Genomic DNA, 72,089 nt, shown 5'->3' with positions numbered 1-72,089 from the left:
AATGTCAACATGACCATCTGCACAGAAAATAAGGAAGGAGTGTGAGCTTTGAATCTAGTGATAAATACAACCATCCTAATCTGATAAGCAGACTTCAACTACCAGTAAATTTGAAGGGCCATGGAAATACTTAGGCTTATTCTATTCATTACATTCAAAAAGGAAAACAGAGAGATCCTCTGAGGATTCGAACATATGATATGTCCTTCATTTCTCTGTTGAATCTATATGGCTGCTAAGAGATATTAGGCATGAATTAATTAATTAATTTAGAAACTCAAAGATAGGAAAATGCCCATAATAGGGCTGAAATAAATATAATTTCCCATCCAAAGTGGGGAATTCCCAATTTGAGCTGAATTAATATAATAGGAAACTCCTGTCATAGTTTTCAGTGGTATTTGATTACCACTATGTTTGATCAACACAAGAACTTTTCTAAAAACACTCCTATTGGAGAAGAAAAATATCAAATTATTCCCAGTGCCAATGATCATAAAAATGAATTTAAATTAAGCTAAAAATTGGAGACAATTTTATTATTTAGAAAAAAAAATACTGCACAATACCAGATGAGGTGTTGCAATCACTTTGTATTATTTTCAGGGCTTTATGGGAAATCTATGTTTTCCATCTTTCAGTTTCCTGCGTCTGCTTTTCAAACAAATATTGCACACCAAATTAATGAGGAAAATATAAGCTAGCTGCAATAAACAGTGCTGGGTGTTATTAGTCTAGAGAAATCTTGTACGAAACACTGAAATGAATTCTGCATCACAATGGAAGTTTTTCCTAGTTTAAACATATTTATTTCTCTGCAAGGAAACAAAGACTTTTATTCTAATTTATTACTGAATTAAGTTTTATAATATTCAAACTTTGATCAATGCAAATAACGATGTCAATTTCAGTTTTTTTCTGAGTCTATAAGAAGTAGATAAAATCAGTGTCCCTTCTATTTTGAATTTATTCTTTTATAAGTCATTATAAATCATTCACAGTCCAGTGTTCAGTAGTGGTCCTTTTTTAACCTTTAGCTCTGAAAAAATACCATATTTAAATTCAATAAAGACCTTGTCTCCTATTAATGTTAGTATGAAAAAGCTTCAAAGAGCCCACTGAAAAACTATATTAATATTTTAGTGAAAGAAACACATTTAAAAGATCTAATTATCTACATTTTTGCTGCTATTTCTTACCTGTCATCCGTAAACACTGAATCCACTTATTTCTTAGCAAAACTAATTCAATGCACAAGTGTAACATTTGGTAGTTATTGTTGCTGCCTATCCTTCTGTAGGATGCCTTTATGACATCATTCCCTTACCAACAGTGTATGGGACAGTTTGCCTTATGGTAAAAAAAAAAATGGGGGGAGGGGATATTGTCTAGTGCCATCTCTTAGTTTTTGGCATTTTAAAGCATGTTACTAGGGAAAACATAATCCCTTTTGGAAATTAGACTAAAATCCTAAGATGCGATTTTTTAAAAGTCACTATATAAAAATGGGTAAATATAACATGAAAAACCTACTTTATAACATAAGTAGTTGCATGAAAAATAATAAATGATGGGTAAGATTTTAATACAGTGCTGTCAGGAGTGAAAGCCAGAGTCACATGTTAAGTTCCAGTTAAACTGATTTCTTTTTCAGCACAGGAATCTAGTCAACTAACAGCACTATTTTGGTGCTAGATAAAGGTTAACAGAGTTCAAGAAAGGTTGGATTTAGTCCACTTCTGGAAATGTAGGCTAATTCCTCTTTGACTCCGCCCCCAAACTATTCCACTTGTTCTCCTACAGTGCTGCTAAAATCACAAAGAGTCCTTCTTAGGAATCTCCCATTTAAAAAAAATACAGTAAAAGTTAATTAAAGTTAATAAGATTCTGAGCACAACATATAATGTATGGATTAACTAATATTATAAAAACAAATGATCCCAATTTGATTTGAAAATACAAGGTCTGCTCTGTATAGAAACAATACATAAATACCAGCCACTATTTCCTATTACATATATTGTTTTCCTTTTTATCTGTAAGTTTTTGAAGTTTTCAAGGAGTTGGGTGGCCCAGATATTGGATAAATAAATAAATATCAGAGACAAAATAAACTAAATCTTTCACACAGAGAGACCAAAATTAATTAAAACATAGTGCAGGTGTTATCTAATTTTTCCCTATATTTTAGAGAACAAACAAGATTTAGAACATCACTATTTCCTCAGCAACAATTCTCACTGGACTCTGATTCCAATCTGTTAATGCTAGAATTCTTTTTGCCACTCATTCCAGCTTATTCTCTCCTTTCCCCATGCACCTATATGTACTTTTCCATAGTCAAAAGTAGAAAAGGAGGCCTGGGAAGAACCTGATTTTGAACCTGATCCATATCATGCAACTGTCCTCCTTGAAGAAGTATATTTCAAGTCTGAAATGACTGAATGTAGATTGTTTTCAGGTATGGAGGAAATAAACTGCCTGTTCATTATACCTATCAAATTCAATAGAAATTACCCCAAGTAGCACGTATAAGGCTACTATGAAAAAAGTCTTAAAAGTTACTGTTGAATTATTCTATCATTTTGGCAAACACCTTGATCTACTGAATCTGTATTGAATAGGGACTCCGTAGCACAATTATACCATTTATAAACAAACGAATTGCCAATAGTTTATTTTTGTCAATAGGCTCAGGATAATGTTTAATGAAGATAAGATTATATTAGCAACTATAAGAGATATTAAATGGATGTAGCAATTACTTTCTTACACTGACGAGTATCTAGCTTTGAAGTGCATAAACTTTATTTATTCATTCATTCATTTTTATTTGCCATCCATCTCACTATCGAGTAATTCTGTCTTGAAGTTATCCTAATTATCCCTTCCTGGATCTTGGGGTGAGTATTATTTTATTTTCTCCATTTGAATATAAGAATTATGTGTACAAGCTGCTATGATTATTTGCAGTGAATTTTGCCTCTGATTTTACTCTTTAAACTAAATTATCACAAATGATCTTTGTCCCAGCACATGTAAAGGACACAAATAAGCTGTTTACCTCTTTAAAAAAAATGGATGAACGAAACAATAGCATTGTTTCTATTACAAAAATGGTTCATGTTCACCAAGCAATTATCAGTGACTAGAAGGACAGATACAGAATGCCAGGGCTCTGCTAGGAATGGAAAACAGAGAACCATGGAAATAGTATTAGGAACAATCTCTATCTGGCTCTTCCCCGATTATAAAGGAAAGGGAAGGTGAAACATAAGCAGACTTGTAAGATCCTGTTGTTTTAGTCAACTTAATAAAAAGCAAATAAATCTTCCTGTGGATTTGCTTTCCTAATCTCTTTGACCTAATAGGGTTGATAGGTCGTTACTATCTTGTTGTGCTGTTAAAGAGGTTTCTGGTTAATAGCAAAGTCTCAAAAAAAAAGTCTCAAATGTCATCTGAGACATAATAAAAACAACCAAAATATCTCGATTGATGCATTGCAGGTTTTCCAGGCAAAATGGTCCAAGGAAAACAAGCAAACAAAAAAACCCCTTCAGGAAAATAATATCACATTTTAAGTTCTGTTTAGTATTTTTCAAGGACCAGGAATTGTTTCAGGAAAATATGAACACAATTTCATAGTTTCATTTTATTTAAATTTTAATTTCATTACAAAATGTATACCACACCTTTCTTCCTATATAAACATTCAAGGACGTTTATAATAATAAAACAAAATATAAACTTATAGTACCACTCATAAAATTGATACAATTAAAATCAAGTTTGTACTTTACAAGTGTGGCAAAATGACGTATTTTGTCTCCTTGGGAAAGTTGGGGCCTAGCCAACCTTGGAAATTCATGCCTTAGTTGGGAACCCCATACAAGAAAGTCCTCTCACACAGACATCTTAGCTGAGTTTCCCAGAGGCAGACATCTTCAAAAGGGCCTTTCCTGCTATGACATAAGATTCTCTGTCTGCCACTTGTGAATGTCTTTCGCCAGAAGAATTTGTTCTATGGCATCTAGAAAACTACCATTCTGGAATAGGGAAATGAAGCTGAGAAGTATTAAACAGGAACAGATAGGAATTAGTCACTGGGTTGACAAGAGACTGCTATCCATGACAGCAGCAAAATGATTTACTGGCAGCGGTCAGGGAGGGGGAGGAAATAACTGATCCCAAAGAGACTGAAGATGAAGTAGTAAGGCAAGGAAAAAAAGATTGCTATTAAAGATGTGGGTGTCAGCAAATGCAGCAAACTGAAAGTTTCATACATTTCAGGCAAAACTGACTCAGAAGAGAAGAATGGAGAAGATGAGGAGGAGCCATGGTGACATAATGGTTAGAATACAGTATTGCAGGGTGATTCAGCTCGCTGCCAGGAGTTCAATCCTGACCAGCTCAAGGTTGACTCAGCCTTCCATCCTTCTGAGGTCGGTAAAATGAGGACTCAGATTGTTGGGGGCAATATGCTGACTCTGTAAACAACTCAGAGAGAGCTGTAAAGCACTATGAAGCAGTATATAAGTCTAAGTGCTATTGCTATGAGACAGCCATGTCTTTCCCAAATCTGGTATTATGCAAAGTCAAGGATGGTGATAGCTGCTGGAATCAGAAAAAGCATAATTTGTAAAGAAGCTGAATAAATACTACAAGGGCTGGGATAAAAAAGAAGGCTGGTAAAAGTGCTTTTACATTCACCCCCCAAAATTACCATAGAAGATATTTGCAAAAGGATGGAGGCTAAGACAGAGAAATGGCACCATGAGCAGGTGAGAATGTGGTTTTATTGAGAGCCACCAACTCAGACCCAGTGTAAGTTCTCACCTCAGCTGTTCCCTCAAGTGAGTCAAACTCTTGAAACAGGCATTATTTCAAAAGGATCTTTTATTGAGCGAAAGTGATTGCAGAGAAAGCAGGCAGGATCTAAAGTTCCTGCGCAAAAACATTAGGCTAAACTCCACTGTTCAAACCCCTCCCAACTGCCCAGTCCATGGAGAACCAATCTGAAGGTGCAAAGGTGCTGTGAGAACTCCAAGCCGAGAAGGTAATAACAAGTTGTTCTCAGGCACCACAATTTTGGTGCAGGTGGAGTTCTCCAGAGATGAGGCAAACCAGATGGCCCCAGGGCTCATCCCTCCTCCCCAATTCCCAGGAAGATACATCAAAGCAAAAGAGAAACAAAACAAAATGGATACATCATAGAAAAGCCACAAGGCCCCCCCTCCCCTCCAGAATGGCAGTGTCCTGATAGGGATCTATGGGGACCTGACATACAGAGACTTTAATGAAAACCTGAATGGAATTGTGCTGAGGAAAAAGAGAAGATGGGAAGAGAAAAGACAGTAAAGTAATAAAATGAGTAATAAAATAAAATTTAAGCTGTAAAACAATAAAAGAGTCAAGAAAGTATTAATAATAGGTAATCATGGTGGGGTGAAAACGGAAGGCTAAAGTGAACAAGAGAATGTTATTGATAAGTATAGAGAGTTCTAAGGTTAAAATGAAATTTCATGGTTCAAGGTTAAAACCACTAATAATATTGAGGAGAAGAAAATAAAATGAGTACTTACAATATTTCTGTTGAAATGTAAAATATCTATTGGTGAGGATAACCTTACACATTAGAAACCATTATTTAAATAGTTATAGTAGTTTTCCACATCTGAATGCTTTCCAGATAGATGGGCCAATTTTGAGAAAACTTGGCAATGGTTGAGGTCTTTCTGAATGTTCACATACCTCAATAAAGTTTACAACAGTCTTCAGCAATCTGCAAAACCACTTGATAGTAATACATTGGTCATATTGGTTGGGATGATGATAGTTGTAGTTCAACATATTTTTAGTTTATTCTCTTAATTACCACATTATACTATAATTCCACTTTATCCAGCTTGGACACTTTTTTTAGATATATTATTATTATTATTATTATTATTATTATTATTATTATTATTATTATTATTATTATTATCTAAAAAAGTGTCCAAGCTGGATAAAGTGGAATTATAGTATAATGTGGTAATTAAGAGAATAAACTAAGAATATGTTGAACTACAACTATCATCATCCCAACCAACATGACCAATGTATTACTATCAAGTGGTTTTGCAGATTGCTGAAGGCTATTGTAAACTCTATTGAAGTAATCTAAATTAAGAACTTTAAACATTCAACACTAATTCAAGCAATTGTTGAAAGATTGCTAAGGAAGCTCTTCTGCACTGGTGAAAAAAATGAAAGACCATGAGGATATTACAAAAATTATACAGAATAAACCTTGCTCTAATGAAATATTTGCATATGGATTCACTCCTTACACCAGCAGTCCCCAATCTTTGTGGCTTGGGGGGGAGAGGGGAACTGGGCCACATGATTGGCGGGCTGGCATGCATGTGCATGCGTGCTGGCCCCACCACTCCTGCAAGTTGGGCTGCATGCAGGGTGCATGTGCACCAGCCCACAGCCCAATTGCAAATAGGACATGGTCTGGTAGTGGGCCACGGCCTAGGGCCGTGGTGGCAAACCTATGGCATGGGTGCCACAGGTGGCATGCAGAGCCCTCTCTGTGGGCACCCACACCATGGCCCCAGTCCTAGGCCTTCAGCTGGGTTTTATAAAACCTTTTCACTTTAGGCCTCCGCTGCCGTGTGCAAAAAAAAAAAAAGGTTCAATCAATCAATCAATTTCAACTTCTGGGGGGGGGAAGATCTCACAAAGTTGGAATTGATTGATTGATTGAACTTTTTAGTCCCACCCAGTCTTCCGTTACCACCGCAGCCACGCCACCCAATGGGCCACACCCAGCCAATTGGCCATGCCCACCCAATGAGCCATGCCCACCCGGCACCCAATGATACATAAGTGAGTTTTGGGTTGCAGTTTGGGCACTCGGTCTCTAAAAGGTTTGCCATCACTGGCCTAGGGTTTGGGAACTCCTGCCTTAGACAAACAGCAACAGCTTACTCCTGCTAGGCATAAATTAATTTAACAGTTTATTTAGGTTTCCTGCTACATATTTTACATGTGCTTAATCCCTGCTGATTCCTATGTCCCTGCTTGATTGTTTTCTCATTCTGGTTTTGCAGGTTGTGCCTCATTCTTACTTCTGAACTGATTCCTCAGTCTCAAGTCTCAAATCAGCTTTGTTTTTATGTTCTGATTTTAGATGTATTGGCCAGTACCTTTGGACTTTGATTTGCCAGTAGCAAGATGCTTTGTATGAATCATTTTCTTTGCCTCTCTCACCACTGCTCATTTGCTTACCAGCTTTTTCTGCATCTGAAGTAATACTTTTTCCAAGGAGAAGATCATGACTTACTCAATCTGAGAAATCAAAAGTGTCTGTAAACAGAGTTGGAGAAGGATTCAATTATTCTGATGTATAATGAAAAAAGCTTTTAAATACAACAGAGGAATTATGTTTTTGTAGCCAGAAAATTCCATCCCAAAGCTAATGTTCAGAACTGTTTTGCAAGCAATCAGACAAATGCTCCAAAAGACACTGCAAATTGAGAAGTGGAAATCTAGCAAGGGCCGGGGTATCTTTATTGTTATACATGAGTTGAAGCTAAAGGGATTTCTTTTGCTTCTGAAGTTTAGGAGAAAAGAAGGGCAGAAAGGAAAGGAAAGTACAAACAATGAAAAATAATAAGATTCACAGTAAATGGTATGGAATATGAAATTTATATATACAATCATCTGGGCAGAGAGCTTTATCTTGGTTTTTGGGAACTCATGACTTTCCAGATGTATCGTGTTCTAGCTTTGAGACTTGATTTCCAGGATAACCCTGGGCAGTAGTCAACCACATGCTAACTAGTGATTTTGAACACTGCAGCCTCAACATATCTAAATCTGTGGAGGAGTAAAGTTGAGGTTGTTGTCTGCTCTTTTCAAAAGTACCTGCAGCCATGTAGACAAGTTTCATCTTTACACTCCTACCCCATTTCCTCAGGCAGTCATCCATTCCCTCAGAACTGTACTCAAGGCATCCAAGCCAGTGTTCCAGCTGACTCTAGCCAATTAAGCCACACCAGGTATTTTCATGAGCAAGTTGATGTCCAGAAGCAGCCATAAATGCCAAGACAGAGTGGGAAAGGGGTGTGTGTACCAGGAAAGGTGATAGCAAACTGCATACAGATAAGGAAGTGGAGGCCAGGTCTGGATGCTGGTAGCTATTACAAGTAGGCAAGAGGACTTTCATTGAATTGCCAGGACCAGAAGCTACTACGGTGAATAGCATGTCCTGGTGGGAGTCCTGCCTGGAGCTCGGAGATTTGCCTGGAGCTAAGCAGCAACTTAAAAAGGAGCAATTACACTGAAATAGCACCTCACTAGTGCAAGAACGTTTGAAAAAAAGACAAAGGCTGTATGTTACTTTAAAGACTTTGAAACTTTAGTTTGACCTGAGTATTAAAAAAAAAAGTATTAAGGAAATAAGTATTAAAGGCATCTTTACATGGCAATATTATCTTGCAAAGCCTGGAAGAGTGGAGTTTATTCAGAGCAATAGCCTGTTGTTGGGAAAGATGTGTGTTACATTAAAGCAGTGTTTCTCAACCTGGGCAACTTTAAGATGGATGGACTTCAACTCCCAGAATTCCCCAGCCAGCTTTGCTGGCTGGGGAATTCTGGGAGTTGAAGTCCATCCATCTTAAAGTTGCCCAAGTTGAGAAACACTGCATTAAAGCATTTTGTTTAGATTTGCTATACTCTGGTGTGTCCAGTCTTTGGAAAGCAAAGAACCTCACAAGATCATACCAGGATTCCAGTTATTTCACCAAACTCATGTTTTGTTTTGTTTTGTTTTGTTTTGTTTTTGACAGGTCACTATTACCAGTCTTATAACAAGGCAAGTTGATATGAATGGCAAAGCATCTACTGCAAATTAGCAATATTTGATATATAAACAAAATTTAAACAGGATGAGGAAAAAAGAGATTACAAATATCCTGTAAATAAATATATATATGTATGTATGTATGTATGTATGTATGTATGTATGTATGTATGTATATATGTATGTATGTATGTATGGTGTATTAGAGGAAAATTTGTTTCTCCTTAAAGGAAGCTGATTTTTTTTAATGAAAATGTGCTATCTTGCTTTGATGGCATGTTAAGCATTTTGTTCTTGATGCAACATAAATTTACCTTAAATCAACAATGTTCTCATTTTCTTAATTCAGTTTGCCAATTTGAATTCCACTTAAGCCCACCTGGCATCTTCCAAAAATATTTTAATTTTTAAAAAATTAAATTGGAAAGCGGTAAAGTGATTTTTCATCATCCACAATAAACTTTAATTCCAAGACAAATTGTTCCATATAGGTCTTATAGGCACTATCTTTATTGTCTTAGAAAATATAGTGCATGACTTCAATTTTATTTATAAATATGTATAGCCCCAAGAGAGTAGGTGAAAATGATATTTGTTTAATAAAAAAAATTCTGGGAGATTTGGAAGCAGTGATGAAATCTTTTTCAGGCTGCTATAATAACAGCAATTTATAAATGAGCAATTCCATTTTGTGACAGCCAATTTATTGAGCATACATAGCACAATCTCAAATTATCTGTTTGAGTTCTGACCCTAAAGCATAAGAGAATCTTCCTCCTAAATATTACCAGGTTTTTAAAAGAGGATTGTGCTGTTATTTTTAATTAGCTTTTGTCCCATGATAGCTTTAGCAGTGGCAGTACCTACCTGACCTTGCTTTCTGTGAAAAGGTGAAGCAGTGTCAGACCTGGTGAACTGTTAATTGAGATGTATCCCAGACAGGAAGTCAAACAACCTGCTTTGCAGTGTCAAGTCACATCCATAAAATTGCCAAAAAATATATATCACTGTATCCACTGAATTGCCAAGACTCTTGCTTGGAAACTTCGCTTTTACTCCATAATTTTATCAAAGAACTGCTTTTAGGAGTGCCCAAAGTCTTCAAAGCACCACACAACATAAAGCTGTGTGTTTTACAATCTGTGCTTGCAGTACAAATGAAATAAATAAATAAAGAACCAGAAAACAAATTAATTTGGGGAATACGGTAGATTGTACAAGTATGGTATACTTCGAATTGTGCCCAATTAAAGTCAAAATCATTCTGAAACATTCCAGGTTCTTCGGTTATACCCCAAATCCCCATGAAAAGTGTTTCATGCCTGCATTGTCAAGTCCCATTTTCTGTGTCTTTTCCAATATTTCCAATAAATGCCAATTTTGAGATCTTGCTTATTTGTTATGCCAGTGGAGAAAAAAATTGCTGCCAATAATATAACTATAAAAAGTAAATGTTCGCTTCTACTAATCCATCTTCAATAAACCTGAGAACACATTTCCAACAAGTAGAACAAAGCAAGAATAAATGAGAAAGAAATGTGGAGTATTGATCAACAAAACAAAAAACAATATCATGGGAATATCCTTGACTCAGAATCACAGGCATTGGACTGGATTCTTTGAGTTTATCAGCAGCCTGAATATGTAATTAATTATTCTATATTTATTCATACCTCTTAAGTACAACTAATAACAGCTGAAGGATCACAGCCAGTAAAAAAAAGACTAATTGATCAAAATAAAGATTCTTATCCAGTAGTATATTTACCTTGACTGCAGCTTTTTCTTTCCATGACTGCTTATAGGCAATATTTTGTTTATTTCTGGCACTCAAGTTAGGACATTACGTAACATTAATGCCATCAACAACAAAATGACAAGAACTAACAGTGGCATGGCTTCTTTTGCCAATTCATAAACTGCTTGTTTTTCTATTAAAATATTTTCAGGTTACCTTCAGTTTTCTTGCTATTTTTTTCTGATTTGAAATTAAAATGTTGAAATTCACTGAAAAATTATTACAGTGTTGTTTTGAACAGATAGAATATGAAAAACATTGTATTATTGAATATAAATAAAGCAGCAGTTCATAGAGCTATCCACTCCATGTACAGTACTTAGCTTCTTCCACATGCTAATTCCACCCACACTGATATATGCACAATAGATGAAGCAGGAAAATTGGTTAAAATAGAAAAGACCTTATTTAGTCTCTATAATTAGCCATAAACTGACTGACAGAAGGGTTGCTTACTATGGCACTAAAGGCAGGCCAATAAAATATAGCTGAAGAAACAGACATAGCTTCCTACAAGCTAAAACAATCCAGATTGTTTTTTAAATGATTTTTTTATAATGCACAACATGCAAGGCTTGTTGTTGTGTATTTCTGAAGCATTTAGGCAATATCAAGCTTTTTAATTCATTAATATCTCCCTTTTGACCAGATTTCTTTTCCTTAATAAGGATAGACAGAGATCTCAGAAGTGAAGACGGTGTAGATGTTTCTTAGGAAGATAGCTTTAATTTCTGCATCAGTTTTTATTAGTCCTTTCCCTTTTTCATAAGACTGATGAGCTTGGAACTAGCAAGTCTTTCACTAGACAAAACTATTATGAAAATCTGGAAGAGATGACTGGTAAAAAAAATGGCCAATAATCTCAATAGAGAAGCTGTTGCACAATGTCAGCATGCAACAGAAATACAATACATTCTCACCTCAACCCCATGAACCAAAAAAATGATATATACATCAGTTTCTCTCTGGTAGATCTAATTGTCTGGGCGAACTGGTTGGGAAATGTGGGCTTGCAGATAGATATCTAGAAGCAAGCCATGAAAAAATATCACTGTAAATTCAACTCAGAAGCCAATTAGCAACCAATGCTAATTCCAAAGATTCTTCAAGGCCAAATAGAGTGCATTAAAATAGTCTAGTCCTTTCTAGACTACTGTTTCCCTTTGCTCAGCACTCTGTTCTGTTTATCTCCTGGCAGACCAAACTGCTTGCTTTTTGTATCATTGGCTAAAGACATCCAGTGGCAGGTAGGTGGAAAAGTGCAAAAAGAGACTTTTTAGTAGACCAAACCAGCTCCTTATGAAAAGAAATTTGAAAACAGCATATTTTAAATGCAAGGCAATCGAGACAGATGCCTGGTGGCTATAATAATTCTACAAGCAATCTTAGTCTTCATAGCTAGCTTCTCTTTTCCATGATTCTTTGTTGGAGGTGTTGATCTTCTAATACAGTATATGGTGGAGAATGATAGAATACAATGATGTGCTGCTATTGTTATTATCAATGACTTAACTCTGAATTTTAGATTCCATTTGAGAAAGGTAGAACCAGTTTTCTTCTCAAGAACATGCAGAATCCCAACAAGTACTAGATGGAAATATTTTACCCGTTCTTTGTTTATGAGATGGTTTGTTCCTTTCTGTGCTAAGGATACAATCAGTATATCACAATTTTGACTCCTTCCTAATAGCTCACCAGATAATTGCTGCAGGTCAAGCGGCAATCCCGGGCAAAGGAGGGGCACACGCACAGCCACCTTCAGGCATGCGCTCTCCTCTGCCTCTGTGCACACACAGGCAGGGCCGTGATGTCGCCAGTTCACTTCGCTCCCCCAGCCGCTCCATGTGGTGAGAATGCTCCGGTGCCTGCCAAAACCTGGGCGGCGTAGTGCAGGACAATGGGAGGGAGGGAAGGAAGGAAGGAAAGGACAAAGAGAGGAGGGAGGGAGGGAAAGAAGGAAGAAAGGGAGGGAGGGAGGGAGGAAGGAAGGAAGGAAGAGGGAAGGGAGGGAGGGACAATGGAAAGGAGGAAGGGACAAAGGGAGGGAAGGAAAGAAGGAGGAAGGGACAATGGGAGGGAGGGGAGGAAGGATGGGACAAAGAGTGAAGGGAGGGAGGGAAGGAAGGAAGGGACAATGGGAGGGAGGGGGGAAGGAAGGAAGGATGGGACAAAGAGGGAAGGAAGGGACAAAGAGGGAAGGGATGGAGGGACAATGGAAAGGAGGAAGGGACAAAGGGACGGAAGGAAGGAAGAAAGGAAGGAAAGAAGAAAGGAAGGGACAATGGGAGGGAGGGAAGGAAGGAATGGACAAAGAGGGAAGGGAGGGAGGGAAGGAAGAAAGGAAGGGACAGAGGGAAGGGAGGGACAATGAGAGGGAGGGAGGGACAATGGAAAGGAGGAAGGGACAAAGGGAGAGAAGGAAGGCAGAAAGGAAGGAAAGAAGAAAGGGACAATGGGAGAGAGGGAGGGAAGGAAGGCACCCACCCCAGTCCCACTCCCCTCCACCAGAGACCCATGGATTTCCCCCCCACAACCTGAGTGATGAGCTGGCCACGCCCCCTGAGCCATTCACTTCGCTTGTCAAAAAGTTGCAAAAGTTGATCAGATGACCCTGGGACACTGAACGTCATAAGTATGAATCCATTGCCAAGCATCCGAATGTAAATCACATGACCCTGGGGATGCTGCAACAGTCATAAGTGTGAAAAATGGTCATGTCACTTTTTTCAGTGCCGTTGTAACTTCGAACAGTCATAGCACAAAGGTAAAAAATGATATATGCAGTGTTATCTTCATTTTAGATGTCAAAAGGGTTTTGCGGCTCCCAGTGTTTTCTTTTTGGTGGGAAGCGGGTCCAAGTGGCTCTTTGAGTGTTTAAGGTTGCCTACCCCTGGTCTAGTGATTAAGGCACTGGGTTAGAAAACAAGGGACTATGAGTTCAAGCCCCACCTTAGCAATGAAAGCCAGCTGGGTGACTTTGGGACAGTCACTCTCTCTCAGTCTAACTCACCTCACAGAATTGTTTTCAGCAAGGAAAAGAGGAAAAAGGTGTGGTGGCTATATTTGCCGCCTTGAGTTATTTGTCAAAATAATAAAAGCAGGATACAAATAAATAAATAAATACATGTTGCCAAAGAAGTTTATATGATCTTTAAAAGGTCATTGTAGGTGAGGGAAGGGGAGACTTGGGAATTGCCACATGTCAATCACTTGTTAATCCCTACAATCAGCTTTTCCAATCAAAAGGCATCATGTGCATTTACAGCATTGATTGTTTCTTGGATTAATACTAATAAAACAGGTTCTGATTAATAACTCTTGGATAACTGCCAGCTAAAGTAAAGGAAATTGGCAGTATTTTAACCCAGAGTTATGCTAAACCCATAGCATAGTGGTTGGCCCATTTCTACAGTTCTTAAACTGGTCTAGAATCAATTAATTTCATTCCTGGGCCAGCAGTTCCCTCTAGTGTCTAATGTAGTTAGCTGTCCTTTTCAAAACGCCCTTGAAACCAAACAATTATAATCATACAGCAAAAAAATCTTTAAAACTTGCCAAATTCTATGGGTGGAGTGTATAGTATACACAGATATTCTGTATCACATTAACAGTGATCACTTGTGTGCTGAAAGGGAAATTCAGAGGCATTTGCAGTGTCATATGAAACTGAACAGATAAACCATAATAGCAAGAGTGATAAGATATAGCGAATTACATGATCTCCTGTGCCCTGGAGACAGCAGATTAATAGAGCAAAATAAAGATGTACAGAAGTTTATATCTGTTCTTTATCAACATTCAGGTTATGAGAAATGATACATTATTTAAACAGCCTGTCCCATTTCCAACCGCCAACATAATTTGCAACTATTTGTTTTTTTAGCATTCAACATAATAATAATAATAATAATAATAATAATAATAATAATAATAATAATAATAATAATAATAATAATGATAATAATGATAAAGTTGGAAAGGACCTCGGAGGTCATCTAGTCCAACCTCCTGCTCAGGCAGGAAACCCTATACCATTTCGGACAAATGGCTGTCCAGTTTCTTCTTAAAAACTTCCAGTGTTGGCGCATTCACCGCTTCTGGAAGCAACTGATGTCATATACTTTTCTGTTTTTAAAGGAGAAAGTTCAATATATCTAAGCCCCCCTCCTCTTTTTTGTGACCCCAAGTTGTCTGGAGAATTTGTCTCTCCCTCTGTGTTTTTCTCATCCTGGCCAATCCTTCCTCCATTCATTGATGAGAAACAAGAAAAAAATATCTGAGCAATCAGCCTAAGAGTTTGATGCAGATCTTCTTCTAAGTGAGAATTTAAAAACAAAAAAACCTCTAGTAGTATGCCACTTTTTATAGTTTAATCAAGATGGGATGAGAAAACTGGAATGGACCTTATGAGTCAGGAATCATTCATGCCTTGCACTTGAAATTGTTCAGTATATCTAAAATATGACCAAGATGCATAAGGAAAAAACCCAGGAAATTTCAAATTAAGGGGGAGAAGAAGGGAAAAAAATAACACAACTGATAATACTACCCTATATATCACTCAGAATTCAACATTACAGTTATATGAAAGACTAGTTAGTGAATTCACGCAACACTTACATGGCAAAGCATCCCAACCATAAGTTCTGGTATTCTAGTGAAGCCAGGAACTTTCTAGTCAAAATTATCTTGAAATGCAAAGGCAAAGCAATTTTCCATTAACAAGGATGAAGTTTTTCTCCACAAGTACCTTTAGCAAGGACATCTTGCATTTCAGCCATTAGGTCATAATGAAACTTAGCAAATAGGAAAAGTTACTGTATGATTGCCTATATTCCATGACACAATACAGGCCAGGAGCCAGAGACTTACCACCTTAAAGCAATTTTTGTCCATTCTAAACAATTTGTGCCTATGCCAGTCATCAATAATTGTCGATGTCTATGTTTCTGTGTGTTCATTACAAACAAGAGTACATTTTAGATAAGGCTGTTTCAAGGGGAAATAAAAAATAAACCAAATAGCTTCAACCACTTTCAAATTATTTATAACCAAATTAACCTGTAACTTTATTAATTCATCAAAAAATCACATTTAAATCTTATCTTTGAAAGTTTTAAACATATCTTATTCTAAAATTATCTTAACTACACATGAAGCTAAAGTCTAGCACATCACTGTGTAATATGCCAATTTTGTTTAAAATATTTTTTTTAAATCAGTTAGGGCAGACATGTTAAACTCTCAATGTCACGTGACATCGCGCAATGTATCTGAGCTTTTTCCCCATTGCCAGCAATGGGGTGGGCGCAGTTTCGTTGTGATGCATCCGACCCACAGGCCAGCAGTTTTACACCCCTGACTTAGGGCATGAAGTCAGCTAAGCTGCAAGAGCTATCTGGGATACTGTTACATTTGTTTGTTATCACTTGTTTAATTTGGGGAATTGTTCAGGAAAGCTTTAATGATAGTTGAAATGAATTCATTTAATCTTTTGAAGCTAAATATAAATAATGTAGATCAGATGCATCACGCAGCCGGATGCATCACGTGGAAGCCACGCCCACCCCATTGCCAGCAAATCGGATGTTTGTTTTTTTAAAAAAAAAAATCATTGAAATATTATTTTTGGTTGTTGCCATTAATCACCTGATAGCTGCCAAGACAATAATATTTTGGATTAACTTTTCATTCATCCAATCAATTTTTATCCCACCTTCCCTTGAAGTAACACAAGGCTGATCCCCATCATTCTGTCTCCATTAGGTAGATTGTACTGAGAAACAGCAATGGGGCCAATGTCACACAAAGAGCTATATGGCTGAGTGGTGATCTGGTGTCTTCAATATTTTAAGAATTACACCAAGATGGTTCTATGCTTATGTGGCTATGTGGTTCTTAAATTTGCCTGAAGTTCAAATTTCATAATGTTTGTGGCTTATATACTTACAGATGAACTTTTATGCTTTTCACATTTACAGATCCATTTTGTAGCTTTTCAGATTTCCAGATAAATTTGACCAATTTCACCAATTATTAAAACTTCAAAGTAAAAACATATTTAAATATATATGCATGAATGTACATGTATAAAGAGGAAAGAAAAAAAAGAGGAAAATAAGAATAGGATATTAGTGGCCAGTTTCTATTTTTTGTTCTTACACAAAGACACCACATAATGGCTGTGTGTCCCTGAAATTGTGTTATTAAAAGGGGCAAGTTTATAATGAAATGCATGTACATTATTCATTCACTATTGAGCACATCAAATTTTAGTTACCAGTGTTAGGAGAACATATAGAAGTTCTGAATAGGAAACAAAATAAGCATTGATTTTGATTTTCTTTTTTAAAAAAGTATCCATAACATTTTCCAGCAGTGTATAAAGAAAAACAGACTCAGTGCTTTCCTTTGAGACACTTTTGGTCCAAATATAAATTGCTGGGAAATATCTATTAGCAGCTAAAATGAGAGATGAAGAATGGATGTGCTGTTTTAAACTATACTATTGATTGCTACTATATGTATGTGATAGCCAGGTGCATAGCTACAGTGAGTAAAAAGAGGCATAGTTTGAATTCATATCTGTGAATTGAGTCCTAGAACAACTTATACTCTGGTTTGGGAGTCCGAGTTGGTTAGCAGTTGTGGGTAGAATTAGGCAGAGGATCCTGAAGAAATGTTCTAATGAAGATAAAATATATACAGTATTAAAAATAGAGTACACTTCAAACATATTTATCTGAAATCCACAAAAAATCCTAATGGCAGATTCCACGGTAAAAGAATTTCATCATTGTGAAAAATCATGTAATGGGACCATGCAATTTCTATACAATAGATATATTTAATTGGGACATACTTTTAAAGACAGCGGCTCTACAAATAATATATCATATCTTTTCAAAATTGTTTAACAAGCCAAACAAGCATTCATAATCCCTCTTTCAGACTCAAATAAAAGCTTCTAGAAATGGTAAGGTCTCTTCTGTTGATCTAAATAACCAGGCTTGTTCATACCAGGAGAGTAGAACCTTCAACAGATAGGACCTAAACTTCAAAAGTCAACACTAGAACCTTAAATTATGCAAATTAGTACACATTGTTCAGCCCAAGTGCCTGATGAACCTTACATTTTGCACTTGATAGCAACCTGACCACTACATTTTTCACCAATTGCTTTTGGTAAAAATATTCAGATTGGCTGAAATATCTCTTCAATATGATGCTGAGTTATAGAAAAGTCATTTAGAGTATGGTCTGGCTATATTTGGCCATGTTTTATGTATAGAGAACTACCTGAACAGAATTCTCTAAATTGTGCAGTAGCCAGAGGTTTTCAAATATGGCACAAACACTGCAGCCTAAAGTCCCTGAAATTAAAACCAAACTTACCCCACAACCATAACAACCCATAGATTTAGATGGGGGGGAGCAGTGTTTCTGGTATCAGTTGGCAGAAGTAGCTGGTCCATATCACTACATTATGAATTGCCTTGTTATGGCACTACATTTCAGCAATAGATTGGACCAGAGTATTTCACTCCACTATCAGTATACAACAGGGATGCAGAATCTTTAAGACATCACTAGGTAGCTGGCTCTTCCTTGATCTGGATCCTGTTTCTCATAATTATTAGAGAGGCTGGAGCTTTCAGTAGCACAACTGGATCAGTACAGCAGTCAAGCTTTAGGTGGCATACTAATTATATGATAATGTTTTCCTTGACATCTGATATGAAATTCCTAAGGTATGCTTCTTATTATCTCACTCAGGGACATACCTCTTAATGAGCTCTGAGAAAACAATACATTACAGTTTACCATAGTCACTGATACTGGCATTTTAGATATGAACTTGTGGCTACCTGCATACAAGCAAAAATTTTATTATTGAAACTTGATTCACATATCTTATAATAATTGCTTGCTTATCTGTGATTTATTGAATATGCTGTAACTAGCTGAATTCATACAACATACTAATCCATAAACCATAATTTACAAATCACAATAGGTGTATTTACAAAAATAAGAAACTATATGTGAATTTGACTAGAAATTAGAAATAAGATCCTAAACGTCTTTAATTCTTTAATGGGACATAACAATTATTGCTATAGATACAGCATTTATGTTAATTTTGCCTAAACTATTTCCTCCCAAACCTGAATGAGTACAGATAAAATGTCCAGAAGTAAATGTGACTGGGTTAAAATAGGATCTATGGTTAGCAAATGTTGACAGCTTAATAAGTTGCTTGGCAGTGCTAATTCATGCATTTATCTCTTTATGTCTAATTAAGGAGTTTGTGGCTGATTTACATTGGTTAAGTCTGGCATAATTTAAGGGCTTTAATTTCCTTCTGTTTTTTGACCCTGTAGTGGCACTGTTCTAAAATTAACTGTATTTTAAGAGTGTCATTAATAGAAGGGCCATAGTTTGAAACAAGTTCTGATGCTGAATTAAACTACGTTTCACTGATGATGAAGTGTTTTAATGTGGAAAGTAAATTAAGCTAAGCTGACTCAAATTCACTAAGAATACTGCACACTTATAAATTATTTTAGCAAAAGGCAATTGTTGTTTTCAATATGCAATTCATAATCAGACTCACAAAAGAGTTAAGAAAGACAGAACTGTGTATATGGGAACTATAATGGCCATTGTTTTTAATCTCTCTTAGACTTTCTGTTGATAAATTTAGTTTGCCAACCAAGACTGCCAAATAGAACAGTTAATTACACTCCATGAAATTTTGTTTCCTAAATCTTTTGCCAAAATGCCAGCTCTGACTATTTGTTTCCAAGAGGGTATGACAAAACATAATATTGTCACAGTCTTTCAAAATTTAAATCATTGTTTTGCATTTCAAAGCATAACATAGTATGGGAACAGGAATGATTGTTCTTTGTTTATAACCCAGAAGCAGTATGGGACTTTGTAACTAGTAGTATAAATTATTCAATTAAAGTATTGTAATATGTGGTTTTGGGTGTGAGGAGCATTTGTAATGGGATGAGATTTGAAAGAGGAAGATATCATCTGTTTCTGCACTCAAGAAGCAGTGAGTGGCCTTTACCACTTTATGGGCCAACCAGAAATGGTGAATCTGCATTTAGTCTCAACCAATAATTAATTTGAATATCTTGAGTGCAGCCCTTGAATTACCTGTTCTCTCAGTGTTTTTCAAAAACCAAATCCCTGATGCCATGTTTTAGAATTAGGACATCATGGAAAAACTATTTTTTTTTAAAAAAAATGCATCAGATCAAGTTTAACAGAAACAAGCAAGAAACAGGGCTGACATTCAGCTGCCCCAATCACAAGCCAGGATAAGTAACCAACCCTGTTTGATTCCTGCCTGGAGCTTTACTTGGGAGTACACATTGGTAGTCAATACCAGCATTGCTGAAAGAGAACTTGGATCTTAGCTGGAAGATTAGCAGCAATTTTCTATCCAACCAAACTAGTGCATCATGTCCACTGAGTGCAAGAACCTTTGGAGGTAAATAATGACTGAATTCTAATCTTGTATTTTAACAACTATAGGCATTGTAAGGATTGAATCCCATAGATATCTCTATGGGCTAAGCCAACTTAAAAAGGCTAGGGAGGTAAAGTTAATCATGGTTTTCAGCTAAGATGTGGTGTGTCCAGTCATCCCCCAAAGTATCCCTCAAAGAACATAGAATATGAAGCTCAAGCTGGTGTGCACATAGCACTTTCTCTTCTAATTGTTCCTTACCTATGAAATAGATAAAAAAAGATAACCATGTGAAAAACAAAGCATATCCCCTTAGATCAGTGGTTCTCAACCTTTTTAATGCCGCGACCCCAACCGGTTGTAAGTCGAGGACTAAACCAGTCGTAAGTCGAGGACTAAACCGGTCGTAAGTCGAGGACTAAACCGGTCGTAAGTCGAGGACTACCCAGCCGGTCGTAAGTCGAGGACTTTCCCTGCCCGGGAGCGCCGCACATGCGTAGCTGGCAAGCGGCAGAGACGGAGCAGGCTGGCCCAGCCCAAGGGAGGTAAGGCACCCGCCGGAAAAGGGGGGGAAAATGGCGGACAAAAAAAAGGCGGACAAAAATATGGCGGACAGCCTTGCTTGGCGACCCCCGTGAAATGGTCGATCGACCCCAAATGGGGTCCCGACCCACAGGTTGAGAACCACTGCCTTAGAGTTCTATGGTTAGCCGTTCTTAAAAGTGGGTAAATACCACCTCAGATGAGCCATAATACATGACATACATTATACCATATTATCATTTAGCTTACAAAAAGAAATCCACATCCCAGAAGAAGAGAAAAAGAGGGGGAAGAAAGATGGGAAATGGTTTTGAATACAAGTTGTGCTCCAACAACAAAGAACACTTTCTGAATTCATTTCTTATAATCTGGATGTTTAACATTTGTCTTTATTCTGTTGTCTTTCTCTGTGTACTGACTATTCTCAAGGGTGCACTATTTATTCTGTGTTTGCTTTGTTTAAGATAAAGCCACTTTATAGATTATCTATAGAAAATATAGATTAAGAATAAAGAAGGATCACTCATTAAAAATGCCAAACTGTCCCTATGTACTTCAACATGGGGACTGGTACACCAAATCTAGAAAAATAAGCAGCTGCATAAAAATTCTGAGATCAAGTCTCAGAAGAAGTCAAGGAACTTCTTTTCTGACTAATACATGCTATTAAATGACATAAGCTTTCGTGAGTTGCATCTCACTTTATCAGTTCATAAAAGCTTATGTCTTTTAATAATTTTTGTTAGCCAGAAAAGAAGCTAACAAAATATACTAACATACTGTAGCTCTCCTCAGACATGAGAATAGCTCTGTATCTATTAAATGCACGATCCACTTGAGGGTCAAATTACAACAGCCTATTCCAACTTGGCACCATTCAACATGTTGACCTACAATTCCCACCACTACAATCAGCTCAAGAATTTGCTCTTCTTCATTATTGCTATGACAACTGGTCTTGACTTCTTTCTGTTTATAAAAAGCATTGGAAGCAATTATCCAATGAGGAAAAGCACAGTGCCTAAAATAATGGCCAGAGAACAATGACTGCAACCTCCCTAAGCAATTATTTCCATCTTCATTGGCCATTATAGAAATGATGAAACTATAAACTTATTTTCTTTTTTTATCTTTTGTTTCTATACTAAACTTTTTAGACTGAAATCCTAAATATATAGACTGTCTGCTTTTCATATTTTATAAACCATTCTGGAAGTCTTGCAGATTTGTACAAATACTTTAAATAGATATGTCTGCAGAAGTCAAGTTAAGGAAGGCTAAATGATGTGTTGTAGTAATGATACAGAATGTAGTTCCATACAGTCAGTACCTTATTCTTGGATCCATACAACTGATGAGTCTGCTGACTGGCATTGTATTTACAGTTTCAAGATAGAAAGATGTAAGGACAGCAATTGGTGGGTTTCCAAGCTGTATTTCCCCTCCAACACATCATCATTTGCTGGTAGATAAAACAACCACTAAGTACTGTATTTAACAATGGAGCAGGCTTGGGCAACCATGGGCAGAGGCCAAGGATGGAACTTTAGCTTTTAGTCTCTTTTTGCCTGAATGATGGACATTGGCACAGGTAATCTTCTCAAGAGGTTGACATGAACCTCTCCTTCACCCTATTGACCAATCAAGTGGGCTACTCTAGGGTATATCCAGATCTACAGTATATCCAAAAATGACCAAATAATAAGTCACCAATAGAGAGAGGGGTGGGTGGATGGATTTACAAAGAACTTAGCTGGGCATCTGAGTGCCAAAGTTAGCAGAATATAAGGATGAGCCCTAAGACATGCATGAAGAAATGTAATTGTCTTCATTGCTGTCTTCATAAATTATCATCAAAACCCTGAAATTAAATAGTATTTTTAAAGAATCCCTTTTTCCCCTTTTTTTTCCAAGAAAGAAGCAGTGAGGTAGAGTGGGGAAAAATTAAAAATTATTTTTTTATGTGCTGTAGCCCAGTCTGGACAGGGGCCTTGTTCAGTTTTAAGTAATGAAAAATCTCTCGAATACAGCACATGTTGCATTGAGTGCGTCTAATGTAATAAAATTTACCCTGATTGAATCAACTGATCTGTTCGACTTTACACAGACTTTGGTCACTTTGTTTATATCATCTCCAGCTGGGAGCAAGGAGCAGTCATTTACCATTAACAGAAAAATCTGATAAGGAATCTTTGCTGATTTTCCATTTGATGTAAACTAATTAGTTGCAATATCTGAAACAAATACTGTATTTCTCTAGGCTCTTAAGATGAATTTCAAAGGTCTATTGGTTAAATTAATTTAACAGGCTCCACTCTTACCATTACTGAGGGGATAGAGATCCAAATAATAATGAAACTCAACCTCATAATACTATTATATATTTTTGAGGAATGTCTCTCCAGTATCTATGTGAATTTGCCATACATAAATGGTCCTGAGTGATTCCTGAATCTGAATATGTTCTGTAGTTCTTGCATGGTAGCTCTCGCATGTTAGTGCTTGCATAGCTCTCCCTCTCTTTTAAAATATAATGAATACTGTTAAATATTATATTTTAAAACAGAGAGAGAGAGAGAGAGAGAGAGAGAGAGAGAGAGAGAGAGAGAGAGAGAGAGAGAGAGAGAGAGAGAGAGAGAGAGAGCGCTAATGTATAGAATTTCCAAATGTTCAAAATCTATCATTATTTTAAATATTTGTTTAAACTTTTATAGTACAGTTTGGCACACCTGTGATCCTTCAGATCTCCACTTTCGATTGATCACAAAAGGAAGCTCTTATTCAGAGCACTGTAGCTCATGAGGTTAGAATGTTGAGCTGATGACTTGCAAGCTTGCATTCGAGACCCTGTTACTGCTGTGGGGTGATGTTAGTTCCCGTCATATACTCCAGCTCCTACCAGCCTAGCAATTCAAAAGCAGGTGACCACAAGTAGATAAATGGGTATCACTGCGGTGGGCAATTTAACAGGAACATGAAAAGAGCCCCTAACTGGATGTCCTCTAGGCAACAGTGATGTCACTGTTCAATTCTTTCAACCCAGAAGTACTTCAGTGCTCCCAACATGAATGTAGTAGTATTCAGGAATATGAGAAGTGGAAACAGTTTCCCAAACTTATTTTTCCCAAACTTATGAAATATTATCCAATTATGTCAACGGTGCTAACATCAGATGTTCTTGCTTTGACAACAGATGGAAATGCAGCCATTTTTCCTCTATCGCTTTTAGAGTTCGTTGATGCTGGGAGGGGGAATGTGGATGAGAGTCCAGCTAGTCAAAACAATAATAACTCAGCCATGGGAACCCAAGGGTTATTAGGTCCAGAGTTGATAGAGATTTGACGGGCTGGAGGCTGGGGAGAAAGCACGCTTCAAGTTAATTGGGGGATGTGATTTATGACTGTTAATTGGAGGAGGGAATTGTGCTTTGCTACTTTGTGCCAGGGGAGGGGAATTCAGTTTTTGGCTTCAGCTATGTAGTGCCGATACTTTGTTTCTTAAATAAAAGATTTTTAAGATAAACAATGCTTTGAAGTTCTTTTGGAGAGTTTCATCTATCGGAACCATGACAATTATATATAAAACAATTAAGGTAAAAGAATCTGGTGTATAAATATACAAATCAATACATAACCTAATATGCAAAAAATTGCCTCGATATATAGACATATTTATAAGACCATGAAAATTATAAAATAAAATTAGGAAAAAAATGAAATTTCTGATAGATACTAGTTCAGATTAATCAGATTAAGTGATGCCTTCCAGATGTGAATACAATGATCAAGCAAGCACTATCAACTACTGAGATTTTTTTTTCATTACCATAAAGAGGACCAGTTTAAAATAAAATGACAGACTCTATTTCAGAAACAGACAAGTAAAAAAAACCACAAAGACATAAAAAAAACCTGCTAGAAAGCAAATGCTACATTCTGAAAAACTTCATTTTTCTATTACCACATAAAATCTAAAAGTCGTTATCTAAATTTCACTGGTTCCAATAATAGTTTTCCGTGTTAGTCCTTCAAAATGAGAAATATCAAAGTAGTTAATAATCAGTACATACTAATGTGTCTTTTTAAACTGCCATTATTTCAGCAAAAATAAAATGATCCGAAACACCACCATAAAATAGGGGTATTCAAATTTTGTGGTCTCAAGAGCCACTAACATTTCAAATAGACTTGACTATCCTCATCCTTGAATATCACACATTCAGAAAATGAGTCTAAATTAATGCTGAATTGAATTAAGGTTAGTTAATTTTATACAGTAAGATCTAAGGTATAAACACAGTGATTTCCTATTCTGCTTGGACAATGCTTGTGTACTTCTTAAATTTGTATAAGTCAAAATGATTTTAAATGAGTTGTAGCATCATTATTGTCTAAACTTTTAAAAAGAATGGTTCATATTAAAACTAAATAATTAAATTTTTAATACTTGGGTTTCACTTATAAATACTACCTAACAAAAGTTAAAGCATTAAATCATTGATGTGGTACAATTAACTCAAATAGCACAAGCAACCCTAAATTATAAATATGAGCAATATGAAAATTTCACTTAGCCAAAAATTTGAAACAACCTGGGATGGGCTTTTTGCTTTAAGATAAGAAAATTCTTGTCTTTTCACTAAGCGATACCAGGCTATCCTTTATCAGCCAGTGAAGCTATCCTTTTCCAGTAAGTGAAGCTAATATATCTTGGCTGATATTCTGGGTTAGCATATCTAACAAACAACAATAAATAAATTACAAATAATTTCTTAATGGTTATTTGGAAAACTGATATCTCAGAGATTGAGCAGATAAATCCTAGCACATAGTTTCAGTTTATAAACTTTAAGGATTAACTTCCTTTTTCAAGAACAAAGAATGCTCATTTCTAGTCTCACTGTTAGGTATAGTTTCACATATTCAGCCTGAATATGTTTTGCTGATAGCAGAACTGTAATATTTGTATTAGAAATGAAACAGTAAATCAATAACCTTCTATTTTTAATTGTATAAAAATCAGTTGTAATTGAGAGACCTCAGCAGAGAGAAAAAAGAATTTGTAAGATAGAAGCAATTTTAAAACCACATGATAAGTCATTGTGCATCTTTTATTCTTTCCTACCTTGAGTAGTGTGGTAAAATGAAAAAAGAGATGAGCAAACATGGAAAGGTTACAAATGGAACATAACAAGATCGGCACTGTGATAAGCAATCAATGTATTGTTTATTTTGTAAGTTAATTTGTACAAAACAGAAACACATTGTGTATTATAGAGAATGGAAAGAGAAGAATGTAAAAGATCCCCAGTCACATTAAGGTCTTGTCCAATCCATCATCATTTTCCCACATTGGCCAACTAGATACTCCTAGGCTTGAAACAAGATGTACAGTCCCTAGCCATTTCTCACTGTTAGAACCTAGCAGCTAAAATGATACATGGCCTTATTGTGTCTGAATTTCAAGATTCAGTTTTCATCAGTGTCAATTTTTCCTCTTTTAGCTGCATAATATAAACATAAGGGAGAAGAAAGATTCTTCTACAGCAGCATGGGGTCTTACTGAAGAACTCTAAATAGTTAATAAAATAACATGTTACATATGTCAGTAAATTTAGAAGAATGATCTAACCTATTAAATTTATTTTATGTTTTTATATAGAAACTAATTATTCAGTGGACTCCATTCAGACATCCCAGTCATAACTAAGTCATTTTAAAATTAATGTGAATTAATGTTGCCATTATAACCAACTGTTTTAAATAGTGTACCTCATCAAAAGCTTAAATTTAATCCTACCCCATCATAATTATATCATAATTTAATAATAAGAAGAAATAAGAATTTTGATTCATAGTGTGAAAACAGATGGTATGTTGCCATGGTTTTTTTTACACTTCTGGTGCAGACCTCTAAAGCCAAAAAAGGGAACCAAACTGTGTTTCTCTATTAACTAACAAAAAAACCCCATTAAATTTAGAATCTAAATAAAGATCAGTTGTTTGAAATAGGGAATGAATGGCAAGCTTACAGACTTAAAATTTTTCCCCTTAAAACTTTTTTTGAAATATATATACAATGAGACTTTGATCTAGTAGTGCAAATAACCATACCACTACAATACTGATGGCCCTTTTAGAACAGCTAGAAAATTACTTGAATTCTCTTAAATGTTAATAAACAGACAAAATTAGTGTATTCAGAGAAGAGAGTGCAATACATTTGAACAGGATTACTGCTGATTGGAAAGCAAAAAAACATGCCCCTTTCTATTTTCAAAATAAACACAAATACTTGGAATCTAGATAGTGTTTCCTCAATACTAAAATCCTTGGCTTTTTCTTTATTATGCTCCCTAATCAGTTCTGCTAAAAACTAAAGGCTTGTTGCTTCATTCAGTGAGAAACCTAGGCTTACACTAGGACAGTGGTGGCGAACCTATGGCACGTGTGCCAGAGGCGGCACTCGAAGCCCTCTCTGTGGGCACGTGCACCATCGCCCCAGTCCCACTTCCCCCCACGGCCCCCTCCTCATTAGCAGCCCTCCTGGAGGAGAGTCACCCCCAGCCACGGCCCACACGGAGCAGCGCAGCCAAGCACATGGCAGCAGGGACAAGAATCCACCCTCGCGCCCCGCCACGCGTAGATGATGCTGCGGGGTGTGGGTGGAGGGGATGGCCACCAGGAGGCTTCTGGGCTGCCTGGGCAATCTGCTACAGCAGACTGTGGAGGTGGTGGGTGGTTCTGCAAGCGGGGCATAGTGGGGGCAGTGTGGGGGGATGGGGCAGGGGTGGAGCGGGCGGGGCTGTTTTTGGGCACTCGGTCTCTAAAATGTTCACCATCACTGGACTAGGATATCAGGAGTGAGATTATTATACCGGTATGCTCAGAAATGGAAAGACTCAGCATTACGCACAATAGAGGAATGGTTGGTGAAGATGCTGGAATTTGCAGAGATGGTGAAACTGACTTCTTTGATTACAGAAAAGACAACATCTATGTTTATTGCTGACTGGAAACCCCTTATGGAATTTCCATGAAACAGAAAAAAATAATCCTATGATTTATGGTTTTGATTATTTAAAAAAAGGTCACTTTTCTTTTTGTAACCATGAAGTAAAAGGTAATTTTTGTACTTATATTTGCTGTAAAGAAAATCAGAAATTATTTCTTTTCATTTTTTTATTTCTTTTTTTCTGCATTTTTGTCTTTTTCTTTTTGCCTTCCTTTGTCCCTTTTTCTCTACTTTATATTAATTCGGGTTAGCTTTTATCTTCTATTCAAAACCCAGACAGAGATACAGACACAGACAGACACAGAGAAATGGCTTAAACTTATTTTTAGCCACATAAGGCAGCCCAGTGCAAGTTTCAATGTGGTCCATGTCACTGAGCTCTTTTTTACTCAAAGCATTCTGTGAAATTTAATCTTAATAATAATATCATGAGGGTATAACTCAGTGGTGGGATTCAAATATGTGAACAACCAGTTCTCTGTGTGGATGCTGCTTCCAAAAGTCCATTCTGGGCCTGCGCAACAAAAAATTAGCTGCCGGTTCTGCCGAACTGATGCAAACTGGCTGAATCCCACCACTGGCCTAACTGAAGGACTGATTGTGCTCACTCTCTAAAATAAGAATTTTCCAACATTTTTTGAGATTAGGACTGCAATTAAAGAAATCAGCATGGTGTTTTCAGGGAACTATTTGTGATCTATCAAAAAAATAAATAGAATTCATGGCAAAGACATTCCTAGTAGCAGTGGTGGTGATGGTATTCTGCATCAACAATGCAAATCTGATTGGTATTTCATGAAGTTAGGTATCAATGCTCCTGCCCAGATGAAATGGAATCAAGTCGCAATGCATATTTATATTGGTTTGTACCAATTTAAGTTGGTAAGAGATTAAGAACTCTCTGTTAATAACAACTGAACAAGGTATTTGAAGTGAGAGCTGCCAATTATCTGAAAAAAACTGTAGAGGGAGTCCTGAGAAAGTGTAGTATCTCAGAATTCTCTCCTGCAGTTTTCATTTACACTCAAGGAAAGAAAGATATAGGGGAAGACAGGAAAATGGTGACCTAACTTAACCTGGAAGTTGAATGCTGTATGTTAATCTAACTATGATGTGGTTAGCAATTCATCCCAAGACTCTATTTCCCAGAGTTCTTTGTGGAGAGGTTATCCTATTAATCCCGTTTGAGTCTGGACTGTATAAACCTTAAATATTGATAGGTACCTCATGAGAATTAGGTCAATGGCTTTGGTTGAAAGCAAGTGAAGAGAGTCAGGGTCAGTGGTGGGATTCAGCCAGTTCGCACCACTTCGGCAGAACCAGTAGCTAATTCTTTGTTGCCCAAGCCCAGAATGGACTTCCGGAGGCAGCATCCACATAGAAAACCGATTGTTCACATATTTGAATCTCACCATTGGTCAGGGTAGATGCAGATTTATCTGGCAGCAATATGGTCTCAAAGCTCAATGGGGGTTTTCCAGCTGAGACATTTGCAGGGTGCTTTGGACTTGCAAGGTACAGAAAAGCTCTTTTTATAATGAGTATTTTAAAATATTACTGGAAGTGCTAATTAAAGAATAATTGCTTTTCTAATTTTATATAGTCTAAACTTTGAAAATCCAAATATAAGATTCAGTGATGAAACCATGTGTGTGTGTGTGTGTGTGTGTATGCCAAATCATAATATTTAGATATTCAAAGTTAATGATATATCTATTTATCTTTCCATTTTTCCCATCTGTCCTTTCATCTCAATTTTGTAGGGTGTCACTTGAACATACTCTATTTCAATCTCACAAGCTATGACAGATTGACAGATTGTAGCTTGGCTCATCATAAATATGTGGGAAAGGTATTTGATGAGCAGGCCAAAGACTCAGATTTGATGGATATTTTGTGTTGGTGTTAAAGTTTTATATTTCTTTAAGATGCTTTTTTATTTTTTACTCAGGTCTAAGGCAAGTTCTGCATCTATCTATCTATCTATCTATCTATCTATCTATCTATCTATCTATCTATCTATCTATCTATCCTGGAGGGCTGACTGTTGTTCAGGTATTTCTCAGCAGAAATCCATGTAGTAATGGAAATGTCTGTAATGATCTCTGAACTATTAGGGAAGGATCCAAGTTGCCAGGAAAAGGTCAGTATTGCTTAGGTAAAAGTAATGAAAAACTGGTTATCAAGGAATGTGTGCAGTGAAGCCCTGTTAAATAAATCATCTTTTAATTCAACCTTTGTTCATTCAAAGTGCAACTGTGCTTACCTTTAGCAGTTCAGAACATGACATACCAGAGATCATTCTGAGGACTGTGCACTATATATGCAGGTAAGATTCTTGTTGCCTTTTTTTTTCAAATCTGAGGGGAAAGGACAGGAAGAGAAAGGAAGTGGAAAGTACTCTTTTTCCTCAAAATATTAAATATAGTCTTGGAAAAAGTTAAATTATTGTCAGTAATTACTAAATATGCTTTTAATGTATGAATATTGGAAAGATGGGTGATGCTTGTTGGTTCTCATATTCATATCTGGAAGACCATTGAGAATATCTATGTACAGAATAGGATTATATCTCTCTGCACAGAGGTCTTTCATGTGTCATATATTCATTCTTTTTTATTTGCCTTTATAAATCCAAGGAAGCATAATTATGAATCTCCCCTCGTTTTATAATCATAACAGCAAACTTGTTACAGAGCTAGAAAAAACTGATAATGATTGTCTAAAACTCACCAGTGAGATAATAATGAATATATTTAGAGGGTAGGTCTTTAGAAGAAATTCTACTCCTTCCTGTATGTATATTCAGCATAATTCAGCATATATTCAGGGTTTGATAGAAAAATCTCCCAAGGAATCTAGGGATCTTTTAGGAGGCTAGGATGAGTGGACAGGGCTTTATAAAGGAGTCAATTTATTTTATTTAACAATCTTTCAAGGGGACCAAAAGCATCAGCTATCTTAGTCATTGTTCAAATGGAAAGAACAATAGCGAATGCCACCTAGTCAATTCAGTTCAATTTATTTATGGCGAAAATCATTAGATAAAACAGCTCAACAAGCAAAGCGTTCTAATTCTTAATAGTCTGATATTCTGATTCTTGTTAATCTTATCTCTTGACCTAAGAAAAATCTTCCACTTATTAACCATAATTCTTGATATATTAACTAAGTCAACAAGATTATCCTGCATCCTGAGCAAAGGAAGAGTGAGCAAAGTACATATTATTGCAAAACACTAAATTAGCAATATGATTACTAAATAGATTTTTAGACAAGAACAGCATAGACAAATATTGTCAGCAACACATTAAACTTTCTATTGCCCTTGAAAGGTGCTGTAGTTGATTTTTCACTTCACACTGTACTTTTAAGAGAATCACTCTGGTTTTGCCTTGACCTCAGATAAATAATAACAATAATAAAAACCATTGTTCCACTCAGTTCTCTGCAGGTTTTGGATATTCACACAGCTATCTTAGGTGAAGTTGAAGAAATCCTGAGATATCAAGTTAGTCATATGCTTTGCTCTCCAGAAGTCTTGAATAACAATAAAAGAACTAATGGGATGTATAATAAATTATGCCTTCATGCTTTCTACAGACTGAAAATTGTTGACTTAGAAACTAAGGATTATAATTTCAACCTACTTGGGAAAGACTCTACTTCAGTATTTCTCAGTTCAATTCACTGAATAATATCTATGTAGCTCATCTTGCTAAGAATGCTATCTTCATCTTACTAAGCATCCCATTGATTTTTTCAACCCCTTACCTAAGTGTAGAGTTAAGACAGGCACTGAATTGGTTATGTATATTTTCATTGTAAAGTTTCCTTTGAGCCAAATTTGATTCTTAGTAATTTCATGGACAAACTTCATAGCTTTCTCTGCAACAATATAGCAATTATTTTCCACTGCATCTGCTCTGGATTGTTGGCAGCACAATGAAACAACAGCCAAAGACTTAATAGCCGGCCATTGGGGTTCCATCAACATCCCAATCAACAACTAAAAAGCCACACACAACCAGCACCATATAAATACCAAACACAGAATAGCCCAAAGCACACACTCTGCTAGAAAGAAGTTCTCTAAGGATGGGCTCCAGCACGAGCCAGAAAGCTCAAAAGACTAACCCTCTCCTCCCGTTGACTGACCCAGATTGTTTTCCAGTTTCCTTTTCCATCTCCCAGTCTGGCTTATAATGCTGGCATTTCCAGTTTGTTTTTCTTTCAACTGCTAATCAAGTCCAACCCAGTTTAGCTTCATGAGAGCAGCCACTGTACAGTATTGTGCAATACAGTACAGATATAATTTAGAAGAAGGTATGTGCCAGCCATTATGAAAGTGTTAGCTTAGCCCAGAAAGAGATGAAGATATGAGAAAGAAATTCAAGATTGCTCAATTTTCTTCTAAGAAAATATCTGTAATATGTTATGATAAATTCATTATATGAGATGACCCTATCAGCAGTATTCAGTACATTTTTCCCATATCAAAATGCTTTCTTTTCCCCCTCTCATTCCCTTTTATGAGTAGCTCACTTGATTCATTTTATTTGAGCAATTTCCTTCAATAAAGTCTTTCTTTCTTCACATGCATGTTCTGGCAGATTTTTTTTTTCTTTACTTCTTTTGACAGAAATGATGTCACTTCATCCCAGAGAATGCACACTGGCCAGAGAAGATGGTGAAAACTATGGATTCTGCCTACGCATTGAGAAATTCAAAACAGGGCATCTTATCCGAAATGTAGAAAAGGATAGTCCAGCTGAGAAGGCAGGACTAAAAGATGGAGACAGAATCCTGAAGATTAATGGAGTGTTTATAGATAAGGAAGATCATGGAGAGGTAGGAGATATTTTAATTTGTTTGTTTTTTCCTAATGAAAAGCACATTCTTTCACACACCTCATCAACCAATTTGATCCTTGTATGCATTTATTCAAAATATCTTCTTCTTCCAAAGATGAATACTTCCAAAATCTTCCGCCAGCACCCAAACCATGCAATGCCAAAAGAAAAAAAAACTCTGCAAAGAAAGAAAATCTTTCCTTCTTTCAGATACTTGTTTTCATTCTCCATATGAGCAAAAGAATTCAGTTTATCTTTCCCTTAACCTTTCCACCCAGTCAGTAATGATAGGGGAACTTAAATGACAACCGACTTCTAAGCACTTTGAAGAGACTTATGGCTGATTTAATGGAGTTTCATGGAGTTTTCATCCTTGCACAATAGAAAAGATGAAAAGGTGATAAAGTCCCGAGAGCCACCACTTGAGAGCATTTACAGTGTCCTGTAATAGTTGATCTTAGCTAACCCAGCTAAGTTCAACTTTTATAGTTTCTACAACTTCAGGTATGAAATCACTACTCAAGCTTCTGTCACATAAGTGTAATTTTCAAGAGAATAAATCATACTGGTGGTATTATAAAACAGTGGTTGCTATTTTCAACAAATTCTCAGGATCATAATTTTCTCTCTCCCTTTTAGCAATCAATTTTATGAAAATTCTGCTTTTTAATTATTCTCCTATCTGCCATAGGCTTCAAGGTAAGGTAAATGTGCAAATAACCCCAAGATGTATGCGCATAAAAAAGAGGTGGGATTTTGATTGCATTGTCACAACAGCTATTCTGACTTTTTAATCCTCTCTGTAAAAAAAAAACAGCTGAATAACACGGCTCTGTGATCTAGCTCTCCTCCCTCAGGTGTTTTTCCTAATTCACATTCTGTGCCATTTTGCTATTTCTTTTAGTTACCTCTTAGTCTCTCATTGCATCAATTATAGGTGGCTGATTTAATTAGAAAAAGTGTCACTCGTGTATTATTCCTTATTTTGGATGACCATTCTTATGAAAGTGCATTAAAAGAAGGAATCAGTCTTGAAGAGTTGGCTGAAAAGTCACCAAACCAAGAACAGACAGAAGATCTCCAACTTGTGCAATCTGAAGAATCGGGTACAGCTCCACAACCCCATCTCTGTTATCTAATTAAGGAAAAAAATAGCTATGGTTTCTCTTTGAAGTCTTCTACAGGTAAGGACAATAAATAAATAAATAAAACTGACATGTAAACTTCTTGTGCAAAAACCATTTTAGATACATTCTATAACCAGTGACATAATTTTGAGTGTGTATTTAAAGCCAAATTCCTAAACCATCTATTAAAGGACATTATTAGGATGATCAATTGTTATGCTAATTAAAGCAAGTCCTTGAATGAATCTGAAGTTCTCCTAAAAAGAAATTACAAGCCAAAGCATCTATAAGTGCCAGGTTTATGGACATATTAGACCATATTTGTATGTATTACTCACATATACATGTAAAATATTTGAATGCTTTTTTATTCAATCTTCGGGTGTTCTTCCACTGAAAAGAATTGTGGTTTTTAGAGATACAAGGCAGATGAAGTCTGGTATGGCCATCTCAGTCATTCTGGCTATTAATTCTGGGAACTGCAGTCACAATCATGTGGAAGTGACAGGTTGCAGAATTCTGTTGGCAACCCATGCCCTATTGAGTCATTTTTTCAGAGATACTTCCTTACTTAAACAAAGAAACAGAATTACCATAGGTGGCCAAAAAAGCAGCAGGAATGGGAGCAACTTTCAACTTACTTACTTCCCTCCCTTTCTCATTCACTCCTCCTTTCTTCCCTTCCCATTCTTTCCTTCCTTCCTTCCTCCCTCCCCTTGCCTTTCTACCAGGCAGGTAAGTGAAAACTGCTAGGTGGGGAAGGAACAAGGGATTGCAAGACTGACTAAGAAACTGTCACAGAATGTTGAAAATGAAGATCAGGTGACTTGTAGTAGCAGCTAGCAATCACAATTTACCCAAATTTCATTACCTCGGGAGAATGAGTTCCAGATTTTGGACACATCCTGTGAATTAGTCCATTTGGGTAACTTGGTTCAAACATTGTTGCCCTATGGTGCATCATTTCAACCAATTAATTTTTAGTAGTTTTTAGATACTAATTGTCCCCATTATAAGTTTAGAATTCCTCACATTAGTGATTATTTTGTTGCTATGCCATCAACGTTCAAATCATAAGGAACAGGAAAATGATTTTTTCTTCAAGACAGTTGGGAGTCAGTCATCACAAGAGCAATGCAAACTCTAAAAATTTTGATTGGGTTTTGTCATTTATATAAATAGGCTGCTTTAGACCATCCACAGCCTACGTTGCCATGGTCTTCTGATATAGGAACCCAGACTTTGTTATATTGTTAGACCTCTATAAGGAAGTCATATTATGACAATGTGGATGAAAGAAGTGAACAGAATGCTGCATTATTACCTGATTCTTTACATCTACAGTTGAGAATATAAATAAGATATCTCTTCAGGTAGTTTTATAATGTTGCGTGCCAGAAGTAGCTAGTGTATTTTGAAAAAGAGAGAGAGAGAGAGATTTGGTACTTAAAAGTAGGTGAAAAATAATAAATCAAGTTTTAATGAACACTGGAAAAAGCAGTAGTAGTTAATAAATAATTTATTCCTCCTAATCAGTCACTTATACCGCTATAATTGCAGCCCCACCCACCCCCAAAGCATCTGACAAAGCATAAACTAATACTGGGTTACAGCATAATAAATGCTTTTCAATTTTGGAGGCATTGAAAGGGCATAAATGTTATTGTCACATTTCTGGTGCCACATCAGTGTTGTTTGAACTAGACTGGATATACTGCTACCCATGCTGTGTTCACTGTGAGCAAAGTGAACATATTAACAAGTAAAGAATTATTTCTGTTTCTCCCATTTGCTTCTCATTTCCAGGACAGAAAGGTTTGTTCATTGTAGATTTGACCCCACAGGGTCCAGCTGTGAAAGCTGGAGTGCAGCCAAATGATCGCCTTATAGAAATCAACGGAGAGAATATGGAGAACAATACACACGAAGAAGTAGTTGAGAAGGTACTTTAAGCCTTAACCTCATTTGTCACCCAATTCTTGTAGATTATTCAGATCAAGTTATAATGGTAATTTGATGGAATATAGGTAATTATTACCCCAGTTGCATCTTGCCACAGCATGCGCAAGTAGATCGCCCTAGACAAAGACTGGCATGCACAGATGGAAAATAAAGTTGCACACAATACATGGAAAAAATGTGTTTGAATTAACTCTTTCATATTAAGCAAGGTGAATTACACAGTCCCTAAAATTAAGTACAACCACCTCCTAGTAGTGTCCCATCCTTCCAAATTGAATCAAGTCATATCCATCCATTTGCTTTCTATTTTATATTATAAAAATTTATTTCCAAATTGAATAAGAAGTCTGAGTACTAATAGTATTTTTTAATATCATTAAGTAACTATCCAAAATAGTTAAAAAAATGTGCACACCTGAAATACATAAATATGAGAATAAGCAAATACTGTAAACATCAATTTCAGAAATGCAGGTTTTATAATGATAGTACAGAACAATTCTAGCTCCACCAATGAAAACATCATCATCAAAAAAAAAAAAATGGATAACTGTTATGTACCGGTTGTATGTAGATGAGACTGTTTCAGGTTGCACAGCAGGGCAAAAATATTGTCTCTATGTCTACGTCCTCAGGTGAAAAAGTCTGGGAATCAGGTTGTGTTTCTACTGTCAGATAAAGAAACTGACCAGTATTACTACAGGCGGAATATGGAATTGACAAGGGGAAAGGCCAGTCTGAAATTATTACCTCACAAACCCCGAAATATTGAGCTCAAAAAGGGGAATACTGGTTATGGATTTTACCTGAGAATGGAGCAAAATGGCAAAGGTAAGAATTAGCCCACATGGTAGTATGCAATATGGACTTTACTTCTTTAAAAGATGTATAGTATATTCCCACACCCAAGAACTATGTTCCAATTAATAGGAGAAATAGCATTTAAGGAACCCCATAATTTCCTTCCAAGTTTAGTCAGTCATCTCCTTTGTAGTTTTGCATAATGGTTGTTAAAGGGAAAATATCTCAATTCCAGTTTTATAGACCTGGTCTGGCTTCTGCTTTGTGATGTATATTGTTCTAATTAGAATGTCCACAACAGAGGGCATATACCAAGATGAAAGGGTTAGGGTCAAGCTTATTATCTGCCTTAATACTAGAGTTTGAAAACTAGTACAAATTAAACATTGGCTATGGGACTGTGCTTTGCTAGGATATTAGGCTTTTCTGATTTGATTTGATTTTTATTTTTTTGGGCAGGCCACTTGATTAAGGATATTGATTCAGACAGCCCTGCAGCTAAAGCAGGTCTCAGGGACAATGATGTCTTGGTCGCTGTAAATGGAGAGCCAATTGAAGCACTGGACCATGAAGCTGTGGTAGAGAAAATCAGACAATCTGGTGAAAACACAACACTACTAGTGGTGGATAAAGAGACTGACACCATGTATAAAATGGTAATGTTCACAGCTTGACTGCAAGAATGAGTTAATTTGGAAATTATGTAATGAGCTGTGAAATGGAGGGGAGGGGTAAAGAGCTGTAGCTGTTGCAAGGGTGTCCTGATGCAAAGGTTTATGCATACCTAACATTCTGAGAATAACAGCTTTAAATCATTATATGTTCTTCTAGCCTTCCTGGTTACAAGAGAACTTTGTGTTTGCAGCACCTGAGCATTAGAAACCAAAAGATAGTTCTAGTAGCTTGACAGGACTGGGTTTATTTGCGTTGCTTTCTCCTGCCATGACAAAGGAGTGTACTACTCAGTCATACTTTTCCAGAAGTTGAATTCTGCTTCTCTTAATAAAAATATTCCCACCCTGGAATATTTCCAGCTCAATTTTCAGGATTTTTTACGACAGCAGTCATAGCTACCAGACTACTTCTGCAAAGTCACAAGCCAGGATTCTGAAATATGGTTACTAATAAAAATATGCACAATGCAGCTAGATAATTTCAAAAAATTGAAATTTCACTGCAGCAATTTTTGACATTGTAATCCTGCTTTTTTAAGGATGAGGAAAGGACAGCACAGCAGCCTTCAGGCTGTCCAGTTGTTAAAATAACATTTGCTTTCCTGGGCTGCCCAATATGTTGTTATGGCAAGATTATAGGCTAAGTAACCTCTATGGGAAATCAAGCATTATGTTTGACTCTTTTTATTAAAAACAAAAAACAAAAATCTAGAAGAGCATGCATTAGATCTATTGCATATGTAGCAAATCCCAAGTTCTTGCAAGCATCACAGTAATAGTGTTGTTAAGGAAACAATTTCAATATTTAAATGGCATGGTAGCTATCTGCCTTGTTATCTGGATACCGATAGCAATGTTTGCGATGTCAACGCTGTTAACATCGGATGTTCTTGCTGTGACAATATACGAAGATGCAGATATTTTCTATTTAACCTGTGTATTACTTTTAGAGTTAGAATTAGATGGTGCTGGAGGGGAGGGGGAAGAATGTGCAGGAGGATTAGTTAGCCATAACAATATCTCAGTAGAGTATTCTTCCAGGTTGTATGTAATAAGAGGAGATAAGAAATGGCGGGTTATGCAACTGGAGGGAAAGTTCAAACTTCAAACTAATTGGAGAATGTGATTAATGACTGTTAAATGAAGGAGTGAATTATGCTTAGATACTATGTGTTAGGGGAGGAGAATTCAGATTTTGGCTTCGTCTATGTATGTGCCGAAGCTATATCTTTCTCATTAAAGATTCTTTAAGGCAGTGTTTCTCAACCTTGACAATTTTAAGGCATGTGGACTTCAACTCCCAGAATTCCACAGCCAGCAATGCTGGCTGTGGAATTCTGGGAATTGAAGTCCACATGCCTTAAAATTGTCAAGGTTGAGAAACACTGCTTTAAGGTAAACAATGCCTCAAAGTTCTTTGAAGAGTTTCTTCCTTTGGAACCATTACATGCACATTATTCTTTGGATTCTAAAATTAATGGCAACTGAACAAATCAGTTCTTTTATATTATTTGGCTACTAAGAGAAGTCATTTTGAAGTGACCTTGATTCTCCCTCTATTTAATTTTCTTGGAAACAATATGGATGTAATTTGCTATTGTCTTCTTTCAGGTATGTTCTTTTAACTTTCCATTGATTTCCAGGTGATCTTTCATCCAAGTAATAATCTGGTCTCACCATGCTTAACTACTCAGCCCTGGCTAATTAAGCATTATTTCTTGCTGTAATGGAGGGAATTAAAAAAAAAGAACTGAAAGAGCTGAAGACATACAGGATATGACATTCATAAGGATTATACTATTAAATCGCTATCTACCAGATCTTTTTCCTAGTTAATCTGATTTCCAGTCTCCATGAGTTTGAAGAGAAAGAGTTTAGCACAAATGCCACTTTGCTGTATGAGATTATATTGTTATCTTGATTTAAAACTTTTAAACTTTTCTATACAATTCATATTTAAAATATAATTCTGCTTCTAAACCTTATTTCGACTCTGAATGTCATAATTACCTTTATGAGGACTTCTTCTAAACAAATCATGTTATGTTAGAACCATGCAACATGTACAGCTTTAATACAATATAGAAGCCTATATTTAATAAAGGATTTGATGTAAAACAGAAAAATCAGATAAGCTAGCAACAAAAGGAATTGCATAAACTACCCTCAATTGTGTAATTCTACTTCGGCCATAAGGTCATCTTTCAATTTGCTATTGAAACAAATGACAGCTGATAGAGTTTATTTATGATACTCTCCTCCTCTTGAAACTATTGATCCCTTTCAAGACAATTGCCTTAATTTTTTATATTACAGGTAGACCTCGACTTATGAACCACAATTGAGCCTAGCATTTCTGTTGTTAAGTGAGACATTTGTTAAGTGAATTTTGCCCCATTTTACGACCTTTCTTGCCACAGTCTTTAAGTGAATTACTGCAGTTGTTATGTTAGTAACACAGTTGTTAAGTGACTCTGGCTTTCCCATTGACTTTGCTTGTCAAAAGTTGCAAAAGGTGATCACATGACCTTAGGATACAGCAACAGTCATAAGTATGAACCAGTTGCCAAACATCTGTATTTTGATCACATGAGCATGGGGATGCTACAAAGGTCACAAGTGTGAAAAATGGTCATAAGTCACTTTTTTCAGTGCCATTGTAACTTTGAACTGTCAATGAATAGTTGTAAGTCAACTGTTGGTTGGTTGTATAGTCAGCCAGATATTTAGGCTGAATTTAGCATTTTTGTCTACCTACTGAGTCCTTCCCAAGGACCTGGAGTAGGCAGATATTATTGTTTGATGATGTTAAAGGTGTCATCACAGGGTGTAAGCTGTTCTAAGTAAAGATCCCTATATTCAAGATGGAATATAAGTACCTAAGCCAGGCATGTCAAACTGCCAGCCCGTGGGCCAGATGCGTCACGACAAAACTGTACCCACCCAATTGCCGGCAATGGGGAAAAAGTCGTGATACATCGTGCGACATCACATGACGTCACAAGTTTGACAGGCCTGACCTAAGCAATAGGGTCTTAAAGTGACAAAACTATCATATCAATCAAGAGTTTCAGAACTATTTTTGCTTTATTTTCTCTAATTTTTGCTATCTTGACAGGATGCAGAAGCAAAAGAGTAACTGAAGGTGTGATCTACTGAATAGGCAGGAGAAATTGTCTCTGCTTATAATTAGGCTATCAGATCTGACCTGCAAAAGTCTAAGGCTACTCCTCAGGTTTCCAGCATCTCTTTCCTGACATCTGAATTTCTTTTAGTCCTATTCAGATTTTAATTTAATTCCTTTTTAGATGTATATTCCACCTTTCCTTTTAGGAGTTAATGGCAGCATACATAGTACTCCATTTATTTTTCACAACAACCCTGTGAAGCTTGAATAGTGTGAGTGGCTGCCTCATTACAATCCTGAACCTCTTTTCTTAGCACTTTACCTCCCAAACTGCATTTCCTCCAGGAAAGGGGTCAGAGGTTACACAGTGGTAGTAAAATGGGGCAAAATAAGCAATGAGTAATTTTGAGGCCAGAAGTGGACAAGACAGATAATTTATTTTTAAGCTTTATAATTTAAAGTTTAAAAAATGTTTTCTTTTGAAATATACCCCATAAAACATTTGGGCATGTGCAATTCTCTTTCCTGTTTAGCTTCTCTCCAACAACGGGGAAGTGCTTCAACTTGTCTCCACCTCCCCGACCCACACAAAATCCCTCAGCTGATTGTCAAAAAATTGCCAGCAGGAGTCACAATGGAGTCATTGCTCAACTCCCAAGAGTCTGTCACCAAACCATTCTTTCTTACAACTTAGCTGCCTCCAGCAATTTAAACTTCCTTCCTTCTGGATTGTGAAAAACTGTATGGGAAAGAATTGGGGGAGAGGAGATAACCATGGCATCTGCGTCTCCGCTCCTGTTCCACAACGTGAAGAATTGTGTAACATCAAGCTCCAGCTTGTATTCATTATGTTTCATTTCATGTTTTTTTTTTGTTGGTTAAGGCTAAAATATCTCCTTGTCTCTACTGCCATACAATACTGGAGCCACATCTGAGCGTTGCAAAGGTACCCATGCATGCTGAGGAAGAAAATCACAAGCCCAGGCTCTGTAAACTCATAAAAGGTCTCACCGGATTCGGCTTTCGATTGAATGCCATTAACAATATACCTGGAGTGTTCATCAAAGAGGTATTACTCTAGAATCTTTTCACTGGCAAGCAAAACAAGTCTCCATTGATCAGGCAAAAAAAGTACAGCCTTCTATCCTGTAGTGTGAATGTACTCAGCAGAATATATATAGAAGTGTATCATTGTTCTGTGTCTTACCAAGATACAATAGTTACTGAATAAAAGAAATTTGAAACGGGAAGAGTAAAGTATCTTCCAGAACCAAACTAATTTATTGATGCTCATTCTGGAACCATACTTTTAGGATTTAATATTAGAGCAACATAATATACCTCTATTCTCATATTTTAATTCCATCTAAGTGTTTTTCATTCCTTCTCTGCTAAATTCTTTTGGCAAAAGCAATCTTAAAATGTGATTTAATCAATGTTGACTGAATTAGCACTTTTATGCACTTTAAAGAAATTATCAACTTGTAAATAAACATAGAATCCGACTAAGAATTTGTTTTAAAAAGTGTTAGTCTACAGTAAATGGTAAATATATTTGCAGTTTTTCTTCTAAAGTCCAAGTAATAAAAATTTCCACTTATGTTATTTCCCACATTGATAGGAGTGTACAAATAGACATAGTCAGTGTAGAAAATTCACTGTCTCAATTGTTTGCGGGAAAAGAAACAGTAGCAGGAATTGATATAAATTCTGCTTATGTTCAGTGTAGTTTAAGAGGTAACTTTGTGTTTTCAATTTTCACTCAAGTAAATTGTCTTCATAATCTCTTGGCATATATTATGGTGAATGATGGGGAAAATAATATAGAGCCATTACTTACAAACTGAGACAATGAATGTTTGCCTGTTCATGGAAACTGGAGTTTTGTTTTGGGGACACTTTGCTACTTTAAAAGCAGTCATTTTAAAAAAATATGTTGATTTGTATGTACATATAATGATAACAAACTTATCTTATGTCTATGGAGATTCTCAGTCATCCAGGTCATAGTGGTTCCAAAGATGCTTTTTTCATGAGGCAACTGGACTTCTTTGTTTTTCTTTAAAGAACGTTTCGCTTCTCATCCAAGAAGTGAAACATCTTCAAAGAAAAACAAGGAAGTCCAGTTGCATCGTGAAAAAGCATCTTTGGGAAAAACTTATCTTGCCTTTACTATTTCACTAAAGAGCAGAAAATATAAAATATGTAGTTGCAGAGTCAGGTAACGGTTAAGCCCTATTTACCTGGAGCAAGCAATAAAGTTTGTGTATAGTTCATTTTTTTTTAGAAATTGCAACTCCCTCTCCATAATGGTGCTTTTTTCATGGGGAAAGGACATTTTTGGATAAAATAGTTATCTTAAGTGTTTGCAGCCATTTGAGATCTTAATTCAAATGTGAGAGTTAAGTACTAACTTGTAGCACTCACCCCCAAAGGAGCCAATAATGTTCGGGTTCTTCTGTCCCTCTTCTCAGTTGACCAGCCCACCTGGCCCAAACATAGCAACACACCTTGTGTGAGGCCTTAATTAAGATAATAGTCCTGCCCAGTCAGAGATGATAAATCCAGAAACTGTGGCTGGATCAAGAATGCAGCCGCTTCTGAGTTTCGCTCATGACTAGGATTGTCATCTCTCTTATGGCAGCAGAAATGTAGTCCACAGCCCAGAATGCCCAGTGACTCAAAATTTATCAAACGGAAGTCAAGGGATTGCAATTGACAACATACCCCTTTTGCACAAAACAAATGGGCTCTAATTGTAACACCACGCCTGTCATCTTACGGGCACACTCTCCATGCACATCCCCCTCCCCAAATAGTCATGCCTTTATCCAAAGAGCAGTATCTGACTGCAACTGGCACTCACACCCTTGAATAAAAAAAAGTAAATATGTATTTGTATGTACACCATCTACCATGGACTGCCTGCTGCTCTCAATCAAGCAGAACAGCAGTTACTAGTATAATCATTTCAGATAATCTAATTGCAGGTAAAAAAGGATGGGCCTGCCGATATAGCAGGGCTGCAAGATGATGACATCGTGATAGAAGTGAATGGTACCAATGTAGAGAATGAAGAGTATGAAGACGTGGTAGCAAGAATCCAAGAGAGTGGTAACAGTCTGACACTATCGGTGTGTGACAAAAAGGCTTATCAGCACTTCTGCTCCCAAAAGAAGGCTGTTACAGCCTCCATGGCTGACCCATTAAGTGACAGCCATGATGAGCCTCCTGCCTATGCAGAGATACAAGCAACAGAGCCAGAAAATGCGCTGCCAGGACCACGAAAAAGGGTGAGTTTCCTTGTATTAACTTGAGAAAAATCTCACAAGAATCTGTGGCATCTGATTATCAAACCAGTATGATACATTGCAAATAATTGAATGATCTAAGCCTGTGGTGGCGAACCTATAGCATGCGTGCCACAGGTGGCACAGAACCCTCTCTGTGGGCACGCGTGCCATCGCCCTAGTCCTAGGCCTTCAGTCCCGTCCATGAGCAACCTGCATCAAAATCTCCCCAGGCAAGCTGGGTTTTATAAAACCTTTTCGCTTTAGGCCTCCACCACTGTGTGCAACAAAAGTTCAATCAATCAATTTCAACTTCTCACGGGGAAAAAAAAAAGATCTCACAAAGTTGGAATTCATTGATTGAACTTTATTTTTAGTCCCACACAGCGGCGGAGGAAGTGACTCATCGGAGCTGGAAAGAAGGTGCCACGTGGGGATGGGGGCAGGGCCTGTGCATGGGGAGGCGCTCTGTGCGAGGAGCGGGGCAGGGCCTGTGCATGGGGAGAAGCAATGCGGCGGTGCTAGCATGGTGGTAGACCAGTTGCTTCCCTCCCCCTGCCAGACAGATCATGAAATTGGAATTGATTGACCTTTTTTTTTCTCCAAAAAAACTTCCTTTGTTTCCTTGCACATGGCAGGGGCAGATCGCAAAGGAGAAGCGGCATGGGGCTGGGAGTCAGGTAAGGAAAGAAAGGCAGTTTCTGGGGGGAGCGAGGATTTCTTTTCTTACCTGCCCCACTTGTTCCGTGGCCGCTTTCCGCTCAGACGCGTTGCTCTTGCCAATGGCCCGACCGCCCACTTCAGCACCCTCCCTCCCCGAGCTTCTGGCGCTCCACCTGATGCTTTGATGGCTCTGTAGGCAGAGCTGCAAAGTGAGAAGAGAACTTTGCAGCTCTGCCTACAGAGCCACCAAAGCAGCAGGTGCCTACAGAGCCACCAAAGCTGTAGCTCAGACATGTAAAACACAAAGCCCGCAGGCCGGGGCCGGGCTGGGGAGGGCCCAAATTTGGCCCCCTGGAGCTGTCCCATAAATGGCAAGGGACCGGCCCCCACTGCACCAGCCCTGGCCCACCCCAACCCAGCTGGGTGCCCGCCTGGCACACGGACAGAAAACAGCGAGCGTTCGGGAGCTGGTGGTTTGCAGCAATAGCTGCAGCTCATTTGCCTCACCCCGCCCTGCCCCACTCCTTTCAGCCTCGCCCGTCACACCTGGCCATTCCCCGCTTTGCCGGGCCTCTCCTCATCCGGCTCTGCTTTGCTGCACCACACCTTTCCTTGCTTGGGCCTTGGCGTTCTGTAAGCCTAGCGCCCCAGGGCATGCCTGGCCTGTGGGATGAAAGGCGCAGAGATGGGAGCATGCAGTGGCACAAGCCGAGCATTGGCCAGCTCCCATTCGCCCTCTCCGCCATGTTGTAGGGCCGGAGAGGGGAATGCAGCAGTCATACAGGGCCACAGCCTGGAACTGCTGGCGGCCGGCAATGTGTGGCGGCTGGAGAGAAAGGGTGAGAAGGAGAAGAAAGCAGGGTTTATCTGTGTGTTTATGAAAGGGGGGGGAAGAGGAGGAGGAGGAAGCCGAGGTGTTACAAAAAAGGGGAGCTTCCCCCTTTCCTCCCCCCTTTTTTTAACCTCCTCCCACTCCATCTCACACACACACACACACACATGCTGCATCAGGGAGGTGGTGTGCAGGCAGGCGAGACAGCAAACTCGCAGATTGGTTTTGTGGTCTATTCTTGCCATCTCCCCTCCCTAAAATCATAGAACTCTTTGGATTGAATGGGAAGTTAAGAGGAGTTGGCGTGAGTTGAAATTAAAAGGCTGAGTCAACTCCCCCCCCAATTATTTTGTAAGAGACTGGAAAGTGTTTCTTGCTTCTACTTCCTCTCATCTGCTCTTTTATAATTTAATCCAGTCTTACCCAAACTAATGTCTTTTGGATGTCATGGATCACAGTTCCCATCATCCTGTGGCTATGCTGGCTAGAAATGCAATGCCTTATTTTCTCTGCAGTATGCACCTAGGAGGCAGTAGTCTGTGGGATTTAGATGTATTTAAACATTTGTTTCTTCTGCCTAATTTATTAAATCAATATCTAATTCGAAATTAAATGTTTCTGAGAAATCCAGGTTGCTTTAAAAAAAAACTCTCAAAGACAGCTATTGTAAAGCATCACCAGCACTGCTTAAAACAATATTAATTGTGTATTTTAAGAAAAAATATATTAGTAGTAATTTACTTAATGCTGTTTAACCATAAAATGTGGTGCTGCTCTACATATGCCTGGCTGAACAGTGTTTGGAGTTGCCTCTAAACGGATGAGGGATGCACTGTTCATATTTTCCTTAGAAGAAAGTTCTATAATTGGGGTGCTGTCTCTGAGAAGGCTCTGCTCATGGCCACTGTTCTATAAACCAAACCTGGGGAACCATCTGGTCTAAATGGATGGTAAACAGATGATTAGGAGGCTGGAGGCTAAAACATATGACAAATGTGGGAATTGGGTGTGTCTAGCTTAGTGAAAAGGACTACGGGTGGTAACATGACAGCAATGTTCTAATATTTGTTGGCTGCCACAGAGGAGTCAACCTATTTTCCAAAGCATCAGAAGGCAATAATAGATGGAAACCAGAATAGAAGAAAAGACTTGTGAAAACAACTAACCATGAAAAGTTGTGGATGCTCCATCACTGGAGGCTTTTGAGTAGAGATTGGATATTCCATTGTCTGGAATGATATAGGTCCCCTGCTTGAGCAGAGGCTTGGACTAAAGACTTCAAAGGTCTCTTCCAACTCTCTTACTTTTTGAGAGAAGCACTGCCAATCTCTCCCCCTCCCCTCGTCCCTTCCTGGGCACAGAGGGAGGGGGGAGGGAAGGAAGGAGGGGAGGGAAACAGGAAGAAAGGGAAGGAAAGGAAAATGGGAATGGGAGGGAGGGAGGGAGGGAAGGAATAAAAGGGAGAGAGGGTCTGAGGGAAGTCCTGTCTTAGCACTTGGCCACCAGCAGCCCTGTTGCCCTTTCGCTATCCCCTGGTGGTCTCCCATCCTATTGCTGAGAATGCTTTGGCCTCCCTGACCCATGCACTTTGCCCTCCTGCACCCACCATGAGCAACCTGGCCAAGGAGATTGAGCACAGAAGTAGTAGCCTTGAGGAGGTAAACACAGCCGGGCACCCCCTCGGGGAAGTGCAGCTAGGCTAGGCAGGGCTGTGGGGTCCTGGTACCATGGGAGCTCAAGAGCCAGGCTGGGCCCTTGACCTCCGCTGCCCAGGGCTCCAGGCAGTCTGTGCTACCATCCAGGGGTCCCCTGCATAGCCTGAGGCTCAGTGAGGCTCCACCAGTGGACCCTGCCCTGGCGCTCACCCCGGTCCCACCCCACCTCCGCTGGAGACCCTCAGATCTGCCCCAGTCCTGCCCAGGCTTGCACAAGTGCCCGACGCGATGTTGAGCTGGCCATGCCCACCCAGTAGGCCACACCCACCCAGTATAGGCCACACCCACCCAGTGGGCCACACCCATCCAGCACCCGACAATAAATAAGTGGGGTTTGGGTTGCAGTTTGGGCACTCGGTCTCTAAAAGGTTCGCCATCACTGATCTAAGCTAAAGAATTAGCTTAGAGAGCTAGACTGAGCCTTCGCTCAAGCCGTGCTTAAATCACAGGACTAAACATTTGTAATTAACCAGTTAGGTGATTTGGTTTTTAAAAGATTTTTATTGTAAAATTTTGAGCATTCATAATCAGACCATCAATTCAGACTTCTGACAATTCATCTCACAGCTCAATCTATAAATCTATAGTTTATGATATATTGTAACTGGTCCCCCTTAATGGTGCTATAAATGTATTTTCCATCTTTTAACACAGTTATTGCTTTCTTTCCCTAGGCCAGCTCATCCTCCTCTGAAGAAGATACTGACCTGTGATGATAGCAGAGTCCATTTTTTTCCATATTGTACCTGAAAGGGGCTGCTATTCTGAAGCAAATATGCCAATACTGTATTATTTCTCAAAAAAACCTTGACAGTAATCCTATAATATTTATTTGAAACCAAGTCACACTGAGAATTACTTCCAAATGAATGTACTGAAAATAATATAGCTAAGCTGTTCTCAAGAGTACAGTCTACCATACCACACTGGAGGCACCACACTGGAGGCAAAAACATCTCGGGATTAATTTCAGCCAAAGACAGTTTTAGAGAACAGTACTAAGTCAGTACATGATACCGAGTTCTTGTCCTTCATTCCTCAGTGTGCGGGTGTTTAAAATGGGGGCAGAGATGCAATTTGGATATAAAAATAGATGGTCTGAACCAAGTTTTTTTCCCCATGTTAATTTGAACATGAGTAAAATCTCTGCAATTGGAGGTTTTTTTTTTCAGAAATTAGTCATGCGAAGTGAAATCACAATGAGAATTCAATTGTATGAATTGAATTGAATACTATATCAATTAAAACTAAAATATATTGCATTTATTCTGTGATATTTTTTGTCAACTGCATCCAATTTTAATTAAGTGCAGAATTAATCTTGTAGCCGAGCATTAGGTTCTTCAAAGAAACTAAAGACTGGCTACTCATTAGGATGTCTAGTTCTGATAGATGCTAAGTTTAAAAATAGTTTCATGTTATCTCCTTTATGTTTAAAATGTTGTGAGTGAAAAAAGGAAGAAAAAGGAGTATTAGGTATGTTCTCTACTTTGAGTTATACAAATAATAAAGATGGTAAATAAATAACTCAACAGTCAGTTTGGGTTCCACATATAGCTTCTGATTTACCAGCTAACATGTCAGAGCACATTATTCCAATTGCACCCACGAGCAGACTACTCCAACTTATTTAATGCAAGAGGTGCCAATCTTGCCCCCCAGTATCACAAGACTGGGGCACTGAATTTTAGTAGCAAATGATCAAACTTCAGCAGCAAAATTTCCCTTCTCATCCCCAGCTCCTTCCACCTCAAATTCAAGGTAAAAATTAGAATTAGAAATTCTTTCCTTCCAGTGATGTTGCCCAATTATGCATTTCCTGCTGTAGTTTTTTGTTTTTTTTAAAGCTGGGAAGTTAAATTGTTGCAGCCAACCCTTTCAATATTGCCCAATGCTAATTCAATTGATCAAACCACAGGAATTCTGAACAGTCCTATAAAAGAAGCCAAGAACCAACCAAAGCTGTATAGGTTTTTGTTGTGAATTTGCAAGCAAACACTTGAGTGTAACATTCACAGTTGCCTTTTTTGTGAAAGAATAATGAAGACAAGAGACTCTTTAGTAGTAATTTTTAAAAAAAAAAAATATCAAGATTTTTCCTATGTTAAGATAACCCAAATATGTAGTCTTGGTTGATGTTTCAGTGTCATTCTTTCAGCACACCCCATTCCTTTTTCTCATCTGCATAGAGGATAGAAAATGCTGCTGCGTTCCCAATTCCACAAAGTTTTCTTGATCTTTCTAATGCCAACAATATAAGATAGGTGTTTCTTAAAACTTTTTTTCTTCACGACCCTTTCCCATTTTGAAAAAATTATGGGGACCCGAAAATCACGTTTGTGTATGTTTTTTTATTTATTTATTGTATATTGGTGTCTTCCAGTCAATTGACTCCTGACAACTGCCAGGACAAGTCCCTTAAATTTACTTGGTGAGATTTTGGAAGTGGTTTGCCACTGCTTGCTTTCTAAGGTGAGACAGCATGACTGGCCCAAAGTCACCCCACTGGCTTTCATACTTAAGGCAGGACTAGAACTCAATAGTCTCCCAATTTCTGGCCTGGTGCCTTAAGCACTACAACAAAACTGGCTGTCAATATTTACCAAATTAAAATTTTGACAATTTGCTGCTACTGCTGCTTCTACCATTGTTTGATGGAATTTTAATATTGTATTATTTTCCAACATAGACTGGCAAATAAGTTTGAATTTGTGGACCTGAGAGGAACTGGGGGATACCATGCATCCTTAGGAACACAATTTAAAAAACACTGATCTAGATATTGAAGCCAGTACCAAGTCCTGGCAATATTTCCTTACCAACCAAGCAAAAGATAGTACTGATAGTATGAAGTAAGACTGATAGATTCTCTTCAGTGCCCCATATATCAAATTATTATCAAGATATTTAACTCCCCTGCATTCTTCATTTTACATATTGTACTTTCATGTTTGCTCAGGGTTTTGCTTGAAAAAAATTAAAAGAAATTTCAACTGCTAATTACTTCACTTGCTGTAAACACCTGTCTGATATCCATAAATAAAGTGGATTTCTTAAAATACAGTACTGACTTAAAAGAACAGGTTCTATCAACAGTATTGAACTTACTTGAGATTTACTTGGGTTATATAGTTCTTGGTTTCTAAGTAGCATGCCAAGAGCCTATCCAAACGTGGTGTTACGTTTTCCACTGTATGACATTAAAAGAGTTACAACTGGGAAATAACATTTGGAGGAATTCTGAGAGCCACATTAACAGTTTTGGAGATAACCACTTTTAATGCTTGGACCTCATGTTGTGATGCTGATTTAATGGGATGAAAGGGGGAAAGTGATTAGCAGTACTAGACAAAGCCTGTATTTTTTAATTCCAGGAGGTAAGGGGTTTTTTTTCCACTTCAGTCAGAAATTAATAATTCATCAAACTTTGTTCCACTTTAAAGAAGAAACTTTACAAATCTATAAACCGTAAGAAAAGTATTGGGAATTATTACAAATATTGTTTTATTTAGACTTTTAGAATCATTATCTTCAAGGTAAAGACAATGAAGCAAACATGTTGCCAACTCCATTGAATAAAAACTGCAGAATGGCTTCTTCATTTCCAGCCTTTTGAGAGGTCTCTAGTATTCCCTTTTATTTTTTATTTTTCTCATTTTTATGGAGCTGGAGGCTGTCCTTGTGAGACTGCTTGTCCCTTCTTGCCTATAGTGAAGCATCTGATTTGAACTAAAGAGATGAGTGTCCATCATTGAAGAGCCATCTTAAAATGGCGATATACCAAATCCATAATTGTGAATAACTGCAGGCTGTAGAATTAAAATAAATTCAGAGTGTCATATGTTTCTCAGGAGCCTGCTTATGTGCCAGATAGAGAAACAGGATGCTGGAGAGAGCACTGACAAGAAATATAACATCAAACCATCGGTGGTAAAAGTTAAACTGTAATTCTCCTAGAACCTCAGTAATGATAGTACGATACTCTAGAGGCATACTCATTCGAATCAGAAGCACAGAAGACACAAAATACATTCCCTGCAGAGAAAATAACAGAAACATTAGACAATTTTACTGCTGCTGACATAGCTGAGAGAGCACAAGTTGCTACTCAAATGGATTAAAATACTCACCATAATCTGTGCCAGCAACAGAACAATAACATTAGAAGACTTGCTACTTGAGATAGCATAGAAAAACTAAGAAAGATAAGCACAGAAAGTCAGCTGACAGGCTGAAATAATGATAACATGGCAAACATGATTTAATAAATGTTTTAGAGCTAAATTAAAAAAAAGTCACATTAATAATAATAAAACATCTTCATGCTTAATGTAATCATCATCATTAGAACTGCTTCTTAAAAACAATGTAACGTGTGTTAAAACTTTTATTTTTCCATTATGCATATTTTAGCATACTTCACATTCCACTCCACATTCACCCAGAATTATCTAAATCAGTGATGGCAAACCTTTTAGAGACCGAGTGCCCAAACTGCAACCCAAAACCCACTTATGCATCATGGGGTGACAGGTGGGCGTGGCCAATTGGGTGGGCGTGGCTGCAGTGGTAACAGCAGGCTGGGTGGAACTAAAAAGTTCCATCAATCAATTCCAACTTTGCAAGATCTTTTTTTTTCCTGCGAGAAGTTGAAATTGACTGATTGGTTGAACCTTTTTTTTTTTTGCACACGGCGGCGGAGGCCTAAAGCGAAAAGGTTTTATAAAACCCAGCTGAAGGCCTAGGACTGGGGCGACAGCATGCGTGCCCACAGAGAGGGCTCTGAGTGCCACCTCTGGCACCCATGACATAGGTTCGCCACCACTAATCTAAATAATAATAACAATAATTTGTTCTACATGCAAGCAGTCCTTATGATCTTCAGACATGCATTTAAGTGAACAAGTAGGTTAGCCCAAGGAACTGCAGAATTTAGATGAAAAATGCTGTTATGTTTATAGAAATAGCAATCTGTATTTTTGCAAATCCAACACAAATGGCATAGCCCAGGGATAAATGGGACTGTTTAAGTAATAATTATCACATTTTAGCTATAAATAGGGGTACTTGAGCAGTGTGCAACTAAACATATTGCTGACGTGGCAGGATTGGCCAATGATAACTAACCCCTTGAGATGTTTTCTAGTGTGCATAAAAACAACAGCACTTCACTAAGATCATGATTATTATTTGCAATATGATACAACAAAACTATTATATATAAAAAGCACCTTTATTTCAGCCCTATACTGTTAAAACATATCTAAATGAAAAATGGTAACTTAATGTCAAGCAATTTTCTTTTACTTATTAAAATCAATACCAATGTTTTATTGTGACTTTTTAAACAATCACATATTGGAAAACTTTGTTCCCCACCTCTGGCTTTAAAAACTATTAAGTGATGCAGAAAACGCATCTGCACTATATATCTGAAGTAATCTCGGTTACTACAGGTCTTAATACTGCACATCTCTATAAGGTGGTAGACCAAATGTTGGGAACTTCTCAGAACAACAATACCAAGACAAACTCAACTTAAAGCTGTTACTTCCTGCAGTGATTCCATATTTTTGAAGTTTACAATTCAGCCATAACACTTTTACAGACTGATATATTAATATGCTCTCTTCTTTACTTCAACACAGATCATATAATAAGATTGCACTTGGGCTTACCTTTGTGAGTGTTATTAATAAGCCCCTGATAGAGGTGACAATAATTATTCCAACAAGAATAAATGAAATATGCTGGGACCAGAATTTTACCTGTAGTAATAAAGACAGGAAATGGTTAAACCCGCAGAGATACAGACAAGTACATTGACCATGTAGGACATGAAAGGCTATCTTTGCTATTTATGTGCACAGAGCTTTTTCAAGAGTACAAGTAGTCCTTGTTTAGCAACCATGGTGATGAAAAAGTAACTTTGTGACCAGTCCTCAATTTCCAACCTTCACAGGTCTGTAAAGCAAAGGAAATAAGACTATAAGCACAGTCACAGTTTCACTTAGCAACCAAGGTGCCATCCCAATTGTGGGCGTTAAATGAAAACTTCCTGTATTAGCAAAAAAAACAAAACAATTCTTAGTACTGTATAGAGAAACAATGCAGAATTAAGACCGAGCTGTTTATAATTGTCTGTTGCAACCCGGGGCCTCCCAAGTACTCTAAGATATTGAACTGTCTTCAAAAAATAAGATCCAAGAATTATACAGAAAGATAAATAAATCATTGTCTTCTCACAATATATTATCTTAACAGCAGCTATAGAAAAATAAATTTCCCAAGAGTATACTTTCAAAAAAAGTTTAATATTACATTATCAAGCTCTCTATAAAACAGAAATTAAGAATGAATATGGAGATCGGTAGGTAGGATTAAAATCTAAATGAGTTCTTACATCAAACTGTATCCCCAAATAATTCACAGTAATCTCAATTCCTCTTGTTACTGGATCTGTTTTCCCAACTCGGTCAAATACAATATTGATTGTTGCCTGAAGAGATGAAAGACAGAAATATAACAGATACTTTCACTAAAACCATTATAAGATAATACACATTTATCTTTCATAGGCAATGTTTCTGTATGAGAAAAAAATGTCCATTCTGGTTTAAAATGTGATTGTATTTATAATCAACAAAACACATTTTTTTTTAAAAAATGATAGGTTTAGAAAGCATTCTTTTTATTAAGCACATATTTTGTCACACTACAAATTATAAATGATTGTACCAACAGCAGGTTTACATACCATAAAAGTTTTCCAGACACAGTAAATGGAGAAAAAATAACCCAGAAAGTTGAAATATTTCCCTTGGAATGTTTTAGAATATTCTATTCTTTCCTGCAAATAGATTTTTTTTTCAGAGAGAGAAAACATTTAGATTTATTATTTTGAACTAGCATATGGTTTTATATTCAATACGGATCATTTCTACAGATAAAGTTGTTTAGCTTAATAGATAATGAATCTATGGAATTGCAAAATCAACATTTGTCTAACATAAATGAACTGAAATTCCAGAATACGGGAACAAAAACCAAATTTCTGGTATTCTAAGCCTGTCTTTTGAGTCACAAAGCCTGATGTCTATTTCTGGAAAGTTTCAATTTGCAGAACATTCATATTTATACTTGAATTTTTTTTTCTATAAACAGACTTTTTAAAAAGTTGTTCAAGCTTTTAACATAAAAAATAGGCCATTATTATAAAGTCATAACATTTCTCTTGGCTCATTTAATTTTCCAGGTTTTTCTCACATTTTCTCTCATATATCAATCCCAGTTACCCACCCATCAGACTTGGGAACAATGCCCTTAGTTTGCACCTTGGTAGCCTGCAAATCAACTGTTTCCAAGAAAAGTTGCCGACTAAGTTCCTCTAAAGCATCAATTTCTTGCTGGATGAGTGTCAAATCTTAAAACCAAGATAGTCAAGCTCAAAATCATTAATAATTTTGAAAAACATATTTCTTTTTTAAGTGTGATTTTATTTCCCAAACCCAAAAATCAACAGAAAAACAATACTGTGATATCTTTTTTAAGATTTTATTAATGTTAAAAAAAGGAGGGGAACAAACAAAAGCATATTTCATACTGTATAAATGTATCCAGTATACTGTATACATCGATGCACATTGCCTATATAAAAAATATTAGTGTAACCATTGTGATGAAGAACCGATTCATTAAAATCTGAAAAAAATATTTCAAATTTTATTTTATTCTTTAACACATAGTAGATATAAAATAAAATTTGAAATATTTGAAAAAGTGCAATTTTTAAAACAATATGTATGGCAAGGCACACTATTTAAAAAAATGTTTCTTTAAATGTCTGTAAATAACTTGGACATGAAATCAGACATTACTCATTATTGCCATCTGCAGGAACAAAATAAAGGGTGCAATTGAATACTATAAAATATTACATAACTAATTGCAGATCATTTTTAAAATCTCTTTCTGGATAGAAAATACTTATTTGCACACTTTATCCAGACATTTTGAAATGAAGGTGATTTTCTAGATCCATTTCAATTTCGGTAAATATCCAAGTTGGTTCAGAAATTACCTCAGAATAATCTTTCCTGAGCAGCAGGATACAGGAAAATGTAGTCTTGCTGATCTCCTGGCTTTCTAATTAGCTTTCAAAACAATTGAATATGGTATCCTTATGGAATAGGTTTTTGAAGAGGGAGTATTGTTTTATACTCATTATGTTCCTATTTGTCGGGCTGTTCCCAGAAAAGACTAAGGGAGTAATTGTTACATAAATAAGTAGGACTTCATTTAATTCCTGATTTTATTCAATGTGTACCGGAAAATGTGTACCGGAAAAGATTATCCAGGAAACATACATTGAAATGACATTTAGATTTTTATTTTTTGCCTATTCTGGTAAATGTTCTGAATTAGAACTAAGGTAATGGACTGGATGAAGACCAGTAAGTTGAAACTTATCTAAAATAAAAGTGCTACTTTACTAAATTAAAGAAATCATGTCAGTCATATAGCCCGTAGTTAATATCAGGCCATTATTTAAAGTAGGCCAGTCATTTAATGTTCTGAAATGTTGAAATAAGAATGTTTAAAAGAAAGCCTCTTCCTATATATACATAACTGCTTGGGGACTTGGATCATTTCTTTTGAACAATAAAGATAAACAGCTGACTACACAGAGAACAACTACATAAGTAAAATGAAAGTTCCTTCTCAGTTATTAAGCACCACTCTGCAGTACTTTCCCTAAGGAGATATACATGGTATTCATATTGCAGTAGATATTTTCTCCCCAGGCATTTGATACATTGGTTTTAATCTGAAGTGCCCAAATGAAACAAGAAGAATGACTACTGAGGATGTTATTATTTAAACATCCAATTTTTAAAAAATATGACAACTATTAATACCTATGCGTTTCATAAAGAAACAGAAAATGCCAAATACAGGTAGTCCCCGACTTATGATCATAATTGAGCCCAAAAATTATGGCCGTAAATTGTGATGACTGTAAAGGAGATCACCATTTATTTATTTATTTGTTTGTTTGTTTAGATTTTTATCCCGCCCTTCTCCTTACGGACTCAGGGCGGCTGACAGCCTGGTAAAACAAATACAAAGATAAAAATACCCACTTTAAAACCTAATTAAAATGAAATATTTGATGAGGCCATGTGACCAGACCCACTTTTATGACTTTTGCTGTAGTTGTTAAGCATACAAAGTAGTTAAGTGAAATCACTGTTCACTATGGGCCAGTTTTTGCTGGAAACCAGAAGTAAATAACAGTTTCCAGCTAAATAGTTGTAAATCGCAGTCATGTGACTGCAATGCACTGCAAATGAACCTAAACGTGGGCCAGTTACTGAGCGCCCTAAATGCAGTCAATGCAGGAGAAGGCACATAGAAATTTCTAAAGTGGGTTGTAAATACCTTTTGTGGGATTAATTATAACTGTGAATGATTACTAAGCGACCGGTCCGTAAGTCAGACTAGTCATATTTGCAGATTTACTTATAAGTAAATAATCCTTAATGTTAAACATTTTGCTTTTTATAAAATTTTGACCTTATTCTCCTTTAAGAACAGCTGAATCCTATATAATGCAAACATGCAATCACAATAAACCAATCCACAACATAAAGCACTTTAAAGTATAATCAATCACAATTTTTATTTTCCCTTATGGATAAATCAGTTGTTTCTATTAATACTGAGTAAAATGGAAACTATAATGGAAAGTGCTATTTTATAAAAATTAGATTGCTTAAATTAATTATACCTGGCTTTCTATTCTTGCATACGGTCAGTTATATCAATTACTACTTAATGCTCAAGTGGTGATGAACGTGTCCTAGCAGATTAGATGTCAGTGCTTAACACTTACAAACTTGGATTGATATTATTCTCTTCAAGTATATGATCTCCAAAAGCTGAAAGTAAGGTAATTTAATATAACCCATTAATAAAATATTCTACTTTTTTTTCATTTATTGTAAAAGGCAGCAAGCTGATTTTTGGGCCTCCATCTGCAAGTAAAGGATACTTTCACCTCCCGGTGAAGATGTTGTGACACTTTTTATAATTCCCCAGAAACCAGTGGTTTTGTTCTGTACTTCTCCTCTCTGGAACATATTTCTGTGAACCATTGCTATCCTGATTGGAAGACAAAGTTAGGAATGTAAAATCATAAAATATCAACTAGAACCAAATCACACAACATAGCTAATCTGTAAATATTTGTATTTTTTATGTTTTATAAAGTCTGGCATTCAAAATTTAAAGGAACATTCAGAATTCCATTCAGAAAGAAATCAAGCAGATTTGGTGTAGAAGTGTGCTACTGCTCACGCTATTATGTCAAAGTAAAAAGTGCTTCCAATTAGGAATAAACTACATTACATTCTATGAATTACATCTACATGTATTTATTACTGGAGGTGACTCATTTAAATCAGGGATATTCTAATGAATTATTCCTAAAATAGAACTAACTTTTAACCTTGCTAGCTGGTAATGAAGAAAGTTGAAACTTTTTTAAGTATTAGTCAAGAGAACATCCATACTGTTCTTCAAAATATATTAAGTAACACAGTTTAACCGAGGTTTAATACTACTATACTATAAATCTTATATTAATTTTAAATTCTAAACAGAATACTAATCCCAGATAAGTACCCAAGTACACAAATTGAGATAAAATTTGGATCTGTACTTTGCTCAGATTTCATCCACACTTATATCAGGATCTTATGATATAAAATCTTGTTCAATAGCAAATAATTTCTTGTTGGACACTAAGATGCTTTAATATCTTTATCTGACCTTTTCTTTTTGCTGATGATCATGTCCATTGTCTGGAGGAGTCGACGTTCTAGAGATAGAATATCAGCATCTGTGACATTCCTATAATAGATGTATATATCTAGAATTATTCCTATGATTTCTAGAACAATCTCTTCCTAATTCCAGCTATTCTCTGATTCTTCTTCATAACTGGATTACAACAAAAACTGCAAATACAAATACACATACATACATAGAGATAGACAGACAGACAGATACAGACAGACAGACATGAAGAAAGACAGAGAGATAGAAACAGACAGATGGATTTTAAAACTGCTTTGAATCTTTTTGAGGAGGGGAGATTTACCTGAGAAAATAAGACATATACGTGTATGGACAATTCACTGCACCAAAGCCAGAGAGCAAGGCCATGAGGGTTACCCCAATCACTCCCACCCTACTGATGAGTTGTTCTATAGATAGAATTCCTGATAAAAAGAAAATACCACAAGGTTAATTTCATCATTACATTTACTGAAAACAATAGAAAAGCAGAATCTCATTACCATATTAGATCTACACCATTTTGTTTTAATTATTTAGATACTCCTTCGTAAGAACCCTCAAGTGTGCTCTTGTAATGGGGCAAAAACCTATCTGTGTATTTAACAGACTGCTTTGCCAAGAATAATTAGGAAAAAAATGAGCCATAATTTTTAATATAGCTGTCATAATCTTGGAATCATTCTGGATTAAGTGAAAAACTTCAACTGAAAATGAGTACTCCCAAAGAGTGTCTAATTTTCCCTAGTCAACAATGCTTTCTTTTGTTTTATGCCAAACTGAAATACAATAAATTGAATGGAAGCAGATAAAGAACCAGGTTGTTGTGGCTTCTAATAATCATTATCAGTGAAAGAGACAGAATGCCTTGTACCCTTACTTGAAAACTGGCAAAGACAGCAATATAGTTCAGTTCACTGTAGCACATCTCACTTAATTTTGCTTCTGGAACTCACGATGAATTTTGGTTTCTGCTTACTTTATTTATTTGATTACATACAAGTTTAACAGACAAATCTTCAGAGCCCTTAAAAATGGTGAAACAAGAAAAGCCAGAATGCCATAAATTATGTTGTAAGTTGAGGACCACTTATATCTTGTAATGAAGCTAATTTACAATTTTAAACTGAAGTCTGTGTTAAGCTTAACAATGTGATTGTCTACTTAGAAATAACTTTTTACAAACTAGGGCTCCCTTCAGAACTGTAATCACGTGCAAGCAAATATTAGATATAGCGGGAATTCCAGTATTTTTGTTCTGACCCCTATTGGCCATGAAGTTGTTCCAAATCATTAATTCCATTATTGCATTATGACTATTTGCAGTCCCAACTTGCGCATCACTAACATACGTGGATGTCTTGTTATCCAGGGAGGCCAGGGCATGCAGTGGCAGCAGGAAGAAGATGGTGAAAGTCAACTGGGGATGTTATGGGGGCAGCAGTGGTAGGCAATAGTGGTGTACATAATGGCCAAAAAGGTAGAAATATGGAGAGATAGGCGGGTGTCACTAAGTGGTGTGATCACATGATGTATCACCTAACAACTGCTCTGCTTAGTGATGGAAATTCCATTTCCAATTACGATAATTAAGCAAGGACTACCTAGTACAACTAAGGCAAACCACAAACACGTTTATATTCTCAAAACACTGCAAGAAGAGCTTTTTTGCATTCAAGTCAGAAGCACTGAGGCACTTCCAGGTTCAAAGTGACCCCGTTGCCTTGGGGACTCCCAGTTGGGGGCTCCTTTCATGTCACAGGAGCTCTCAGGTCTCAAACACGGGCTTGCTAACCTCCTGCCCAGCACTCCCAACCACTCGAGCCACTGTGCTCCTTGCAAGAAGAGTTTATCCAACACCATAGCCCAGTGGTGGCGAACCTATGGCATGGGTGCCAGAGGCGGCACTCAGAGCCCTCTCTGTGGGCACACGTGCCGTCACCCCAGTCCTAGGCCTTCAGCTGGGTTTTATAAAACCTTTTCGCTTTAGGCCTCCGCCGCCATGTGCAAAAAAAAAAAAAAAAGGTTCAATCAATCAATTTCAACTTCTCGCGGGAAAAAAAAGATCTTGCAAAATTGGAATTGATTGATTTAACTTTTTAGTCCCACCCGGTCTGCCGTTACCACCACAGCCATGCCCACCCAATGGGCCACGCCCACCCAATGGGCCACACCCACCCAATGGGCCACACCCAACCGGCACTCGACCATGCATAAATGGGTTTTGGGTTGCAGTTTGGGCACACAGTCTCTAAAAGGTTCGCCATCACTGCCATAGCCCAATGGTTGGGAGAGAGCCAGGCTTTCAAAACCTTATGGAAAACCAACAGGGTCAGCACCATCAAATATTTTTTTTGGGGGGGGGAAAGAAGGCGGGACAGTATTCTGTTCCAAAAGGCAGTCACACCAACAGAAGTTCCCATCTATAGCTGCACAAATCAAAAAACAGTCAGATGTGCACTTACAAGTTAATGAAATAATAAAACTCACCATGTTTTGGACTAAGGATAGGAAATGGATCTCCCAGTTTCCAGAAGAAATACATAAATATTAGCCAGACAACACAGGCAAAAAGAAGTCTATGTCTGTGTACTGAAAGTAATAGAAAGAAAATTAATATTTTATGTTAATTACACTGAAAAATATTATTTAAACATTATAGTGCCACTATAATTTTTATTTTCAATATTCATGATACTTACACAATCGGATGTTGCTCACAACAAAGTAACCAATGTAAAAGGGCACCATGAACACCAGAACAAGCAAAATCACGCAAAGATTTAATTTCCAATGGAAATACCGAGAGCTGGAAGTAAGGGAAGGATTGATGTTTATTTAATCATCGTCACAAAATAATTCTAGCTTTACTTTTTGTCTACTTTCATCTAGTAAGCAATTCTCTGCATAAAATATAAAAAATTTACACTTATAATCAAATATAATTTTAGAAATATGCACAGTAATAGACTATATACGTTATACATTAAATGTTCTTGTCAAAATTATGTCAATTGTTCAGATACTTTTATTTGATCTCCTTTCCACCAGCCAATTTTTTTTTTAAAAAAATTCAAAGTTATATAGTTTCCCATTAGTGTAATTTCAGAAGACACATTTTTATTATTTGTCTAAAAGCATGCATTTTAAGCTTTAAAGTCCAAAAAACATATAAAGATTTTCATCAATGCCCCTCAGAGGGCAAGTGTTCATTAACAAGCAAAGATACTTTAGTAAATAATACATAAATTATTGAGGAAAATATGTGTTCACTGAATTGGAGTTATACAAATAGAATTATGTGCATTTGGGAACCATACATATTTTGGCATTTGCTGATACTGCTTGGAAAGCTTAGTAATTTTAGATCAGAGAACCAATAACTTATATCATACCACTGTGGCAATTTCTTTAATGTGTCTTTACCCTTAAGGAATGCTGCCAGTACTTAACAGCAACATTTTTGAAAAGAAACAAATAATAAAACAGCCTGGCCATCATTTTTCTACTTTGTTTCAGCACCCAGCTGCACATTAATAGTGTATACTCACATCTTATGTTTAAACATGCTAAAACATTAAATGGCGATGAAGCCACAAATAAATAAGCAAATCTATCAATTATACTAAGATCCCAGTGCCATGTTATGCAGCTGGAATTTAATGTCATCTTACCTGCTGCTTAGGATGCCTAGAATCTCAAAAATGATAAGTTCAAACATGGTGCATGAAAAAGCAAAGGTTACAGAGAAGACAACCTGTACAACATACTGCCGAACCTGTAACGAAGCGAACATAAACATTTTTGAATTAATTTTTATGTAATTGTTATGGATGTAATGGACATTCATAACAAAAATAAAAGATCAGACTATCCTGGAATTAAATACATACAGGATGATATATGTAAGCAAGTATTTGCTGAGATAAAATCTGTACTAATATATATTTACATTCCCAGTCTGAACATTTTTCAAAAAGAGAAAAATATTTTTTAAATAAAGGTTTTAATCTAAAATTTATTTCCTTAGCATTAATTTCTCTGGATGACTGTTTTCATATAGGACAATGGCAGATTTTTAAAAAATCTTAAAAGTATCTATTTTTTTTTGACAATTCTCAAATGCCTGCAATTCTATTAAATGTCTACTTCTGTGCAAGTGCAGAGTTTGTGCATCCTTACAAGGCATATTACAATGTGTAATTTTTTTACATAATTCTACATTGGTGGTTTTACTTTTAAATCACAAGGAAGTTTCAATTAGAAGTCAGTGTTCTGATTAATTCCTAATAGTCCAGTTGCTGTTAGCCTTGTGCATGGCACTAAAATCTTGGCTGTTCCCCTAAACATTTGGGCTGGGAAGTTAAGTGAACTCTTCCAGCTTATGTTGTTTTTATGGTAAGATGGAATTTATTTTTCCAATCACAAAAATTCCAATTTACAATAAAACCCGTTGTTTTTGCTATTGGTTTTAATTGTTTAACTGTTGTTGTAATTATTAGCTTTCAACATGTATGTTGCCCAGATTACTGCTATAATTTATAATTTAAATTTCTCACCTCATAGTCTTTGAAGAGCCGGCGCATGAAGAACAACCATCCAAATCCAAAAAACAGCACCTGCAGAAGCAAATAAAAAGAATATCATCCGTAACTGTAAACACATGCCCACCATCTGACAAAAATACAAAATAAAAAGTAAAAATAAATATGAAAATAATAATTAAAAAGAATGAATTAAAAAGAAAACAAAAAAGCAAATAAACACAAAGGACAGATTTAATGGACTACTAGGTCTTTTTCTTCCATCAGTTTTGTGTTTCTGTGTATGTAGCTAATGGCTAGAATGCTGTTTGCAAAATGTGGAAATCTCAAAGCATATTAGCATATGAAAAAATGCTGTTGTTATGAAGGTAAGATAACCTTATAAACATATTTATAAGTGTGTGTGTCTGTGTGTTTAATGGTTGGATAAATGAATTATTTGCTTTAACCACAAACATTTTAAAACACTCATTGTACCAATATTGTAGCTACATTTTCCAATTTAAAAGCTCATTCTGAACCCTAAGGAAAGTTAAGTGTTTTGTGGAGACTGCGTAAATATATCTCTAGGTCATGAAAAATATTTAACAAACGAGATAAAACAGAACAAAATTTCACAGAACGGAATATCTCATTATTATTTACATAGCATTTATAAAAAAAACTGTTGCATAAAGCCATCTTGGTTCTTGAAACTATTCTGTATGTCCTGGAGAATATTAATTTTAATCATTTAGTAAAAAAAAAAAAAACTGCACCATGCAAAGTGAGATATTAGTGTAAGCATATAGGTCAGTGGTGGCGAATCTTTTAGAAACTGAGTGCCCAAACTGCAACCCAAAACCCACTTTTGTATCGCTGGGTGCCGGGTGGGCATGGCCCGCCGGGTGGGCGTGGCTACGGTGGTCATGGCAGACTGGGTGGGTGTGACCAGGATGGGCATGGCCAGCTTGATGCTGCTCCTGGGGAGGGATGCCTGTGGGGCCCGGGCAGGGTTGGGGGAGATCCAGGGGGTCTCTGGCGGGTGGGTCAGTGGGCAGGAGGGCATCTTACTCAGCTGATAGCTTGGGTGGGGAAGGGGGCAGCCGCACCCCCTCCCAAACGCTGCTGTCTCACAAAACTAGGATGAAAACTCCAAAAAGTGACAAGAAAAAAAAGTTAAAGAGTGTCTCACACCCTGGGCGGGAGTGGAAGGGCATGGGGGGAGGCTCCTGAGCCCCGCAGCTCTTCCGAGGGGGGAGGAGAATGGGGAGGGGCTGTGCTGGGATCAGGGCTCCTCGTGCCTTCTGCTGCCTGCCTGCGCTCTTCTGCCCCAGATGCTGCAGCTCCACTTGCCTGGCAGGGCTGGGGCATGCTCGCGCACGGGGACACACATGGGGCTGCTGCCTCGCTTGCCGTGCTAGGGCTGGGCTGGACTGGACTGGGCACAGAGCCTCCACACTTCTTCCCCTGCAGACATCGGGAGCACCCACTCCGCCTACCACTCGTCCTAGGTGCCATCATCCCGCGCTCTCCAGCCCATCGCCGGCCAGGCGGGCATGCTGAGCTTGGGCCTCGGGCAGATGGAGGACAGAGGCGAGTGAGAGCTGTGCCTGCCTCCCCTCTGCCTGAGGATGTGTGCGGGGAGAGACGCTACCCGACTTGGTAAGCTGCGGTCTGCCTGCAGGAGGAGGATGGAGGAGGAGGGCTGGCCGGGGATGGGTGCAGCGCTGCCTACAGAGGGAATCTGACCAGCCCCAGCCTGGAGGTGGGGGAGAGGCCGAGGGAGCCGGGAGACAGGCATGGTGCTCGGGGGTAGCTGCTCTCCCCCCCCCGCAGAAGGGCTGGCTGGCTTTGGTGTCACTTGGGCAGGTCTGGCCGCACATCTGCCCAGCGGTGCTGGCCCTTCCTTCCTTCCTTCTCCCTCCCCTCCTTCCTTCCTCTCTCTCTCACTTTCTCCAAAGTCGAAACTTACGTGTCCTCCTTCCCCCACTTGCCTTCTGCAAAGCACAAGTGGACACCGCATCCTACTTGTCTTCTCCAAACTCATGCCCACCATTGCTTCTAAAGGCCATCTGCTCGCTCACTCGCTGCACTCCTGCCAAAACCTGCTTTAATAGGTTCCCCTCTCCCCGCCCAGCTCTTGCAGCTGTTCCCGCGAGACCGCTACTGGATTCTGTTCCCCTGCCCTCTCCAGTTCCCACTAGTCAGGTGCAGGTGGAGAGGGGGAGGGGAGCGTCACTCTGATGCACATGCCAACAGAAAGGGCTCTGCATGCCCAGTCTGGCACGCGTGCCATAGGTTCGCCACCACAGATATAGGTAATCCTTGAATACAACTGGCTTCTTAGTGACTGTTCAAAGTTATGATGGACATTCCTTCAGAAATTCTGTTGGCTGTGCCCCCCATGTAATTTTATTCTTATATTTTTATTTATTAAAAAAATGAGATCTCAGGATGCAGGTGTTTCCATGAAAATGGGGGATATCTTGCATATTTTCTAAAATGGAGAATTAATTGTTCTTTGCTTTTGTTTCTTCATTCCAGCAGACCTTGAAAGACATTTAAATCTAGCTATCTCAAAATCTTACAGAATCTGTATTTGGGACTTTTTTCCTTTCTCTGTTTTTATAATGAACAGTTTTGGAGAATTCAAAACCTTGAATTTCATGATCTTAAAATTACTGAAGAAAGTTATCAATGTAAAGATTAATGTTGACTTCTTTGGCGAGAGATAAAACTTCTAAACAGTTTCACAAACTTAAACTGCATCTTAGTGTAGCACTCAAGATCCCAACCTGATCCAACTAAAACTTTGTGTGTAATTCATAAAGACCTCTAAGAATTGCTGTTACTAAATTCTAATTGTTAATATTTCATTAGCTCTTATTAAATGTATTAGGATTATGCATATACTTTATTAAACTATAATTATTAACTGAAATTTATATTAAATGATATATGCTTAAGAGCAGCCCTTCAAATCCAGGACTGAACAAACTGCTCACCTTTGGTACAGAATACCCTGACCTCAATATATACTATTACACAGAATGGGAAAAAATTGCTAACCAATGTTCTGCTACATGTTTGTCTTAAACCAGGGGTCCCCAACACCCCGGTCCATGGACCAGCACCAGGCTGCCCAAACAAGCGAAGCCCCATCTGCGGGATGCAGGCAGCACATAAAATCACACCCCTCCTGTCCGCGGAAAAATCTCTCTCCACGGAACTGGTCCCTGATGCCCAAAATGTTGGGGGCTCGTGTCTTAAACCATTCCTACAAGTAGGATTTACAACATATTTTGCTGTCCCTGCATTTGTAACGCAATTTTTTACAATAAACTGGGTGTTGCTATGTATAGAAGTTTTAGGTTGCACCAAGGTTTATCGATGTATGTAATTTAGAGAATGTTGTTTATGAATGCCTATCTGAAGAATTAATAGAAAAACAATACTTTTGATTATTCTGTAAAGTTTCAAAAATCCTGCTTCAAGGGAGGTCTTGGTTTATTTCCTTCACCAAAAGTGAAAGCTCGGTTGCTTTCATTTTTTATGGGTAGCAGATAAAGTATTTCAAGCATCTGTTCCGACGATCGCTTTGCCTAAAACAAACTGGATTAAACGGGTTTGCTATAAAAGTTGCTTGTGCAACGCATTAAACCCGTGTCTCAGCCAATAGGCATGTGTGACCAGGCTCAAATTATCTAGAAAGGGCATAAATGCTTGAAAAAGTGGAAGGACAGAGAAGAGGACGACCAGCACCAAAGTGGGTGGACTCGGTGACACTAGTGATGATGAGTGGACCTTTGGAAGACCTGAACAACCAACCCACAAGCTCGGAGAACCAACCTTCACTCTCAGACCAGAAAAAGGCTAGGCTAGGCCTAGCCCTAGATCAGTGTTTCCCAACCTTGACAATTTTAAGGCATGTGGACTTCAACTCCCAGAATTCCACAGCCAGCATTGCTGGCTGTGGAATTCTGGGAGTTGAAGTCCACATGCCTTAAAATTGTCAAGGTTGAGAAACACTGCGCCTAGATCAGGGCTTTTCAACCAGTGGTACGGGTACCACCTGTGGTACACTGGCACCTGGCAGGTGGTACGCGACCATCCTAGAAAAGTGGGAACAGGGGAGGGGAATGAGCTGAACCGGTGGCAGCACCGCACAAGCCTGAGCGAGAGATGGCTGGAGCTGCAGGGCTGTCAGGGCTCAGCAGAAGCGCCAGGATCAGCACCAGGCTCCAGCTGGAGCTCGGCGCTGATCCTGGAGCTTCTGCTGAGCTCAGAAGAAGCGCCGATCAGCTGGAATGTTGTAGCATCTCCAGGGTCTTGTGATTTACATTCAGATGCTTGGCAACTGATTCATATTTATGACGGTCACAGTGTCCCAGGGTCATGTGAAGTGACCAAAACCTGCTGCAACCACCTACCAGACGGGAAGGGGGGGAATAAAAACCAAACACCCCCCCACACCCCACTCCCGCTGCCAATCCTCAACAGAAATGCTCACAACAATGAAAACCTCGGACAGGAGGAAGAGCGCTGCCAGTGGGCAAGCAGGTGTCTTGCTCGACTGTGGCTTGGGGGGACCCTTTTTTCAGTGCCATTGTAACTTCGAACAGTCACTAAGCGAACTGTTGCAAGTTGAGGACTACCTGTACTTTTATCACTTTTTTCCTTTTTTTTGTCATCAAGTTTTTGACCCCTTGCTAGGCGACTGGTGGGACTGGGATATTGCCATATCCTAAAAGTGGTACAATGGGTGAAAAGATCGAAAAGCCCTGGCCTAGATCCTCGTGGAGATGATCTCTGCAGTTGCTAGGAATCGAAAACGATTTGAGGGCGCGCAGTCACTCTTGTGAGGCCAGCCTTTACCGTTAATCATGGCTTAAGGTGTCGTGCAACAAACCCCTCGACATTGAGTAAACCACGGCTCACTGAATCCCCGGTGCACCACGTCACGCTAACACAGCCAGTTAAAGAGGAATCCAGGCCTCCGCGCATTTTCCGAAGCCCAATTCCCAAATGCAACCCCGAGCACTTGGTCAGAATGGGCCACTGGCAGGCAGACGTTAATTCACCGGAACCCTCTTGGGTGGGATGACTCCTCTAAAAGAAAACAAAAGCAACTTCTAAAGCAGGGGTAGTCAACCTGGGCTCTTTTATGACTCGTGGACTTCAACTCCCAGAATTCCTGAGCCAGCTTAGCTGGCTCAGGAATTCTGGGAGTTGAAGTCCACGAGTCATAAAAGAGCCCAGGTTGACTACCCCTGTTCTAAAGGAAGAGCCGAGCTTTCCCACGCCCGATTAAGCCCCTGACTTAAAGAGGGGCCGTGCTCGGCTGGGAAAAAGGGAAGCAACTCAATTCGCGGTCCCCCGTCCCCCCTCTTTCCATCGTCCCTTGCAAGGCCAGGATTCCCTTCTATCCGGAAGCAGGACTGCCCCTCCTGCCCGTCTTCTCCCGCCTTTCGCTGCTGCGCGCCTCAGCCTAGCCTGACGTGGAAGGAACAGAGAAGCCCGGTACCTGGGAGACGACCATAATGCTGGAATCGATCAAGAAACTCATGGTGCACAGCCCGTCCGAGGCGGGCGGGATGCCTCTTCCCCCCCCCGCAACGCGCCCCCTCTGCCGAGCTCGCGCCTTTCCTGCAGAAGGGAGACGCAGCCCCGCCCCCTTCGCTTCCTCGGGCCTGAGGCGAAAGCTTGGACGGGTTGCAGAGATAGGAAAGTGGAAGAGCAGCCCGAGCCCTTTTCTGCTCCTCTCGTTTCGCCCGCTCTCAGTCTGTCTTTTCTCTCCCCCTCCCTAATTTATTCCCCCCCGGGGAGATTCAGGGAATTGATGAAGCACAGAAAGAATCCCAAAGGTGCTTTTTTTTTCAAGAGGCAACTGGACTTTGTTTTTCTTTGAAGATGTTCCGTTTCTCGATCGATCGATCGGAATAGAGCTGGAAAGGACCTTCGAGGTCTTCTAGTCCAACCCCCTGCTCAAGCAGGAGATCCTATACCAGTGTTTCTCAACCTTGACCATTTTAAGGCATGTGGACTTCAACTCCCAGAATTCCACAGCCAGCAATGCTGGCTGTGGAATTCTGGGAGTTGAAGTCCACATGCCTTAAAATGGTCAAGGTTGAGAAACACTGTCCTATACCATTTCAGACAGGTGGCTGTCCAGTCTCTTCTTCAAAACCTTCAGTGATGAAACACCTACTACTACTTCTGACGGTAGGCTGGACCACTGACTGAACGGTGGGGAACGGAAGGATTTATATTCTTTGCAGACAGCTGGTCATCTGCATTCAGTATAATTCAATATAAATCCTTCCATTCTCCATCATCCAATCAGAACTGAAGAAGCGTCTTGGATGAGAAGCGAAACATCTTCAAAGAAAAACAAAGTCCTGTTGCCTCTTGAAAAAACACCTTTGGGACAATCATGACCTGGATGACTAGGAATCTCCATAGACAAGTAGGGAGAGGAAAGATACTTTTATGTTGTTTTGAATCTCCCCTATAAAAATTAATAAAACCAGGAATGAGCACCACCTCTTATAACTTCACTATTATTTTTTTTCTCATAAGAGAGTGAAGGGGTACGGCAGAAAACGGGTCAGGGTTAGAAGTGGGTTAGATTGAAGAATTTGCTCCGTTTTGTAGTGGTCGGTTTCATGAAACACCAAGGTCTACAAAGTCTCTTCAGGACAGTGCCTTTCACTTTCCTTTATACTAGAGCAGGGGTAGGCAACCTTGGCTCTTTTATGACTCGTGGACTTCAACTCCCAGAATTCCTGAGCCAGCATAGCTGGCTCAGGAATTCTGGGAGTTGAAGTCCACGAGTCATAAAAGAGCCAAGGTTGCCTACCCCTGTACTAGAGTCTAAGCTCTCTCAAGAGCCATTAAAAAGGACGTAGAGATCACGTCATCGACTAGCACCGAAGCGGAAGGGAACCAAATGTAACTGCAGAGGCTTGACAAAGGGATTCACACGGTTCAGCTGGACTTCCGGGACCTGGATACTAAAGGCGGCGCTTTGGGACGGTGGGCGGGCCGATTTACCTGTCGAATTAGGGCAGGGGTGGGGAACTATGGCCCTTTTAGGACTTATGGACTTCAACTCCCACAATTCTTGAGCCGGCATCGCCGGCTCAGGAATTGTGGGAGTTGAAGTCCACAAGTCATAAAGGGACCGTAGTTCCCCACCTCTGAATTAGGGGGAATTGCCCTGTTTTCATAGGCTGAAGCGCGGGAATGAGGGAAAGGCCTGGTTTGCGGAGGTTCCGGATAGCATTTTTAGCCGGCGATTCCGAATTAAGCGTCCTTGCTATCAGTTTTACTAAATTAGAGCCTGTTAAACAGCTAACAAAGGAGCAGGCCCGAAATGTAAGTCTGCTGGTAGTTGATGAATTATGGCACCTCGAAGGATACTTCTTTTTCTTATGAACAGGAAGAATAAATGGCTGTCGGAATATGGAGTTTAAGGTTAGGTAACTGCGTGGAGATCTGCTTTAGTGGTGCCCCTTGAACATGGGATCATAGCTTACTTGTCCTCCACTGCGGTGTAAATACTGTTAAATGTCAGCATTGCCGACAAATTGACACAAATATGACATCAGAAGTGTCCATATACCCAAGCTAGTGGGGCAAATATTCCAGTTCTCTAGGACTTTTCACTAATCTCAAGGTGGCTATCCTTAAGAAAATCAGTTACAGAGATCCAATTTCCCAACTATTTAGTGGTGAAATTGGATCTCTGTAACTGATTTTCTAGAATTCATTAGAAAATGTAATGCCATGTCTCACAGATTAGACAAAAATTTCAATTTATCAGTGTAAGAATATGTCACTTCTAGCTCTTGTCTCTCTTTACCTCCTTTTTGGTTTGTCTGTCAAAAGTTTGCGCTAGACTTACTCTACGTATCTGATGAAATTTAATCCATAATAGCTTATGTGATAATAAATGATGAATCTGTGGTGCCCATAAACAACATCTGTGGGGTTCTGTAATCAAGTCCTTTCTCCACTGATCTTTAAACAAAGATTGCATTCACATGACAACTACTGGAAGAAGTTGTTGTTTTATATCAGGTGTGTCAAACTCGCAACGTCATGTGATATGTTGCGACGTATCATGACTTTTTTTCCATTGCCGGCAATCGGGTAGGCGTGTTTTCGCCAAGACGCATCCAGCCCGCAGGCCGGCAGTTTGACACCCCTGTTTTATATTGACACAGTCCATAAGAAACGCTTAAATTTATGCCGGCTTTTTCATATGCATCCAATTACGTGCATTTTGATTGGCCACTTGTTACGAGAACATACAGGTAGTCCTTGACTTACAACAGTTCATTTAGTGACCGTTCAAAATTACAATGGTACTGAAAAAAGTGGCTTATGGCTGTTTTTCACAGTTATGGCCTTTGCAGCATCCCAATGATCATATAATCAAAATTCAGATGCTTGGCAATTGGTTCATACTTATGACCATTGCAGATAACTTTTGCAACCTTCTGACAAGCAAAGTCAATCGGGAAGCCAGATTCACTTAACAACCAGGTTACTAACTTATCAACTGCAGTGATTCACTTAAGAGCTGTGGCAAGAAATGTTGTAAAATGGGGCAAAACTCACTTAAATATCTCACCTAACAACAGAAATTTGGGGCTCAATTGTGGCCGAGGACTACCTGTACTAGCCATAGATGATTTGAATAAATGCAATATTGCTATACTAATAATATAGATAATTGGCCAGCATGTTATGAGTGGAATTGGCCAACATATTGTGAGTGGTATCTATAAAATGTAGCTGAAAACTAAAATTGAAGAATAACTGAGCTAAATATGAAGGTGTCTTAATCTAGAGTTTTGGGAATGTAAAACCCAGAATTATCAGCCTAGATACTTTGCTAGATACCTTTATTTTGTTTTATAGCTGGTTTTGTTTACAGCATAGACTCTTCTCAATAAAAACATTATTTTAAAATGCAACCTGAAATGTATTTTGCCTTTTCCTGTTTGTTTATGTAAAAATAAAAGTTATTAATGCACTACATAGCAAAATAAATATTCATGCCCATGGACAAAATACTTCAGATTTATAGTAGGAAAAAATCATATCAATGGGGAAAATAAACATATTATTATATTATTTACGTATAAACTTTAAACATAAATGAAAAATGTATTCTATCCTGACTAGTATTTATAAGGAAAGGGGAGAAAGCAAAACAGCTGGGAAGCCACACAAATCATATTTCTGAATATTTTCTAATCCGGACACATTAACTGAAAAGGCTGCAACCCAGAGAGCCCAGTTGGACATGCTTATAAACAAACTTTATACTACCTAGCTATTAGGATAACATTGTTTTAAATGTGTTATGCTTCACACTGATGAAACACAATTGAAAAATGAACTGATAGAAACACAAATTTATAATTCAAACAAGAAGATATAGGGATACTGTACTAAATATAATAATTACATATCTGAACGAAATAACCAGGACCTTAATCTCATAACATTTTTCAATTTAATATACAGTACATCTGTGAATCCGCAGACTCATTTGACTTGTAAATAAATACTATTTTACCAATGAAAATGAAAGTAACTGACTTTTTGTGAGTTTTTATTTGCATTATTATTCTTTATTACAGTATAAATCTAGTCCTTATTCCTGTCTTAGACATAAAAACCAACTGAGTTGGCAAGTGTGTTACCTCTCAGCAAAACTCACCTTACAGGATTATTGTATGAAGCAAAGGAAAGTGTGTTATGTTTGTTAACCATCCTGAGTTATTTATTTAAAAATAATAATAAAGGCAGGATATATATATATATTTCTCCTTCCCATATTTGGGCCGACATATATATATATATATATATATATATATATAGATAGATAGATAGATAGATAGATAGATAGATAGATAGATAGATAGATAGATAGATAGATAGATAGAT

At 37.9% G+C, this 72,089-nt stretch overlaps 2 protein-coding genes across 2 annotated transcripts; one reads left to right on the top strand and one right to left on the bottom strand.

The window, feature by feature from the left end:
• The first annotated feature begins 32,343 nt into the window (after positions 1-32,343).
• On the top strand, positions 32,344-47,453 carry PDZK1 (PDZ domain containing 1). The gene is made up of 8 exons (XM_015817724.2): positions 32,344-32,547; positions 33,487-33,733; positions 35,483-35,619; positions 36,274-36,469; positions 36,899-37,095; positions 41,124-41,309; positions 43,231-43,533; positions 47,415-47,453. The coding sequence occupies exons 1-8, from the start codon at positions 32,344-32,346 to the stop codon at positions 47,451-47,453; spliced, it is 1,509 nt and encodes a 502-aa protein (XP_015673210.2).
• A 2,786-nt stretch (positions 47,454-50,239) lies between these two features.
• GPR89B (G protein-coupled receptor 89B) lies at positions 50,240-67,742 on the bottom strand. Its single transcript, XM_015817716.1, has 14 exons — positions 67,651-67,742; positions 62,160-62,219; positions 61,275-61,378; positions 60,303-60,409; positions 60,091-60,192; positions 57,905-58,025; positions 57,574-57,654; positions 56,795-56,904; positions 54,075-54,163; positions 53,498-53,590; positions 53,144-53,239; positions 52,419-52,508; positions 50,871-50,936; positions 50,240-50,775 (listed from the first exon to the last, which is right to left on the bottom strand). Exons 1-14 carry the CDS (start codon positions 67,690-67,692, stop codon positions 50,569-50,571), a joined length of 1,368 nt encoding a protein of 455 aa, XP_015673202.1. The 5' UTR covers positions 67,693-67,742; the 3' UTR covers positions 50,240-50,568.
• Between the last annotated feature and the right edge of the window lie 4,347 nt (positions 67,743-72,089).

This window comes from Protobothrops mucrosquamatus, unplaced genomic scaffold (genome assembly GCF_001527695.2).
Source record: "Protobothrops mucrosquamatus isolate PMUCROS unplaced genomic scaffold, P.Mucros_1.0 scaffold624, whole genome shotgun sequence".
Taxonomy (NCBI): domain Eukaryota; kingdom Metazoa; phylum Chordata; class Lepidosauria; order Squamata; family Viperidae; genus Protobothrops; species Protobothrops mucrosquamatus.
The sequence above is the reverse complement of the archived record's forward strand: the minus strand, read 5'-3'. Positions and strand labels throughout refer to the sequence as shown.

Excerpts from the sequence above, each read along its gene's own strand:
- PDZK1 (XM_015817724.2), top strand. The coding sequence starts at position 32,344 with ATGTCACTTCATCCCAGAGAATGCACACTGGCCAGAGAAGATGGTGAA. Across the intron at positions 32,548-33,486 it reads ATAAGGAAGATCATGGAGAG|GTGGCTGATTTAATTAGAAA; the intron begins GTAGGAGATATT and ends CATCAATTATAG. Across the intron at positions 36,470-36,898 it reads AATGGAGCAAAATGGCAAAG|GCCACTTGATTAAGGATATT; the intron begins GTAAGAATTAGC and ends TTTTTTGGGCAG.
- GPR89B (XM_015817716.1), bottom strand. The coding sequence starts at position 67,692 with ATGAGTTTCTTGATCGATTCCAGCATTATGGTCGTCTCCCAG. Across the intron at positions 60,410-61,274 it reads CTAGGCATCCTAAGCAGCAG|CTCTCGGTATTTCCATTGGA; the intron begins GTAAGATGACAT and ends CCTTACTTCCAG. Across the intron at positions 53,591-54,074 it reads TTGATTTGCAGGCTACCAAG|GAAAGAATAGAATATTCTAA; the intron begins GTGCAAACTAAG and ends ATCTATTTGCAG.